Source organism: Lolium rigidum, chromosome 1 (assembly GCF_022539505.1).
Source record: "Lolium rigidum isolate FL_2022 chromosome 1, APGP_CSIRO_Lrig_0.1, whole genome shotgun sequence".
Lineage (NCBI taxonomy): Eukaryota > Viridiplantae > Streptophyta > Magnoliopsida > Poales > Poaceae > Lolium > Lolium rigidum.
In genome coordinates, this window is record NC_061508.1 from 117,226,222 (window position 1) to 117,298,310 (window position 72,089).

General features: G+C 43.5%; 2 protein-coding genes across 3 annotated transcripts; both read right to left on the reverse strand.

Annotated features, from left to right (window-relative positions):
• Positions 1 to 16,944: 16,944 nt before the first annotated feature.
• LOC124680813 (hexokinase-8-like) lies at positions 16,945 to 20,339 on the reverse strand. Of its 2 annotated transcripts, XM_047215856.1 has the most exons (9): positions 19,870 to 20,339; positions 19,120 to 19,270; positions 18,842 to 19,024; positions 18,521 to 18,595; positions 18,259 to 18,414; positions 18,037 to 18,135; positions 17,832 to 17,962; positions 17,533 to 17,614; positions 16,945 to 17,431 (listed from the first exon to the last, which is right to left on the reverse strand). In XM_047215856.1, the coding sequence occupies exons 1-9, from the start codon at positions 20,034 to 20,036 to the stop codon at positions 17,075 to 17,077; spliced, it is 1,401 nt and encodes a 466-aa protein (XP_047071812.1). In that variant the 5' UTR covers positions 20,037 to 20,339; the 3' UTR covers positions 16,945 to 17,074. The 2 variants fall into 2 exon arrangements, with proteins under 2 accessions (XP_047071812.1, XP_047071820.1); XM_047215864.1 differs by lacking the exon at positions 18,842 to 19,024 and having other exon boundaries at positions 19,870 to 19,957.
• A 10,116-nt stretch (positions 20,340 to 30,455) lies between these two features.
• Positions 30,456 to 32,767, reverse strand: LOC124650596. Its single transcript, XM_047190115.1, has 7 exons — positions 32,536 to 32,767; positions 32,046 to 32,230; positions 31,747 to 31,967; positions 31,367 to 31,667; positions 31,183 to 31,281; positions 30,948 to 31,103; positions 30,456 to 30,874 (listed from the first exon to the last, which is right to left on the reverse strand). Exons 1-7 carry the CDS (start codon positions 32,765 to 32,767, stop codon positions 30,788 to 30,790), a joined length of 1,281 nt encoding a protein of 426 aa, XP_047046071.1. The 3' UTR covers positions 30,456 to 30,787.
• Between the last annotated feature and the right edge of the window lie 39,322 nt (positions 32,768 to 72,089).

The window sequence follows — 72,089 nt, forward strand, 5'->3', positions numbered from 1 at the left end:
TAGCATATGTTTCAACCAAGTGTCGAGAAGGGGTACCTCTATGCCGCTTGTACAAAGGTCTAAGGAGAAAGTTCGCATTGGATTTCTCGCTTTTGATTATTCTCAACTTAGACATCCATACCGGGACAACATAGACAACAGATAATGGACTCCTTTTTAATGCATAAGCATTCAACAACAGATAAAATTCTCATAAGAGATTGAGGATTAATTGTCCAAACTGAAACTTCCACCATGAATCATGGCTTTAGTTAGCGGCCCAATGTTCTTCTCTAACAATATGCATACTCAAACCATATGATCATGAAAATCGCCCTTACTTCAGACAAGAAGAACATGCATAGCAACTCACATGATATTCAACAAAGGTAAAAGTTGATGGCGTCCCCAGAAACATGGTTACCGCTCAACAAGCAACTTATTAAGAAATAAGACACATAAGTACATATTCTTCACCACAATAGTTTTTAAGGCTATTTTTCGCATGAGCTATATATTGCAAAGACAAAGGATATAATTTTTAAAGGTAGCACTCAAGTAATGTACTTTGGAATGGCAGAGAAATGCCATGTAGTAGGTAGGTATGGTGGACACAAATGGCATGATTTTTGGCTCAAGGATTTGGATGCACGAGAAGAATCCCTCTCAATACAAGGCTAGGCTAGCAAGGTTGTTTGAAGCAAACTCAAGTATCAAACGGTGCAGCAAGACTCACATATTAACATATTGTAAGCATTATAAGACTTTACATTGTCTCCTTGTTGTTCAAACACCTTAACCAGAAAATTTCTAGACTCTAGAGACCACTCATGCAAACCAAATTTTAACAAGCTCTATGTAGTTCTTCATTAATGGGTGCAAAGTACATGATGCAAGAGCTTAAACATGATCTTTATGAGCACAACAATTGCCAAGTATCAAATTATTCAAGACATTATACCATTTACCACATGCAGCATTTTCTGTTTCCAACCATATAACAATGAACGAAGTAGTTCAACCTTCACCATGAACATGAAGAATAAAGCTAAGAACATATGTGTTCATACGAAACAGCGGAGCGTGTCTCTCTCCCAAACAAAGAATGCTAGGATCCGAATTTATTCAAACAAAAACAAAAATAAAAACAAACAGACGCTCCAACTAAAGTATATAAGATGTGACGGAATAAAAATATAGTTTCACTAGAGGTGACCTGATAAGTTGTCGATGAAGAAGGGATGCCTTGGGCATCCACAAGCTTAGATGCTTGAGTCTTCTTAAAATATGCAGGGACGAACCACGAGGGCATCCCCAAGCTTAGACTTTTCACTCTTCTTGATCATATTGTATCATCCTCCTCTCTTGACCCTTGAAAACTTCCTCCACACCAAACTCAAAACAATCTCATTAGAGGGTTAGTGCATAATTAAAAATTCATATATTCAGAGGTGACATAATCATTCTTAACACTTCTGGACATTGCACAAAGCTACTGAAAGTTAATGGAACAAAGAAATCTATCAAACATAGCAAAACAGGCAATGCGAAATAAAAGACAGAATCTGTCAAAACAGAAAAGTCCGTAAAGACGAATTTTTTAGAGGCACTGGACTTGCTCAGATGAAAATAGCCAAATTGAATGAAAGTTGCGTACATATCTGAGGATCACGCACGTAAATTGGAAGATTTTTCTAAATTTTCTACAGCAGGGGCGGCTCAATTTCGTGACAGCAAAAAATCTGTTACTGCGCAGTAATCCAAATCTAGTATTGACTTTACTATCAAAGACTTTACTTGGCACAACAATGCAATAAAATAAAGATAAGGAGAGGTTTCTACAGTAATAACAACTTCAATTCCAAGACTCAAATATAAAACAAAAGTGCAGAAGTAAAATAATGGGTTGTCTCCCATAAGCGCTTTTCTTTAACGCCTTTCAGCTAGGCGCAGAAAGTGTGAATCAAGTATTATCAAGAGACGAAGCATCAACATCATAATTTGTTCTAATAATAGAATCATAAGGTAACTTCATTCTCTTTATGGGGAAGTGTTCCATACCTTTCTTGAGAGGAAATTGATATTTAATATTACCTTCCTTCATATTAATGGTAGCACCAACAATTCGAAGAAAAGGTTTTCCCAATATAATGGGACAAGATGCATTGCATTCAATATCCAAGACAACAAAATCAACGGGGACAAGGTTATTGTTAACCATAATGCGAACATTATCAGTCCTCCCCAAAGGTTTCTTTATAGCATTATCAGCAAGCTTAACATCCAAATAACAATTTTTCAATGGTGGCAAGTCAACCATATCATAGATTTTCTTAGGCATAATAGAAATACTTGCACCAAGATCACATAAAGCATTACAATCAAAATCATTGACCCTCATCTTAATGATGGGATCCCAACCATCTTCTAACTTCCTAGGAATAGAAGTTTCAAGTTTTAGTTTCTCCTCTCTAGCTTTTATGAGAGCATTTGTAATATGTTTTGTAAAGGCCAAATTTATAGCACTAGCATTGAGACTTTTAGCAAGTTTTTGTAAGAACTTTATAACTTCATAGATGTGACAGTTATCAAAATCAAAACCATTATGATCTACAGCAATGGGATCATTATCCCCAATATTTTGAAAAATTTCAGCAGTTTTATCACAAGCAGTTTCAGCAGTTTTAGTAGCTTCAGGCAATTTTGCACGCTTTGCACTAGGAGTAGAAACATTGCTAACACCAATTATTTTACCATTGATAGTAGAAGGTGTAGCAACATGTGAAGCATTATCATTACTAGTGGTGGTAATAGTCCAAACTTTAGCTACATTATTCTCTTTAGCTAGTTTTTCGTTTTCTTCTCTTTCCCACGTAGCATGCAATTCAGCCATCAATCTAATATTCTCATTAATTCGAACTTGGATGGCATTTGCTGTAGTAACAATTTTATTATCATTATCCTTATTAGGCATAACTTTCAATTTTAAAAGATCAACATCAGAGGCAAGTCTATCAACCTTAGAAGCAAGAATATCAATTTTATCAAACTTTTCCTCAACAGATTTGTTAAAAAGCAGTTTGTGTACTAATAAATTCTTTAAGCATGGCTTCAAGACCAGGGGTACACTCCTATTATTGTTGTAAGAATTCCCATAAGAATTACCATAACCATTACCATTAGCAGAAGGATATGGCCTATAGTTGTTACCAAAATTATTCCTATAAGCATTGTTGTTGAAATTATTACTTTTAATGAAATTCACATCAACATGTTCTTCTTGGGCAACCAATGAAGCTAAAGGAACATTATTAGGATCAACATTAGATCTACCATTCACAAGCATAGACATAATAGCATCAATCTTATCACTCAAGGAGGAGGTTTCTTCAACAGAATTTGCCTTCTTACCTTATGGAGCGCTTTCCGTGTGCCATTCAGAGTAATTTATCATCATATCATCAAGAAGCTTTGTTGCCGCCGCCAAAGTGATGGACATAAAGGTACCTCCAGCAGCTGAATCCAATAGGTTCCGCGAAGAAAAATTCAATCCTGCATAAAAGGTTTGGATGATCATCCAAGTAGTTAGTCCATGGGTAGGGCAATTCTTTACCAAAGATTTCATTCTCTCCCATGCTTGAGCAACATGTTCATTATCTAATTGCTTAAAATTCATTATGCCACTTCTCAAAGATATAATTTTAGCGGGAGGATAATATCTACCAATAAAAGCATCCTTACATTTAGTCCATGAATCAATACTATTTCTAGGCGGAGATAGCAACCAATCTTTAGCTCTTCCTCTTAAAGAGAAAGGAAACAATTTTAATTTTATAATGTCACCATCTACATCCTTATACTTTTGCATTTCACAAAGTTCAACAAAATTATTAAGATGGGCAGCAGCATCATCAGAACTAACACCATAAAATTGCTCTCTCATAACAAGATTTAGTAAAGCAGGTTTAATTTCAAAGAATTCTGCTGTAGTAGCAGGTGGAGCAATAGGTGTGCAGGAAATCATTATTATTTGTGCTAGTGAAGTCACACAACTTAGTATTCTCAACAGTACCCATTTTAGCAGTAGTAAATAAAGCAAACTAAATAAAGTAAATGCAAGTAACTAATTTTTTGTGTTTTTAATATGGAGAACAAGGCAGTAAATAAAATAAAGCTAGCAACTAATTTTTTTGTATTTTTGATATAGAGAGCAAACAAAGCAGTAAATAAAGTAAAACAAAGCAAGATAAAAACAAAGTAAAGAGATTGGATGTGGGAGACTCCCCTTGCAGCGTGTCTTGATCTCCCCGGCAACGGCGCCAGAAAATAGCTTGATGTCCACAACTGGCGCGTGGTTGACGTGGGAGGTAGAACTCTCTCTAGTGTAGCTTTTCTTCGTTCCCCGGCAACGGCGCCAGAAAAAATCCTTGCTGTTGGCGTGGTAGTAGTTAACACACGTCCGTTGGGAACCCCAAGAGGAAGGTGTGATGCGTACAACAGCGAGTTTTCCCTCAGTATGAAACCAAGGTTATCGAACCAGTAGGAGTCAAGGAACACGTGAAGGTTATTGGTGACGGAGTGTAGTGCGGCGCAACACACCAGGGATTCCGGCGCCAACGTGGAACCTGCACAACACAATCAAAGTACTTTGCCCCAACGTAACAGTGAGGTTGTCAATCTCACCGGCTTGCTGTAAACAAATGATTAGATGTATAGTGTGGAAGATGATGTTTGTTTGCGAAGAACAATAAAGAACAAGTATTGCGATAGATTGTTTTTCAGATGTAAAGAATGGACCGGGGTCCATAGTTCACTAGTGGTGTCTCTCCCATAAGATAAATAGCATGTTGGGTGAACGAATTACAGTTGGGCAATTGACAAATAAAGAAGGCATAACAATGCACATACATATATCATGATGAGTACTATGAGATTTAATCAGGGCATTATGACAAAGTACATAGACCGCTATCCAGCATGCATCTATGCCTAAAAAGTCCACCTTCAGGTTATCATCCGAACCCCTTCCAGTATTAAGTTGCAAACAACAGACAATTGGATTAAGTATGGTGCGCAATGTAATCAACACAAATATCCTTAGACAAAGCATCGATGTTTTATCCCTAGTGGCAACAGCACAACCACAACCTTAGAACTTTCTGTCACTGTCCCAGATTCAATGGAGGCATGAACCCACTATCGAGCATAAATACTCCCTCTTGGAGTCACAAGTATCAACTTGGCCAGAGCCTCTACTAGCAACGGAGAGCATGCAAGAACATAAACAACATATATGATAGATTGATAATCAACTTGACATAGTATTCAATATTCATCGGATCCCAACAAAAACAACATGTAGGATTACAAATAGATGATCTTGATCATGATAGGCAGCTCACAAGATCTAACATGATAGCACAATGAGGAGAAGACAACCATCTAGCTACTGCTATGGACCCATAGTCCAGGGGTGAACTACTCACACACCGATCCGGAGGCGATCATGGTGATGAAGAGACCTCCGGGAGATGATTCCCCTCTCCGGCAGGGTGCCGGAGGCGATCTCCTGAATCCCCCAAGATGGGATTGGCGGCGGCGGCGTCTCTGGAAGGTTTTCCGTATCGTGGCTCTCGGTACTGGGGTTTTCGCGACGAAGGCTTTAAGTAGGCGGAAGGGTAGAGTCGTGGGCGACGCGAGGGCCCCACACGCCAGGGCCGCACGGCCAAGGCCTGGGCCGCGCCCCCTGTTGTGTCGGCGCCTCGTCGCCCCACTTCGTTTCTCCCTCGGTCTTCTGGAAGCTTCGTGGAAAAATAAGACCCTGGGCGTTGATTTCGTCCAATTCCGAGAATATTTCCTTTGTAGGATTTCTGAAACCAAAAACAGCAGAAAACATCAACTGGCTCTTCGGCATCTCGTCAATAGGTTAGTGCCGGAAAATGCATAAATATGACATAAAGTGTGTATAAAACACGTGAGTATCATCATAAAAGTGGCATGGAACATAATAAATTATAGATACGTTTGAGACGTATCAGTGATGTATGACGACTACATGCGACATCACACGTGGCTAATCCCGGTGGAGCAGAGACGAAGGTCTTGATATCATGGGCATGTTACAATCCATGGGCAATGACATATAGTCGTTCACTCTACCATACCTTGATATTGGTATTTTGTGAGCCTAGCGACGTGCACGGTCTTTGGGATAGGATCCTTGAGATGATATATGATGACTATATGTGAAATCACACGTGTCTAATCCCGGTGGAGCAGAAGGTCTTGATATCAGAGGCATGCTACAATCCATGTGCAAGGAGATATAGGCGTTCCCTCAACCATACATTGATGAAAAGGTAGGTCATTGAGGAAACCACTACCAAGGTTGACGAGGATGAAAAATCCACAAAGTAATTACTAAATTATGAGTCGAGACTTACCTATGACGAAATACTAGCGGTAGTTGACGACGCGAAGGGGGTTTATTCTTCGCCGATGGCCCAGGAGGCATTGGGAAGACCTTTTCCCTAAAGGGCATTGCCCGCTTGAGTTTGACGCGGCAGAAAGATCACGGTGGCCACTGCGATGATGGGCGTTGCCAGTTCCATCATGTCTAGACGTAGGAGTACCCACTCGAGTTTGAATATCCCACTAAACATTGAAGAAGGGAAATTGTGCAGCTTCACCAAGCAGAGTGAGACAACCAAACTCCTGAAGATGGCTTCGCTCATTAAGACGATACCAGAATGAGAAAGTGGCAGACGACTGAAGCGCTAGACAAGAGCATGCACATCATCATGGGGCGATGCAACCGACCTTTCAGAGGGGGAAAGACTATCGTGTTCGGTGAGGTCTTCCGGTAGGTACTTTGAGTAGTCGGGAAAGGTTCACGGGGTCAGATAATCAACGCTACCCTATGGAGTTCATACCTTTGGAAGGGTCGTCACCAACATGAGGGTGCATAATGACCATTGGTTCGTGAAATAGCAGTTTAGGGTAGATAATGGCACCAAGGAAACTAACAAGGGAGGAGACATCCAACTCCCCGAAGATATTTGGGTGCCTTCGACACACAAGGTCGCTGAAATAAAGAAGTTGTTCAACCATGCATTTCGTGCCCTATACCACAATATGGAAAATACATGTTACATGATATCTCGAGCAATCCTCTCTATCAAAAACAACAACATCGTCTCCTCGGCGATGCCCACCATGAGGGGCTTAGGGTTGACGGAAGACGACGATGGAGATTCCGGGAGCGAGAGAAGACACGACGTACCCAGGTTCACGTCCCCACGGTGGAGGATCGCTACGTCCTGCTAGCAATCCACTATATGAATATATGTGTACAAGGGGCGCCATAGGCGGAATTGTTGTATCTAGTCTAGTTCTAATCTGCGGGTTGCGATGTCTAGGCGTATTGCCCTATGTTTTATGTTTCTGAATATGTGTGTCCTAAGGGGTGCCCCTGCCTGGTTTTATATATCAGCCAAGCTAGGGTTTACAAGAGTCCTAGTAGGATTCGTATTAGAGTCTTCTTTCTTGTAATCTAAGTTGATATTCCTTGTGGGTCCATCTTGCTGAGTCCTTGTGCTGATCCATCTTCATAATCTGCACCGAGTATGGTAATGTCGGGTACCCGAAGGTTTGTTCCCACATCAGTAGCCCCCGAGTGTCTGGCCGAAGTGAAGCTTCGGGCAGGGACTAAAGTTGTTATCGCCTGAATGTCTTGATCATCTGTTGAATGTTGAATCTTGTGCTTGATGTAGAGTCGAAGTTGCTTTTTGTCGGGTGCGCGAAGCGCTCCCGATGGGAGTAGCCCCCGAGTCTATGAGAAGGTGCTTGCAGCCGCGCATAGACTCAAGTTGTACTACTCGAAGATCTTGATGTTGATGCCGACGTCTTCGGGTTTATTCTTCTTTGTCGACGAGGCTGCTATATTTTTATCGGGTGCGCGTCCAGCGCTCCTGATGGGAGTAGCCCCCGAGCCTGTAGATGAATATGAAATAGTCATGTATAGGGTGTAAAAATGCTGAGTCGAATACCGTAGATGTCTTCGAGTTCTGAGAACATTTGGATGCTTTCGATGATGGCGATGATTTTGATGATGTCAGAGAGGAGTTGATGATTTTGATGAGTTCACGGATAAGTCGACGATTTTGATGATGTCACGAAGGAGTCGATGTTTTGATAATGTCCTGGAGGAGTCGATGATTTTGATAATGTTCCGGAGGAGTTGATGATTTTGATAATGTCCCGGAGGAGTCGATGATTTTTATCGGGTGCGCGTCCCCCGATGGGAGTAGCCCCCGAGTCTAGGCACGGATGCTTGCAACCGTGTGTAGACTCAAGTCGAGCAACCCGATGTTATAGTTTTCTTCAGATGCCGGTGGCAAATATTTGTTGAGCAAATCTTGATGCTCTTATTTTTGGCATCGGTATTATGATGCTATTGTATGAAAGTTGTCGGGAGCAATTTCTTTGAGTGATCAGCTCATGTTGCAGGTTCAATAAACCCGTAGTAATCACAACTTTGCTACAACCGACGATGTATGTTTTGGCGACAGCCCCCAAGCAACTCGAGGGAACTATGCCTGATGTCGACTCCGTCGCTCTTTAGTACCTCCTTATTTTGAAGTACCGGTATGGGTCTTTTTGTAAGTTGTACTGTGTCCATCAACTGCAGCACTCGATAATTTATCTGAGACTTGGATGGATTTTTAATATATCGATAACCATAGCTCTGGGTGGGAGTATTAATTAATTATCAATATTGTAATAATTCATATCGATAACCATAGCTCCCAGTGGTAGTATTAATTAATTATCAATATTTAAATAATTCATATCGATAACCATAGCTCCCGGTGGGAGTATTAATTAATTATCAATATTGTAATAATTCATATCGATAACCATAGCTCCCGGTGGGAGTATTAATTAATTATATATATTGCAATATTTCATATCGATAACCATAGCTCCCGGTGGGAGTATTAATTAATTATCGATACTGTAATAATTCATATCGATAACCATAGCTCCCGGTGGGAGTATTAATTAATTATCAATATTGTAATAATTCATATCGATAACCATAGCTCCAGGTGGGCTTATTAATTAATTACCGATGCTGTAATATTTCCTTGTAGCCCCCGAGTAATTCCAGTGCTCCCGATGGGAGTGCATCGAGTTAATATTATATAAGATTATATCCATTGAATATTCCAGACGATGAATCCACTTACCCAAGAGTGCATCAGGAGAAGATATATCCAAAGTCGAAGAAGATAAATCCACTGATAACCATAGATGATGAAGCCATTGACCCAGGAGCTCATCGGGAGAAGATATATCCAGAGTCATTGATAACCATAGATGATGAAGAAAATAAATCCACTGAGTCGGGAAAATAAATCCACCGAGTAATCGAGAGTACTGGAGGTAACGATGTAATGGCGCCTCCCCGATCATCGGGTGTAGCGAAAGGAAGAGCAACACTTAGTTCTGCTGTAGCGAGGCCAATGTGGAGGTATGTCGCATGGTAGACGCAGTCGAAGTAAGCAATCAGAAATAGTTGATGTAGCGGCGTAGTTGAAGTAATCGTCCGACCAGAAATAGTCGATGTAGTGGCGTAGTTGAAGTAATTGTTCGGCCACCAATAATCGATGTAGCGACGCGGCGCCTGGCCGGCATGGCCGATGAACAAGACATAGTTGATGTGGTGGGCGCAATCGAAATAGTTGCGCCACCAAAGAGAGTCCATGCGGCGGGCGCAGTCGAAATAGTTGCTGGCCAGAAATAGCTGATGTAGCGGCGCGGCGCCTAGCTGACGTGGCCGATGAAGAGGACATAGTTGATATGGCCGATCTGCGGCGGGTGAGCATCCGAATATATTGAGTTCGTAATGTCGGGTCTGTGACGCGCAAGCCCCCAGTATGACAAGTGCGAGACAACGGGCGCGGTCGTCCGATTAGAGTAGTCGAAGCTTTGTTTCAATCTACAGTTATATTACAGCGCAAAAACCTGCGCACAAGTAATAGTACGAGCCGAAGAATATTTGGTGAAATAAATTACACAAGTAAAGATTAATTGAAAGTATAGCACCTGATATTTTTGTATCGCATGGGTGAGTCGCGAACGAGGTAAACTTCTCGGAGAACACAATCCTAAATTGCACGTGCGCCTTTGTCCCCCTGATTAAATTCTTCTGTACTTCAACCGCAGCCCAAGCCGGCCGTAGCCCCAGCGATTTGCTCCTTCCTTCTTGAGTAAAATACACGGTACTTGGTGAATCAGATTTTCTATCGGCCATGTCCAAGCGTTGCCTTGATCTTTTTTTCCTTCTCTTTTTTTCTTCTTCTTTTCTTCGTGTATGAGTTGATCTCTGCTTTGCCTATCATAAGGTGCGGCGGATCCAGCCGAGTTTGCACGCGTTCGGGCCGCCGCCAATGATCCCATGAAAATACTGCCCCAGTGTCACTACTAGGAAAAAGGCTAGCCGTAAGATGGGTGTTAGTGGCGCACCAAAAGGGCAGTGCGCCACTACTACTTAGCAGTGGCGCACCGGAAAGTGGTGGGCCACTATTAAAAATGTAGTAGTGGCGCACCTCTCCTGCGGTGCGCCACCACTAAGTTTGACCATGGGTTTGACCCAGCCTTATACATAGCAATGGCGCACCGTGTAGAGGTGCGCCACAGCTATTTTTTGTAGCAGTGGCGCATGGTGCGCCACTGCTAAGTGGTGCCCAAACATTTCCACACACACACACCCCCCCCCTGGATCGCCTTTTGGAGTTTGCAAAAAATAAAAGAAATAGATAGAAAATTCAAAAAATTAAATCCTTTGAAATGCCCATGTAATATGTCATCTAGGTTTAGTGAAAATTGAAAAAAATGAATTTTGATATATTATGCAAAATGGCGTCATGTTTCGGTAAAACGGGATTTACGGTTGCATACGACCTCCGATGAAAAACTTTTTTATATCAAAATCGATCTACGCGAAATTTCCTATTCGAATTCAACGGCCTACGGCCGTTTGGAGAAAAAATGGATTCGTCAAATTCAAAACAGAAACAGGACTTTTTTCAGGTTTTAGATTTTGGGCAAAAAATAGAAAAAAAATAGCGGTGGCGCACCCATGCCTTGGTGCGCCACTGCTAAGCTTCCCGCCCACGAATTTCAAAATGGAGGAGCCGGCCACTTAACCCCCTCCTCCCTCCTCCCTCCTCCTCGTGCTTTCATTCTCCTCTCCTCCTCCTGCTCTCCTCCTCTCCTCTCCTCCTTTCACTCCGGCAACCTCCTCCTCTCCTCTCCTCCTTTCACTCCGGCGACCTCCTCCTCTCCTCTCCTCCTTTCACTCCGGCGACCTCCTCCTCTCCTCTCCTCCTTTCACTCCGGCGACCTCCTCCACTATGTCGAGCTCCAGGTGACCTTACTTTCCGGCGAGCTCCGGTGACCTTACTCTCCGACGACCCTCAGGCGACCCTCTAGCCTCCATTACTTCCATCCTTCGTCCTCTTGTTCATCCTCTCCTACATCTCCTCACCTCTCTTCACCTCTCCTACGTCCCTCATCCATCACCACCGGCGGCTAGGCTAAGAAAAATGAGAATGAACATTGCAAAAATAATTCTAGCAACAAGAACGAGAAAAAATAACGAGCCAAAAAAATTCGAAACGAAATGTGCCAGATCCAGATCCAGATCCAGATCCCGATCCAGATCTAGAAATTTCAAATTTTAGTAGTGGCGCACCTTTTTTCTATCCAGTGGCGCACCTCGGACGTTTAGGAGTGGCGCACCATGAAGCTAGTAGTGGCGCACTACCAGTGCGCCACTGCTAAGCCAAATAGCAATGGCGCACCACTAGTGCGCCACTACTAAAAGTTAGCAGTGGCGTGATAACAGTGGCGCACCACTAGTGCGCCACTGATGGGTAAAAGTGGTGCGCCACTGATTGCCCTTTTCCTAGTAGTGTGTGTACGAGACGTCGGGTACAACCAACCATGGATATGGATTTCATCCGTTGTAACTCCGACGCCGACGATGAAACCGATACTTGTTGATGAAGGTTGACCGAGCTAGCGTATACGATTTAATCGACTGTGGCCTTGTAGTTGATGTGTAGAGATCCCGCCCGGATAACGAAATTTAGCCGTTGCACTTCCTACAGACGATGCCAATTGACGAGGCGGCTCCTCGGCAATGCCCATCACGAGGGGCTTAGGGTTGACGGAAGACGATGATGGAGGCTCTGGGAGCGAGAGAAGACATGACGTACCCAAGTTCACGTCCCCGCGGTGGAGGATCGCTACGTCCTGCTAGCAATTCACTATATGAATATATGTGTACAGGGGGCCGCCATAGGCGGAGTTGTTGTATCTAGTCTAGTTCTAATCTGCGGGTTGCGATGTCTAGGTGTATTGCCTATGTTTTATATTTCTGAATATGTGTGTCCTAAGGGGTGCCCCCGCCTGGCTTTATATATCAGCTTTACAAGAGTCCTAGTAGGATTCGTATTAGAGTCTTCTTTCTTGTAATCCAAGTTAATATTCCTTGTGGGTCCATCTTGCCGAGTCCGTGTGCTGGTCCATCTTCATAATCTGCACCGAGTATGGTAATGTCGGGTACCCGAAGGGTTATGCCCACATCATCGATGTAACAAACATGCGTATGATGTTTATGTTTTCTGTGTGAAGAGATCTACCATAACTTCGATAATACATAAGACAATCCACACAGTTACTACCCTCCTTAGTTTCCTCAATGAACGAATACTAATGAGATTTCCTTCAAGCCTTTGAACTGATTATAGACAACCCCGTTGTACTGCCGAGGTACATCGATCCAACTACATGGATGTGTAACGACACAAGGCTCGTGGTATGTGGGTTGCACAAAAACGCCATCGACACGAAGATCATGCTTGTACAACATGCCAAATGAAGAGTGTCTCTTCCTCGAATACCTCTCTGAACCTCCAATGACAACATGTTCCGGTTCAGATTCAAGAGGAAATAATTCCCGATCAGGTTCAACTTTGCCACGATAATCAACAAGGCGCAAGGTTAGACTATACAGGTTGTCAGCGTGTAACTACCGTAACCGGTATCCTCTCATGGTCAGCGCTACATGGCGTTGTTCAAAGACACTACAAAGAGCAATATTAAGATCCTCGTCATCAAGGATAAAAGAAAGGACCAAATCCAGAATTCAGAGAAGTGGAAAATATCCGAGTTCTTAGTAACGACCACCCAGAAGATAGTCTACTAGGCAGTCCTTAGTGGTTGATGTCGTTGGGCCAAATTTGAGCAACTTATATTATTATCATTATTCTTCCACTTAGTGGTGTCTTTGAAAATGTAATGGTAGCAAACATATTTTATATATTTGCATTTGTAAGTGGTACTAATTAATAGGTCATTATTATTTCTCAGGTGTCTTTGAAAATGTAATGGTAGTAAATATATTTTATATATTTGCATTTGGAAGTGGTGCTAATTAATAGGTCATTATTATTTCTCGCTATTGCTGCTGTTTAGGTACTCGTTCTATCAGAAAAACTCTTAGACTGCTCATAGTGGGAGTAACATAGCTAGTAACATCACACACCCCAATGCATTTTGGTGACATGGCATGATAATAAATGAAGAAAGAGATTGAGGTGGTAACTAGCTATGTTACCATAACATCACATTTCTCAAGACAAGATGAGTCTACAATCTAATAAATATAACATGCATGATACCACATATAAGTAACTATCCACTATGGAGGTAGTAACATAGGGTAGTAACATGGTGCATGTTACTACCCTATGTTACTCCCCACTATGACTAGTCTTAAATAATAAAGCCTTCATTATCGAAAGAAGTTACTTGTTCTATCAAAGTGAAGCTCTTTAAATAGCACAACGCAGATATAATTCTGTTGTATATATTTCTATCCACGTAACTACCTTCAGTACTAACAAACCTTGGACTTTCTTCAAAAAATCGTTACAAACACTTTATTTTATTGCCATCATAATGAACTTTCTGGTTACTAAGCCTTTAGTTTTTGTTAATCCAGTTTGCAAGGCATGTATTCTCTATTGTACATAATTTTATTTATCATGGAAAAGAAATCATGTTAACAGCATAGAGCATAGACTGCTCCTGCAGGATGGCTACTAGCTGAGGAAGAGTATTTTATATGCATGCTCCATTACCATGCAAATGATGTTGAGGATAGCATTCCTGATGTTGTATGAGGATATTTTAAGCGTGTGAAGGAGGATAGCTTAGTAAATACAAGATAATTTGTTGGGTCGATTGATTAATATGCACATGATATTGAATTATGTGAAGTGAACATTTTAGTATTTTCGAACTACTTCCTGGTTATTTTTTCCATATATACTTGAATGTTTTTCATCTACATGTGCCAGAGTGAACAAGGCGGCAGCACACAGACATTTAACTAGTGCAGATTATGTAAGGGAGCAAGGTTCAATATTCCGTAAAAGTGATCAAGAAAAATCAACAAATTATCATAAACAAGGTATCCAGTATAGCTGCTTCTTGACCATTCACTGAAAAATCTCCCATTGATTTTGCTAGGGTAAGAATGAATCCTTTTCTAAAAGGAAGCCAAATAAAAAGCATAAAGATGTGTATAGTACAGTTGTAACCAAGGTACGCGCTGTAAGGAAGACGTGTCCTTTTTTCAACTGTTTTAAAGAAGATTACAAGACTGTTTGACAATTGGACTAGGTTTCAAAAATATTTTCGACTCCTTACTAGTGTACTGAAGGAGTGAAGGTGCCTAGCTAAATTAAGACATACTACTGCTGGCACGTCTTGATGATAAATGAGGCTAGTATGGTGGGGATGGCACACTCTACATGTTGTGCTCGATGGAGTTGCCAGAATAAGACGGGATAAGAGCAACTTCAGATGGTTCTTCGACTTCACTGCTTTCCTATTGCTGTTCGACAAGAGCGAAAATGCCCGTTGTTTCGTCTCGGCGCTGCAAAAGTTGGTCAGCTCAGAGGTGGTAGGTATATTGGATACAATCTTGAGGCAGTGGAGTTTGGTGGCAACGGTTCATTCCAGGCCATGAAACTCCTTTGCTTTCTTTCGTGCTTCTGCCGCCATGCGGTTAAATTCGTCTGCTTCTTGCTTCTGCCTTTGTTGGAGGAATCTTGTCCTTGAGGGTATCTCCAACGCGGCGACCTATCCCGCACCCGCGATCCGGATGGGTCCAATCGGACAAAAAAGGCGGCCCAGCGCGCGGACCCATCCCAAAAGCGGATGGCTGCGGCGATCGGGACGACCCAAACTTGGCCTAAATCTGGGACGAGTTTGCGTGGGCGCGGACGCCAATTGCTGGCCGCTCGCGTCCTCCCCTTATCCGTCCCTAGCCCACCTGTCAGTCGGGCACACATCTCCCACCGCTCCGCCGCCACCCAAGGACCGGCGATTTGGGAGCGGTGTGGACGTCGGCCACCGTCGTCGAGACGCCAACAAGCGGTGCGGAAGCATAGGTCGCAGCCCCGCGCTGCTTTCGCGGCGTCGTAGCAGAGTCGGAGGACGCCGTCGCCGACGCTGTTGTCCTCTCACCGACGCGAGACCTCCCGCCGTCAGCACCTTCGCCATTGCCGCCGGAGGCGAGCTCTCGTGCACCGTGTTTCCAGACCGCAAGTCCCGGGACGGCCATTGCCTGCAGGTCCCTACGGATGCATTGGATGTGTCAGGTGTTCGATGAAATAGGCGATCTAAAATTTGTCCATTTTCATCTGTAGATCATGGTGGACAGCGATGACGGCTACTTCTTCAAGAACTTCATCGACACGTCGTCAGATGAGGAGTCCGACGACGACTTTTTCACGGAGGTTGTGGTGATCATCTACGAGCACATTGTCTCACAGATCCCCGTGTACAAGGGGTCCATGCCGGGGCGCGCGACCGTCTTGGACCGCAAAAGAGAACGCGGCCACGACCAGCTCTTCACCGACTACTTCCAACTCAAGGCATTGTTCACGCCGGCCATGTTTCGTCGTCGTTTTCGGATGTCCAGACCGTTGTTCCGCCGCATAATGGATGGCGTCAAGCTCTACGACGACTACAATGCTACAAACAACAATGATGAAGGAAATCCTGAAGCCTAGAGCATTTGTATCGTTTTTACATTTTATTTAAATAATACTTTGTCATTGATTACGTGGACAGTAAACTTATGTAATAAATCTTGAGCATTTGAACTTATTTATATATTTTTTATAATTTATTATGTTTTTATAGTGAATTTAGAGGAAAATAGCTACTATACGGCGCCGCAACCTAAATCTGCCGCGTTGGGCGCAGTGCGTGACCCAAACGGACACGCGGACGTGGGGCTCCGTCCGTGCGGCCACCCAAACGGTCCAAAACGGACGGCCCAGCGCGTCCGTTTGGGTCGCCGCGTTGGAGATGCCTTGAGAGTGAGACATGTTTCTTTAAATTCGTCTGCTTCTTGCTTCTGCTCTTGTTGAAGGAATCCTATCCTTGAGACATGTTTCTAGGAAAATTTCGCTTGAGAAAATCTAAAGATGTGAACTCTGCTCTGTTTTGTTTTCGTTGTACGTGCTGGATTTAGCGCAGAATAATATGTTTCCCAAGTTCTTTTCCTGCTGAGGTCTGATACATTCACAAGCAATTGTCTGAAACCTTTGTGCGATTGGGTCGTCATCCTTGCTTATCACCTCAGTGCCTCATAGATCAGTCTGATCACGTCGCGTTATCGTATCTTATCACTACAGCTTTTATATAGATCGGTTTGATCGTGTCTGGAGCACAGGAATTTAACCTGAACTTTATACGGTTCAGCTAAATTTGTACAGAAACTGAGCGATGCTTGTAAAACTGAACTTGTGATTAGAAAGGTACAGTACTAGTTAGGTTATGAGACCTCTGCTCCCTTTTTAAAAATCTTAACTGTCCAAGGACACCTCATCTAGCCTCAAATTTTGTTACAAACCGCTTACAGTTCCATCATGGTAAACTGCACATGTTGGGAAGCTAGTTGCCATTTAAACGGGCAGCTAAAAATGTCTGACAAGTATCTTGCCTAATATTTAACATCCGGGTTCCCCTCGACATTTCCGTATTGAGAATGGGAAGCAGCAATCAGGGCAGCTCCGATCCCCGGACCTTCATCTGCGTGTTTGACGACTACTGACTTAGACAACTCCTCTCCTACCAGTTCACTTAGAGTAGTTGCCAAGCACTTGCTGAACTTGGCATAGTGTTCGAACATTCCTCCATCAATGGCGATGACTGACCGACGCTTGTCGATGGAGCCATCTCTCCCAAGCTTCTTGAGGATCCCTGTAAGGCCTGCTGCAGCCAACCGGGCTGCCCTTCTTGTGATAATGTCAATAATTTTGACGACCATTTCCCGCGTCTCTAAGGATGTGCCTGCAATCTGGAGGTATGCATAGCATGTCGCTTTAATGTGTGCATAAGAAAAAAACTATACGATGTTTTAATGATGACTGCCGTGCAATGATCACAAAGTGAGCATACCCCTAGGGTTTCTTCCAGTTTTTGTGCCACAATCTTCAGATCAGGTGTTTCATCATGATGCATTGCAGAAATATGTGGAGTCCTGCATACAACATAAAGCCAGACTTATCCTCCCATGTAAGCTTGAAGTTGGCAGCATTTGCTACACTGAACGGTATGTATGATTAGAAGATTAAAGCTTCTGATAATTAACAAGAACATGCATTTTAATATAATCATGAATTCCAGATCATTAATAAGAGAACATTCATTACACACATCAGAATATCAACTGCGAAAAAGCTAGCCAAACAACGTACCGCAGATGGAAATGAGTTTTGAGCTTAGTATGGTCAATTTCACCAAAAATTGCAGATTGCAGGGACAGTTTAAGCAATACCCTCCTTACTATTTCACCTAAATACATTCCTGAGGTTAACTTCTCGTAGATCTGAAAGAACCAAAATATAGCTCAGTTAATGCCGAACAAACAACATGAACAGACAGAATGTAAAAGAAACTTGCCTGCTCCCCCGGATTTAAGCTTTCCTTATCTAATGCTTGATCGTATTCAGTGACTGGAAGATGGCATGAATAGAAGTTACCCCATTCCATATTAATCACCTGATATATATGACAAAACGTAGTACAAATGTAACTTAGAAAAATAATAAAATAGTCCAAAAGAAGTCAGCACAAATTCTTTGAGTACTACTAGGTTTGAAGTGTATGACCTTTAAACCTCACCATATCCCCTGACTCCGGCAGCTCTCCTTCCCATTTTGGTATAGCATTTGCCTTCTCAACATAGGCAGCATTTGTACCAGTACCAAATATCACACCAGCAATAACATCTTTATCATAGTATCTGGCTCCAGCCAATGTCCCAACAGCGTCATTGATCTATTTCACCAACGGATCTCTCAGAATGAGATTCCTTTTATGAGATTACAAGTAGATTATACTCTAATTTAGGGATAGTGCAATATAAGAACTTATTGACACTCACCAGTGCAGCCACATGTATGTCTACACCTTTCTTCTCCATAGCCGTTTGCAGCTTAACCGCTACATCTTCACCCACCTGATTTGAGAGATATGTTAACCCTTTTGAAGATTATGTTATAGACAGTTAAATATTTGATTTTTATGATGCTGCTTTTGTCTAACAAAACATATTTTCTAGTGTAATTCCTAGATTTCATTATCCAATACGGTTTATAATTAATCAACTGAAAATGTAAGACTCCAAAGAGTGATATTATTGGCAACATTCATATATCATATAATGTACAAATATGCTGTATTTGCGAGCATAAGAAATTCTTACAGCATCTTCTATACAAAATGCCTTTGTCCACTTGACAAGGGTGCCCGATGCAATAGAGTGTTGCCTCACTGGGAAAGAAAATGTGAATCCTAGTTCTCGTTTCTTCCCAGTTGAAAAGCTATTACCCTTATCTTCATCCGCAACAAACTTGGCTAATTCAGAAGCAATGAAACCAAACAATTCCTGCACATTAAATAATGAATATAGCCAAAGAATGAATCAAATACATAATAACATCAAATCAATGCTAAGTTGGTGAATTCAGCTTATAAACGTACCGAGGAGCTCCCTGACATCAAATGTGGTGGAATGGCGACTGCTCTGGACTCACGGTTAGCAATACGCTGATCGTTACCACCTAGTTGCACCTTCAAGACGCGGAAGTTTGTCCCTCCTAGGTCCAATCCATAGAACAAACCTTCCTCTCTCCTAAATTTAGTAACAGAAAAGTAAGCGGGCTAATAATTCTAAAGGTCCATTTCGAAAAATAATTCTAAAGGTGTGCAAAGGTCAAGCATACAATTGCCCGTTGAAATGAGCAACCGCAATCATTAAAGTTATCTAGTGGCTGAACTGAAGCCTGATAACAAATGGATGGCATTTTAGTGCGATGAACATGATCAGGAGTTATCATTTCTATTTCGTTTAAGTCCGGCATCCATGGGTCACGTCAAATGATCATCTTATTATGTTTTACTATAATGCTATGAACATGATAGGGAGCCATATTTCTAATTCCTAATCACCGGCTAGTATTTTTCATCCATTAACGGGCGCCCTTGCATATGTATTATCCCTGAATTCATATGAGCATAGTCTCTGCTCTAACATCTACTCCATCAACACATTCAAGTTTAAAACAACAGCCTGTTAACCCTTACTAAGATGTGAGAACGAGCACACAAAGTAGTGGTATGTTTACAGTAAATACATTGAAGTGTATGAACTTTTCAGGCTTTGCCCTGAGCAGGCATTCAGACAAGTAAACAGGGAGTGAAGAACTGAACGTATATGTAGGAAGTACGAACCCAGTGGGGAGCTTGTCAACGTAGGAGAGCAGCATCTTGACCCTGCTGCCACCCTCCTTCTCCAGTCCCGCGCGCATCTCGTCGGCCATCTCCGTCGCCACGTCGCGCAGCAGTGACGCCGGCGTCGCGCACCTCTCTCGGAGGTCCGCCACCACCTGCTCCGCCATTGCTGAAACACCAAGCAGATCGAGGGACAAAGGGAAGCCTCGATCCAAGAACTGAAACCGCAGGAAGATCGAGAGCTAGCTCGGGAAAGATGAGGGGAGAAATGTGGAATTTGGCAAGCCGACGCCGACCAGAGGAGAAAGGGGAGGGAATATGTTTAGAAAACAACACTGGTATAGTCGATCAGGATGGTGGAGAGGCACGTGAAATTTGGCTGGGAGCGCTCATCTTCTCGGGATCGATCCATCAGCTCGGTGGAGGGGAAAGGGCGGGGTGGTATGGTGCCGCCTCGTGTCGTGCGTTCCTGTGTGCTCTTTGTTCTGCTCCTACCTCTTTGCATCGGGAGCTGCACTGTGCAGGTGCATGGTCGGATTATTTATGCGTCACCCGGAATAGAATCGGCGTCACCTCGGCATGGAGGGGAAAGAAAGAGTTGGCGGAGATGAAGTGTTTTTATTTATGCGTCGTCACACAATTTTCGTTGAAAAATGGAAATCAGTCAAGTTCATCAAGAATTAATATTTATTTATGCGTCGTCTCCTGCAAAGACCAAGAGGCCCGACTAGGCTTAGCTTCTGATGTTTCTTTGCTGCTTTATTCTTTCTAACAAGTTAACTGTTAGCTTGTTTTTACATACCCTTGAGCTATGTTCTGATCTTCTATAAATCATTAAAACGCAGGTTCGTCTTCCTTTTCGTCAAAAAAAGTTATGTAATGTCATAAAATTTTCTTGTTTCTCGGCTTCGACCCAACTTATCATGGACTCCTACAAACTTTGACATTGTAGACATAGCTCATAATTAATGTTATTTTACATGTTTTTTTCGATATGGGAGCATAGCCCCGGCCTCTGCATCAATCGATGCACACAGACATGTCATTTATTAAAAAATGTTCACAACGTATACTTATTACAATCATGCAGTATCCAAGGTCGCGACAAGGACCAGCCAAACAAAGATGAAAAGAATACAAAGACTATCCATCTTCAATTCTTCTAATATGCCGTCATCCAGTAGCCTGGAAATAACAATCCCGTGTGACCGTCAATAGATGGTTGCATCCAGTAGCCATAGTATCCCGCTGCTCCTCCGGAAGTAGATATGCCCATAGCTGTATCCAATGCGCCGCACGAAGAATAACCTGCAAAAAATTGGTTCCCTTCTGTTTATTAAACACAATATCATTTCTACTAGTCCATATCGACCAGCAAATGGCAGAAACACCAATACGTATATGTTTTTTATCTTTCTTATTCACTCCATTCAACCAATTACCGAACATATTAGTAACGTTGGATGGAGGAGGAATATTATAAGAGAAGAAAACCATCCTCCAAATTAGTTTTGCGAACGGACATGAGATGAACAAGTTATTTTACATGTATATTCTCCATAGGTGTAGCTCATGGACAAACAGAGCTGGTTTTTTGTGTTACGTATTTGTGGTGTGTGTAATTGTCGTCGACCTGGTGAGGTGAGATGAGGTGTTGTTGAACATTTGAATTTTTGTTTTAAATATTTATAGATTTGTAATACGAATATTTCTTACCGAACAAAAATATACAAGTTACTTGAGCAACAAAAAACAGGTGGGGGAGGGGGGGCTCCCTGCCCCACCCAACAAAAAAAGGCTTGACTAATCAGGAGAAATAAGGCTTCCACACATTAGTGTATCTCCTCCACAAATGAGCTGAAAGGAAAGAACGGAAGCAGCAGCAACCTTCCATTTTCGTAGAAAGAAAAGAACAAGCAGTCACATATTGATAATTTTGCTTGAGCATAAAAACTAGAGTTAGCCAACAGCTTCTTGTTGAGTTTTTGAATCCAGATTTACCTATTGATATTGATCTCTCCCCAATCCCGTGCCTCTGTCTTAGTGTGATCGTGTGTGATTAGCAAAAGATAGGGACTAAGGATTTCAGGGGTGGGGTGGGGCGAGGGAGGTGAGGCAACAGATGAGGAACTCCGTGAGTGATTCGATCGAGGGAAAGAAAACGTCAATCGGGATCAAGGGAAATCAATGTGGCGTTTCGTGGATGCCTATCCATGTTTTGTGATACATCAAAACATGTGCATTTTCTCTTCTACTATGCCATAGCATATATAGCTCAAGTATAGCTCAAGTATGATCACATGGCTGCTAGATATGTGAGACTGAGGTTTGCTCCTCCGTCGATAGAGAAATACGCTTTGGGTCCACTTGTTATTTACGATGTCCATTATCGTGTGGCCAAGTGTGCTAAGCTGTTAGCCTACGGAGAGCAGGATCACTAGCCTATTGAGTGTCAATAGTAAAGAAAACGGTACAAGTTATGTAAGCAGCAAAACATGTGTAGGGAGCCCCCTAACTCAGCTCATATCCCTAAGATGTTAAACTTAATTTGGTCCTCAAATATCCAACAATCTATTAATCGTATGTGCGGTAGTACCACCATGGTTTAGACTATGTGTAGGTGGTTATTTGACGTGCATATGGTGCGTGGAATCATATGAAAAACATAAAAATATTTATGAAACACAAACTAGAAAAAGGGAATATATAATAGTAAGAAAAACCAAGATAGGTAGTTTGTGAAGTAGTTGGGACATGAGGATGGGGCGGTTGCCCCCCCCCCCCCCCCCACCCACCCACACGCACACGCACACGCATCGGCGCCGCCAGGGGTATGCACATGTATTCAGCTGAATACCCAAGATTTTGTGCAAAAAAATAGATTTACACATGTATTACAGGCCAGCCCTCGTGTGCGGACGCACGCACAACTCGTCGTCATCCTCTCATCCCTAGCGAGCAAGCGATCTCGGTTACCCGGCTGGGGGAATCGGACCGGCCGAGCGGAGCAGCGACCGCGACGACAACGCCCTGAATGGAGCGGCTATGTATTCTTGACTTCTTCCTAGCAGGTTAGCACTCTAGTAGAGCAGCAGATCAAATCTGATTTGATCCCCCTAGAATGGATGCGATGCAAGCTTCTAGTTTTCTGAATTTCTCCCTTGCTTTTCTCTAACGTAGATGAAGAAGAATAGTGCTAATTTTCTGGATTTCCCGCTCCGGTTCTGCCTTGTTCTGAATTTCTCTTGTTTTATTTGCTGCTTATGATCAAAGAAAGTTGACTAGCTAAGAGCAGGTCTAACAGACCCCGTAAAAGGCCCAACCCCATAAAATATATACGGGGTAGGCCTCTACCCGGCCCTCTAGCAGACCCCGTAAAACAGGCGCGCTGAATTTTCAGAAATCGCAACTGCTTCCGCGCGACGGCTGTTGGCGCTCGTCGGTGCCTCCGGCGTGGCGGCGGCTCGGTTCGCCGGTGAACTCGCGCCGTGGGTGCCAGCGGCGGGTTGGTCGGCTTGAGGACGACCTGCAGGTGGGGTTGGGGAGGCGGACGAGGTGCAGCAGCGGCCAAGGCTGGCGCGGCCGTGGCGGGCGGCGGCGCGGCCGGCCGTGGCGGCGGCGCGGCCGGCCATGGCGGGCGGCGGCCTGCGCCGGCCGGAGCGGGCGCGGCCAAGGCTGGCGCGGCCGTGGCGGGCGGCGCGCGGCCGGCCGTGGCGGGCGGCGGCGCGGCCGGCCGTGGCGGGCGGCGGCCGAAGCTCACGCGCGGCCGTGGCCGGCGGGGACGGGCGGCCGTGGGCCGTCGGCGGCGGCGGCGGGGGCCGGCCGGCGGCCGGCGGGCAGGTGCGGCGGCGGGGGGCGGCCGGGCAGGGGCTAGGCAGGGGCTGGCTAGAGGAGGAAGATGGAGTGGAGGAAGAGGATTTTTTTAATTTGGCATATTTTCGGAATATTCCCTTTTACGGTTTAGTCATACGGGGTCTGCTAGCTCGGATGATTTTTCGGCCGGTGAAAACTGAATACAGGGCTCTCTACTCGCGTTTTAAGGGGTGAAAAAATACGGGGCCTGTTAGACATGCTCTAAGCTTGGTACAAAGTTATATGCTACTGATTTTGCAATTTCTTTTTGCAATGAATACCTAGCATGTAAGTCCTGGCGCCGCCACTGCACACACGCACAACTTACTCTTGAAATTCTAGGTTATCAAATTAAAAAAGTACAAAATTGGATGACATATATGTGTGCCTATGGAATAACATACCATAAGATCTTCGAAACATCCATCACCCTAGCTTACATTAAAAATGCACAGTTGACTTGAGTTGCCTACATGCTAAGAAAACATAATGCAGTATATGTAGTCCATTCCTTATGGGCCACTCCATACATTATAAACGACTATGTTATAAATAAATGAATTGCAAAAGGTAGTACTAATATATCAGAGAAAACAACTATATGAAAGCCTAGAAGAAGACATGATATACTAATTTACAAATAACCACTAAAATGGGCACACATTTTTAACTACTAAAGCTTAGAAATCAGGTAATGCATCGTATAGAGATTCTCATTCACACGAAATTAACTAAAATAGTTCCACAAAGAGAAGGACTAAAACACTTGTAAAAAGGACTAGAACTAAGTTTCAACCAGTAGGCATGTAGGATTTTAAAAAATCAGTTGCAAACGAAGAAGAAAGCATTTGCAAGCAAGGCTCAAGTGGGCTTCGTTGAACTAATCGTGCAAATCACATTGAAAAATTCAGCTGCAAACAAAACCTGTAAAAGAATGGAAAATCAATATAAGGGGGTGAAATGAACACTTGAATTTCCATCAGATTAGTATTCAGTAGCATTCTTCTACATGAAAAGAAACTGGTAGAATATGCATATATTAATGGCCGAATCTGCATTGGCAAATCTCAGAGAGGAGTGGATCGTGCGGGTGAGAAATTCGGCCGTTGGGAAAAAGTTGACCGTTGAATAGGCAATGTGTTTTTTTCATGTATCTATGCATCGTGAGTTCGTCAGTTCGTGACACAGAGTTTTCTTTGTTCTCTATAAGAAGAAGAAGAAAACTCGTTTCTTGCAAAAGAAGAAAAAAAACTGCGCTTCCTTTAGCCAATGGCCCAGCTTGTCGTGGACTGGTCTTTGTACACAGATGGAGCAGCCCGTGTCCGCAAATAGCCTCCAGGCTCTCGGAGACTTAACCAGCCTGGCCCGCGCGCTTACCTGGGCCGTCCAGGCGTTTGCAATTTGCAACGGGGAGCCGGCCGTACTCGTGCCCGTGCGCAGTCGACACGTCAAGAAAAACTTTGGAAGCAACGCTCTAGGCGGGCGTGCCAACCCGGAGTCTCTCGTCCAATGCGACGAACTCATCATTGATGAGCACTAGCATCGATCCACGGACGGTGGAAATTCGACAAAAATAACCCTTGGGCGAAAGGAATGGCAAAAATGCACCATCGGCGAAGCTATTTCGCAGAACTAACCCTCGCGTGCCGCGCCTGCAACCACGGCGTTGCAGTCCTCCGTGCCACGCCCTCCGGCTCGGCGCGGCAGGCGTGCCAGCGTGGCCTGGCGGGCCCCGGTGCGCGGTAGTGCAACACCCCAGGCGAGGGCGCGGCACGTATACGTGCAACGCCGGCGCCGGTGGCGCGGCACTGGCGCACGCATAAGGCCGCCCAGGACCGCCCGACCCGGCCACTTCGTCCCTTTTCTGGTTGAGAGGAGTGGCGGCGGCTGCTAGGGTTTTCTCTCCCCCTCTTCTAATCCCCACCCAAACTTCACAGATCTGAGCCATTTCTCCGTGGATTTCGAACCCTCCAAGTTTCTAGAGGTGCTCTCCCTCATTTCTCTTGTTTTTGACCTATTGGATTCTTGTTTTTGTTGTTGCACATGCCGCAATCTTGGAATCCCTAGATATATGAATTGACCCAAATGTTATGAAATGTGTAGTTGTTTTGGCCTATTTTGGGCTCCTATGGTGTATATGATGCATTTTGCTTAAGATTGGTAGGTTAGGGTTAGTGCTATTGTTATGCTTTTGTTATGGTGTGTTATGATTAGGGTTAGGATTAATGTTGGCTTGGTGTATATAAAGCGGTGTGTTGTTATGTTTGTATATTTTAGGGATGGCGAGAATTGTCCATGTTCATCATGTGGACAAGGACTCTTTTTGAAAGGAAACATTGAGCCGGACCCGGATGAGGTTGACTTGGTGTTCGAGCGTAGCCCTAATTATGTAGAGGTCTTGGAACAAGTTAGGATTGATTTGAATTGGATGGACCCGAGTTATGTAGTTGAGTTGGAGGGAAGACATAATGCGGGGTTTGGAATGCATGTTCGTTGGAAGACAATGCGTATCAACTCGGAGCAACGTTGGGTTGCATACAAGGAGGTGGTGGCGGAATCACTAGATAAGGCTCTTGAGTTGTTCGCCACCAAAAAGGTTGATACAGCTTTGCACTTGGACTTGAACCGGCTTGCCTCCCCGTTGAATGGTACGAGTCATCAACCTTTTAACCAAGAGGAAATAAGCGAGCCTCGTTGTAATAATGAGGCAAATGATGAGGAGGAAGAAGATGGGAATGAGGTTGAGCTTCACGAGAACAATGTTGGAGATTTGGATAAGTATTATATCCAAGAGAATATGGACCGTGAGCTCCCGTATAGTCGATGCTATGCATCAGACTCGGATGATGATGGTCCCGATGAAGAAATTGATGAAGAGGGATTCACGGCCAAGGAGGCGGAAGCCCACGAGAAGGTATTGGGACGAGATCATCGGGTACCCTTGTTTCGTGATCTTAGTCTTGCGGATGAAGCCATAGTTGATGGCGGTATGGGTGTAGTGCTTGGACCGAGGCCTATTTCTCACCGTGATGATAATCACGCGATGAATGGGATTGCTTCCGGAATAAAGTTCTCAACATTGTTGGAGTTGAAGCATTGGCTTAAGGAGTACTCGGTGAAGCATCATCGTCCGGTACAAGGTGGTTCACTCGGACGTCAAGCAACGTTACACAGTTAAATGTGAGGAGGATGGATGCCCTTGGATTGTGCGTGCAAGACCATTGAAGGGAGGTCCCGATTGGCACATATCTAGTTGTGTATCAACTCACATGTGCCGAGGAATGAGGATGGATGGAAAAGATGCCAAGCACGAGCACCGACAACTTAAATCTGAGTTCATCGCATATAGGCTTTCGAACTCCATCTCATCACTTCCAACAATGAGCATCAAGAGTGTGCGAGGAGCTTGTGCAAGCTATCTTCAACTACGAGGTGAAGTACGGAAAGGCATGGAAGGCGAAGCAAGCCGCGTTCAAGATGTTGTATGGTGATTGGGAGGAAGCATATAACCGACTCCCTAGGTTGTTAGGAGCGATGGCCGCCGCTAACCCGGGCATGGTTCATGTGGTTGAACCGTATGGCAATAAGACAAGGATTTACAACGGGAAGAAGGTTCGAGTATTTGGCTGTGCATTTTGGGCATTTCAGCAATGCGTGAGAGCTTTTGAACATTGCAGGCCTATCATCTGCGTCGATGGTACCTTCTTGACCGGACAATTCAAGGGCACTCTCTTGGTTGCAATAGCAAATGATGGACAAAACCGGTTGGTTCCTTTGGCCTTTGCTTTGGTTGAAGTGGAGAACAATGATAATTGGGAGTGGTTCTTCCATATTTTGAGAACGAAGGTATTGCCAACCCACAGAGAAACATGTGTCATCTCGGATCGTCATCAAGGAATCCTCAATGCGGTGATGATTGACATTCCCGGTTATGCTCCTTTGCACCATCGATGGTGCATGAGACATTTTTGTGCAAACTTCTATAGGGCTTGTGGGAGCAAGGAGTTGGCGGATGATCTCTAAGATTGTTGTCTAGCTTACACGGACCGACGTTTCGCAAACTTGTACAACAGATTGCTTGCTAACAAAAAACTCAATCCTGGAGGTCTCGAGTTTCTCGATAGGCACATTCAAGATGTGCCTAAGTGGGCACGAGCATATGATGAGGGAGGACGGAGGTATGGTCATATGACAAGCAACTTGGCAGAATGTTTTAACAAGGTGTTGAAAGGTGTCTGTGCATTGCCGGTGACTGGCAATAGTGAGATATACATTCGACAAGATGAATACGTATTTCCTGAAGTACTCTGATGAAACTGACATGCAAATTGCTGGAACGTTCAAGAAGAACAAGCACAAGTACAAGTACCCACCAAAGATTGACGAGTGGATGGAATTTCAGTCGCGTAAGGCGGACTCCCAAGTTGCCACACTGTTTGATAATGATGAGCTCATTTACCAAGTTGACGAGCCAGGAGGAACCACAGGTGACGGTGTCCAACACGGTGGCCGAGCATTCAAAGTCTCACTTAAGATTTGTGATTGCACATGTGGAAGACCATTGTTGCTTCATCTCGCGTGCTCCCATTTGCTAACGGCTGCTCGCACGCGACATGTGGACTACAACCACCCGCTCACCGTCAGAGAGTCCGAGTTCTCTATGGAGACCATCAAGAAGACATGGGAACCTAGATTCCACCCATACCTTGACCGGTCGCAATGGTCGGAGTATCATGGAGTTCAACTATGGCCCGATCAGAGTGGAAAGTGGTTAGACGCGGAAGACGCAGAACTAAGCGTTTTAGGAGCGACATGGATGGTTGGGGCCGTGGTGGTGCACGAGAATGGGGAGCGGACCAATTCCAAGAGCCCCGTGAGAGAGCTCGTTGTGGCACGTGCAATGGTGAAGGACACAATGCACGGAAATGTGAACAAAGAAAGAGAGCCAAGGGAAATGAAGCTAACAATAGCCAACCAAGAAGTAGCCAACAAACAAGCACTAGCCAACCAAGAAGTAGCCATCAAGCTAGCACTAGCCAACCAAGAAGTAGCCACCAAGCAAGCACTAGCCAACCAAGAAGTAGCCAACAAACAAGCACTAGCCGACCTCACAGTAGCCAACAAGGTAGCACTAGCCAACCAAGAAGTAGCCAACCAAGAAGGAACCAACTTGGTCTTAGAAGACGACGTGGCGGTGTTAATCCGAATAGTATGATAGGATACCTACAAGGACCAAATCCGTATGTGTATCCATTTTGTTGCTCTAAATTTCCTCTTTATATTGCTCTATACAATTCTTAATTGTTGTTACTAACTTTCCTATATTTCATTATTTGCAGGTATGTCTTCTCAGCCCAACAAGGGCAAGGGGGTGTGGGAGGAGGCCAATGATGGGGAAGATGAGAAGCTGGGAGTGTGGGAGGAGGCTGTGAGGAGGGTGAGGGAGCAGGACGCGGCGGAGTGTGAGAGGCAAAGGCGTGAGGAGGAAGAAGCGAAGTGGCAGGAAAAGGAGCGTGGGAGACTTGAGTATTACGAACGGCTAAGGCTTGAGGAGAAGAGGCACAAAGATGCGGCAAAAGAACGTCAAAGGAAGGCGGAGGAAAACTGGAAAAAGGAGTGTGCACGTATGAAGATAATAAGGGCGAGGGAGAATAGGCAAATGATGGACCGGTTGGCACATGAGGCGGAGGTCATAAGGAAGGAAAGAGCTGAAGAAGAAGAGATGAAGAGCATGGAGAGCCGGGTGTTCTTCGACTCCGTGGTTCAACTCGCTCGCGATTTGAGGGAAAAAGAAGAACTAGAGGAAGAAATGAGGAAGAGGAAGAGGAGTGGGCAAGGAGCCTTCCCGACGCAGTAAATCAATTGCGTTTTTCATGTCTCGCCGCGTGTTTCGAACCTTGATGTGTTGCTGTGTAATTCGAACCTCCATGTGTTATCTTAAAATTTCAACCTCGGTGTGATGTATTAAAATTTGAACCTCCATGTGTTGTCTTCCAATTTGAACCTCCATGTGTCTTACAATTTGAAATTCGATGTGTTGTGTATATTGTGTGTTAAAAAGGAAGAGGGCACAGCTGTCTAAAAAGGAAGAGATACAGCAGGGGTGTGAAGTTAACAGAGAGGGGTGCCGCGCCACTAACAGCAGCGTTGCACAAAGGGGTGCCGCGCCATAGCCCGTGGCGCTGCAGAGTTGCCACGCCCCGCTCCCTGGCGCTGCAGCTGTGCGTGCGAAGCCTGGCGCGGCTGTGTTAACCGAGAGGCGTGCAACGCCGCCGGCAATGGCGTTGCTCAAGTCGATGCCGCGCCACTGGCCACGGCGTTGCAGACCTGCCCCGCCCCGGTTCCTGTCGCTGCAGCAACGCGTGCCAAGCCTGGCGCGGCTGTTTGGATGGAAGTTAACCGCCAGGCTTGCAACGCCGCAGGCCATGGTGTTGCTCAAGTCGATGCCGCGCCGCAGGCGACGGCGTTGCAGATCTGCCACGCCACGCTGCCTGGCGTTGCAGCAACGCGTGCCAAGCCAGGCGCGGCTCTGTTGACAGAAAAAGTAACAGAGAGTGCTGCCGCGCCACCGTGGGCGGCGCCGCACTGATGGCTGCCACGCCATCGTCCCCGGCGCGGCACAACATAACTTGAGCAAAAAATTGGGTCCATCGGGACACGGTACAAGCCAAACATTTTTTACTACAACAACACAAGCCAAAGCCACGAGCAAAAAAATATAGATCCACACGAGATTCCAACAATTGCTAGATAGTCATTGTAGTTTCATAATGCATAACAACGGCCATATTCTTGCATACCAACAAATAGAACAAGTTCTTCTAGATAGTCAAGTTCTTACAACAACAACTAGCACCACAAAGGCCATATTCGTGCATACCAACAAAGAACATCTAATTCCTTGCACGCTTGGTCTTGCCTCCCCTCCTAGGCGGAATCTTCTGACGTGGCTCCATGTGCTCTTCTTCATCAGACTCGATGACGGCTTTCTTCCTCGCCTTCCTTGCGGCCGGAGCCTTTGCGTATGCGTTCGGTGTGTACCTATCTTGTCGTTCCTTTCGAGGCTTCAACTTGTACGCGGACCTTTTTTCTTCACATACTTGCCCAATGGCACGTCTTCATCATCCTCATCCACCTCATGTTCACTTCCCGCCTTCAAATAGAACAAGCAATGAATGGACAACTAAAGCAAGTTGGAACACATGGTTACAGTGGCGATGTAATACCTCATCGGAAACCTCCTCGTCACGGGCAGTAGAGTTGGAGTTGTTCGCATCATCTTGGTCGGAGGGCGAGGCAGACCTTGATTGGGACGGCGTCATTATCTCAGGATCACGACAACCAAGTAGGTTCGACAACCGACGTAGCTTCTGGCCCTGGCGCTGAAAAACCAGCAAATGGTCAAAACATGTGGATATTAAAGATGCAAAGAGCAACTAGAGTATCATTCTATGGACGAACCTTCACAAATTCTCGAAATGAACTCTCGCCCTTCTCACCATGTGGAAACGACTCCAAAGCGGTCTCATGCTCAACTGCTTGCTTCTGGATCTCCGTACGCTGTGATGCAAACAAATGACCTCATCGAAGAGAAATGCAAAAAAGTTCCATAGTGAAAGGACAAACAGAAAGTAAGATATGTTACCACAAAGTTCAGCATTGGAGCAAAAGAGGTTTGGCGCCCTTCCCTAACAAGCTTGTTGTACTTCAGGGTGGCAATATCGTCGAATATCAAGGGCTCTTCCAAAATCTCATGCCCATAAGCGTCCGGAAGGATCTGAACACGGGTGTTGTCAAGAAACCAACGGAGGTACTGGTTGAAAGCATCCTCGCTATGTTCTTCATATTGGATTCCTTTCGCTTTCTTCTGTTCCTCCACTCGCATGACGAATTTCTTCACATGCTTCTTATGAATGTTGTGCCAATCCGTCTTCTTGCTCCTCCTCCTATCAAAGCTGCGAATGGAGAAACCCATGTCAATGATGCGAATGGAAAATACAAAAAGAGCTAGAAAGGAGGTCTCACCCGTGAAGTACTATACTCGTGTCCTTCCATTCAGGCGGGCAAGGCTGAAGTAATCCAAATTGTCTCATAACCCGTTGTGGCATATGATGCTCAACGGCCCACATGCATACCAAGGGACAATGCATATACCAAAGATGAGCTTCCGCCATGCAAGCCGGGTTAAGTGTGAATGTTGAAGCGTTACCAAGCGCCGATCGAGGACCATATGGCTCCCATTCCACCTAGATTGTATCACAATGATGTCAAAAAGAAAGTTACAAAAACACCGTGCATTGGACTTATGGGATGAAAATATTCACCTGCTCCGGTGTTAAGTTATCAAACTCATTGGTGTAGGTCTGATAGGCCGCTATTGGGTCTCCACTGAACTCGGAGACAATGTCCCACTGATAAGCCCAAGTGGGTCGCCGCAACGGGTTGCCGTGATCATTGTAATTCTTGTAATCGAGAACACGAGGCCTTCCGACGAGGGAAGCGCTCCCAGCTCCAAATTGATAGAAGAATCAACGAACCACCAATGCAAGCGTCCTTACCGATCCTGCAACAAGCTTCGTCCAACTACACAAAAAAGGGAACAAATATTAGTCTTCTCCAAAATGGAGATGTAATGTAGAAATGGGTTAGGGTTGATACAAGTGATTACACGACGGTACAAGAAGGCCAATGCCGCCGAACCCCAACTCCATTTAGTCTCCATTTTGGTTAACGCCTTCAACCGGTGCCACCGAGCGGTATTCCCACTGCGGTCGGGAAATAGAGTTCTCGTGATAACATACCACACATACACACGTGCGTACAGCTTAATCACATCACGGCTGGCTCCCTCCGGGCATGTCTTGAAGTTCTGTGAGATCCAAGTGAAAGTAGCCCCGGCAGAGACCCTTAATTTCTCACCCCTCTTGTTTATAATCTCATCAGGAGCCTTGCCAATAAGGTCAAACATCTTGCCACGCCAGTCTTCACAAGATGTGTCGATACATAGTGGCTTCCCCTCAATGGGGAGTGCAAGTATCATCGACATGTCCTATAAAGTCACGGTCATCTCACCGGTTCGGAGGTGAAAACTATGCGTCTCCGGTCTCCACCGATCAACAAGAGCAGTGATGGCGGAAGGGTTCATGCTCGGTGTCCGCCGGGTCACCATATGGATGAATGGAAGTAGACCTAGCGGCTCGATGTACTCCGTGTACCGCTCATCGTATGGCATCTTCTGTAAGGACGAGGCCTCGTGACACCTAAGTCGGAGGGGTCCAAAGACCTACACAAATAGAAGCCTCGTTATTACATATGCATATAGCATTGGAAAACAATATGTACCACTAGGTTTATTTCTATTAACTGCTTCTTCTCGGACATTAAGTACGCACGGTGTCTAGTATCGTAGTGAGGTTCGAGAAGCGACATCCTACACATATGTGAGCAATAGTAACAACATAAGAGCTAATATGTGAGCAAATGTGACAAAATATAATATAATATGTGACCATGTCACTACAAAATCTAGCACACAAGACCCAAACAATATTAACACAAATGCTATTCACATCCTACAAGATTAAAAATGGGTATAAATTTCTAGATATCTTGATGAACTAGGGTTTCCCAAAAGCGATATGTGAGCATTTGACTTCAAAATCTAGGCCACAAAAAAACTAAACAATAGTCACACCTCTTGTTACCATGCTACAATATTGGTTTCTAGAACTATTGATGAACTAGGTTGCCAAATTTCTACACATTTTCGAATAAAAGAGATGGGGATTGAGAGGGAAAATACCTTGGAGATAGGTGGGGAGCAAGATCCCGGATTGGAGGAGGGAGAGAGGGTGGGTTGGAGGAGGGACAGAGGGGACAGCAGCCGCCGCCGCCGACGCCGCCGCCTGGTGCCTCCCGCGCCGCCTGGAGCCTCCCGAGTCAGGAACCCTAGCGAAAAGGGACGAAGTGGCCGGGTCGGGCGGGCCTGGGCGGCCTTATGCGTGCGCCAGTGCCGCGCCACCGGCGCCGGCGTTGCACGTATACGTGCCGCGCCCTAGCCCGGGGCGTTGCTCTACCGCGCACCGGGGCCCGCCAGGCCACGCTGGCACGCCTGCCGCGCCGAGCCGGAGGGCGTGGCACAGCGGACTGCAACACCGTGGTTGCAGGCGCGACACTCGAGGGTTAGTTTCGTGAAATAGTTTCGCCGATGGTGCATTTTTGCCATTCCTTTCGCCCAAGGGTTATTTTTGTCGAATTTGCCGAACGCACACACAACAACACGCCTCGCTCCCCGGAAACCCAACGCATCCACTGGCCGCTGGCCACCAAGGTTGACTGCCTGACTGGGTTGCACGCACGTGGAAGCCACCGCTCCAAACCTGAACCTGAGACTAGTCATAGTGGGAAGTAACATAGAGTAGTAACATGCACATGGGGAAATACAAAGGAGCTCTCGGGTGCAACGCAACCCCATACTTGGAAAAATTAAAAAAAAATTAAAAAAAGTTTTAAAAAATTTAAATTTTTTTGGAAATCAAAGATGATCAGGTATTGTACCTGAAACAAAATATTTTCCTAGGAAATTACTTTTATTGTATCCTGGGTAAAAAAAATAAACTCGAAATGCCCCATGACCAGGTACTATTCACTTTATTTTTGTCATAATTTTGTCTTTTTTGCCCTGGAGTCCATGGGAATCATTTCGTGTCCAAACATTTTTTTTACGAATACAAACTTGATCATCTTTTATTTCCAGGAAGATTCAATTTTTTTTGACTTATTTAAATTATTATAATTTTTTTGGTCTATGGGGGTGCGTTGCACCCGAGAGCCATAAGTCCGTTTCGCATGCACATGTTACTACTCTATGTTACTATCTTCATAGTGGGAAGTAACATCAAAGTAGTATATCATATATGTCTTCATTAATTAGCTTATAGACTCATTGTATCTTGAGAAGTGTGATGTTACACTAACTAGCTATGTTACTCCATCCTCTTCTCTCCTCATTAACTCACTGCCACATAAGCAAATTTGCTGAGTTGAACATTTAGTTACTAGTGAAGTTACTCCCACTATGAGTAGTCTGAACCAAACCAAAAGGGGTTTAAAAAGCGAGGGCAGCACCAGCCAACAACAGGCGAGCAGCTTTGGAAATGGATCGTCGTCCCTCCGCTTTTCCCCACCGGAGCAGCTGTCTCTCCCGAAACGCACCGATGGATCCCGACTGGACGACGGGCCTCTTCTTCAAAAACCGCGCGACTGTTATTTTTTTTCGTTAGTTGTACTCAGTTTTCCCCAGTCCCTTAGTTTTTCCTCAGTTTTTCCCTCCTCTAGTTTGAAACACGCACAAGTGCTGGAACGGCCGGTAGCCGTCAGGTCAGAGGCCTTGAACGTTAGTCTGACCGGGTGGGGCCGCACAGAGGCAGCTCCTCTCTGACCGTCTCGTGCTGACGGGTAGGGTCAGGAGACACGTCAGAGCAGCCATCCATCTATCGCTGACGTGTGGGCCGTTTTATTTCATGATTTTATACGCGGTGCTGCCAATGACAAATGACCAGTGGGGTCGTATATTTTTCAGGAAAAGACATATATTGCCGCTCTGTGGGGCTGCCGCAGCCAATGACCAGTGGGGTCGTCTATTTATTTAGAGAAACTCATATATTGCCGCTCTGTGGGGCCTCCGCAGCCAATGACCAGTGGGGTCGTATATTTTTCAGGAAAAGACATATATTGCCGCTCTGTGGGGCTGCCGCAGCCAATGACCAGTGGAGTCGTCTATTTATTTAGAGAAAATCATATATTGCCGCTCTGTGGGGCCTCCGCAGCCAATGACCAGTGGGGTCGTCTATTTTTCAGGAAAAGACACATATTGTCGCTCTGTGGGGCTGCCGCAGCCAATGACCAGTGGGGTCATCTATTTATTTAGAGAAAATCATATATTGCCGCTCTGTGGGGCCTACGCAGCCAATGACCAGTGGGTCGTCTATTTTTCAGGAAAAGACACATATTGCCGCTCTGATATATGTCTTTAGAGAATATCATAGAGAGAAGCAACAAGTTCGCTAATTAATTATTCTTAAGCTAGACCGGAGAACCGCTGGCAGCTCGTTCCCCACCGTCGGACGGAGCAGCCATCGCCGGCGCGTCGTCGCGCCGCCGGCTCTGTCCCCCGGCGGCGTCGGACGGACTGCGGCGCTGCACGTCAACCACGGCTCTAGCACTTGTTTCGTCCGCACGCATTGTACCCACCGCAGGAAAGTCTGCCGCAAGCAGATCCGCCGCCCACGACGACCGGGATTTGTTCCGCGCACCAATTGGTATAGCTTGGTAAGACCTCCGCTTCTGCCTCCCCCGCCCCCTAATCGATTCGGTTCCCGTAATTTATTGGAGTTTGCGGGTACGAAATAGTCCTCAATGTCTGGTCGTAGCGGGTACACCGGCGAGGGTGGGGATTCGATCATGTCGTGGCCACGTTCTACTTCTCCTACCTCGTCGGAAGTGCAGGTATCTAGCTTCAGCTCTCTGTACTACCGTTGAATTTGAAGTGCCGCCATGGCCTGTTGGAGTGATTTCAGTTGTTCTTTTTTCCATTATTGTTACAGTTAGCCAGGCAAGCCGATGATCCATGGTACATTGCATACCAAGATGAATCAACCCGGTGGTGTAGCCGGAGGATGGATTTGGAGGAGAAGGTGGCCAATTTAGGTGATGAATTGGCCCGTAAAAACCTGATGATATTCGAGCTGAAGCGTATTGTGGAGGAAGAAAAGAAGAATTCAGAGCTTATTCGCAAGGAGAAGTTGAGAGTTGAGACAGATCTTGCCGTATTTGATCAAGTGGTAGAAAATCTAGAACATGAACTTAAAGTGATGGGAGAGGAGAAAAGTAGATCATCTCGTGCGGTTTTATTAGGTGTCATCCCTGTCCTAGCAGTTATGTGGTTACGGTAGACGATTTAGTATAGAATTGTTATTCGATAGATGGCTCTAACCACTCGTATTTTGTTGTGGCTCTAAGCACTGTATTTTGGCGTACAATTTCCTACTTGTGCTAAGTAATGCGCACGATAATTTTAGCATGCATGAAAATTTTATAAAAGTGAAGGGATCCCAAAAGTGAAAGCATGTACCAGCCTCCGGATCAAATACATATCAATATCTTCCCAATCAAGTTGGGATAGAATTCAAATCATACATACGGATGTACATGGACACATCAAGAACGTGGAGAAGCTTTTTTTGAGACGGAGGTAGTAGTTCGAACAATTTTATCCCAATTGGAAATTGAAAAATACAAATTTATCATAATTTATCCCAATTTGCGGCGTCGAACATGGCCGCGCAACGATGGGCAAGAAAGGCTGGGACGACGGGCGGCTGAGGGGTGGTCATCTGCGCCATCCGCCGTTGAAGCGATGTTATCGGCGATGGCTTCAATGTTCGTGGCATCGATGATCAGTGTCGGAACCGCCGCTGTCTTGGTGTACTTCATCAGCGACGGATCTGCGGAGGGCTGGATCGGCGGCTTTGCAGCGCGGTTGTAGACGATGGCTTCAATCGTCTTGGCATCGATCGCACTCTCGGCACCGGAAGTGAGACATCAACGGGCTCCGACATTGAAGGCTGGGTCACGCGCCGTCGAAGCGATGTTGTAGGCGATGGCTTCAATGTTCGTGGCATCGATGACCACTTGTTGGCACGGCCGCCGTCTTGGTGTTCTTCATCATTCAACAGATCTGAGAAGAGAAACGAAAGTGAGACAGAGAGAGACATTTCAACTATTTCTGACGGTTAGATCCTCACCGGCACTCTTAGATCCACGGCGCACGCACGGTTAGATCCGCGCCGCCGCACGCCGCCGCACGCCGCCGCACGCCGCCGCACGCATGGTTAGATCCGCGCCACCGCACGCACGGTTAGATCCGCGCCGCCGCACGCCACCGCACGCACGGTTAGATCCGCGCCACCGCACGCCGCCGCACGCACGGTTAGATCCGCGCCGCCGCACGCCGCCGCACGCACGGTTAGATCCGCGCCGCCGCGATCGCCGGAGTAAGAGAGGAAATACAAGAGAGGAAGATGCGACTGGAATATGCGACTGCCAGGGTTGGTAGGTATGTGCTCTGCTCTTGTCTCCGTATGCGTCCATCGTGGTAGAGAGAGATATACAGGCCGTCCGATCATAAATGATCGAACGGTGCAAGCGTTCGTTGAGCTTTCAACTAACCAAGATCCGTGTGACATACATCTCGACCAATCGAGAGATCAGCCGGTGAGTACAAGTTAGGAAAACTGAGTATAACTAAGAGGGGGAAAAGTGAGGAAATGTTTATCGGAAGGGCAAAACTGAGTAGGACTGAGTAAAACAAGTGGGCCCGGAGGGGGAAAGCTGAGTAACACTAAGTAAAACAGGGGCACCCAAATAATAAAGGGACTAAGGGAAATTGAAGCTTTTGGCATAAAAATTGTAAAATTGTGTTATTTGAACAATATATTACATTTTGGCCGACTAGATATTGTTTGCAATTCAAAGATACACAAGTGTGACGAATTTGGACTCATTTGGACAAATTTGTAAGCATAGTGGGTATTTGGGAGGTGTATTGAGCAGAAAGCCCTGCATCTTCATATCTAGTAGCTCATGGACTAGGAAGTTGTTTTGAAGCTTTTGGCATAAAAACTTCATATCTCTATATTTCCTTTCCATTATTATTTCTCTAGGTTGTAGGTAACATAACAAGGCTCCATGGGAAGGTTCCACCATGTTTTGAATTATTTTGAATTGAACCCTAAAACCCTAAAACCCTAAACCCTAGAGAAAATGATAAATGTGGCTTAAATGTGGCATACAAATTGTTCATACAAATTCAAATTGTTGAACACAAAGGCATCCCCAATACAAGTTGTTCATACAAATTCAAATTGTTCAACACAAAGGCATCCCCAATACAAAGGGAACCCCAATACAAAGGGAACCCCAATACAAATTGTTCAACACAAAGGGATCCCCAATACAAAGGGAACCCCAATAAAAATTGTTCATACAAATTCAAATTGTTCATAGAAATTTAAATTGTTCAACACAAAGGCATCCCCAATACAAAGGGAACCCCAATACAAATTGTTCAACACAAAGGGATCCCCAATACAAAGGGAACCCCAATACAAATTGTTCATACAAATTCAAATTAGTTGTTCAGAATAAAATCTTTCTCTTGCTCCTTGTGTGACTCGCTGGGGCCACCACCTTACTCCGGGTAACCCTACCAGGGATATTACCGGTGTCTACCTTCCTTTTGCCCTCTTTCTTGTTCTTCTTCTTCTGCGAAGCTTGTGCTTTTTCTTCTGCCATGTGCTCTTCGAAGTTAGCATCTATCAGGGCCTTACCACTTTCGAGGCAACGTCGATCATACTGTTCCCTCTCATTTGGACTCAACGGTTGAAGCCATTCTACATCCATCTGTTCCCTCTGCTCTCGATCCATTGGTTCAAGAAGCTCTACATCCATCTGTTCCCTCTGCTCTCGATCCATCGGTTCAATCTCCTCATGTTCAATTGCTGCTTCAATCTCCTCTGCATTTGCTGCTTCAATCTCCTCATGTTGAACTACTGCTTCAATCTCAAGTTGAATTGCTGCTTCATTCTCCTCTGCATTTGCTGCTCCCGCCTGATCTTCCATTCCAAAAGCTGGGTCAACTTCATTTTTACAAAGCCTAGCAATGTGTCCAGGGATTCCACAACGTTTGCACTTACGTTTTCGAATTGGTGCACCACCCTCTGCACTAGCTACGATCCTATTCTTCCTCGGCCTACCTGCCGGTCTAGTCAATACTTGGAGTGTACGGTTTGAAGCCTGGATCGACTTTCATCCATTGGTCTTTTCCCAACAAGGTAGGAACATTCATAGCATATGCAGCCCTAAATTTGGCAACAAAGAAATACTCTGACACATACTGATCAACTTCACCATCTTCACCCCCTATAACACTCATGAAAAACAATGCTTGTATGCAGGGTATCCCACGGATCTGCCATCCCCTACAATGGCATGTCCTATCAACCAAACTCACTGGATACCTCCCTGCCTGTTTTTACTGTCAGTGTAGGTTACATCAGCCTCCATTCCTTTTCTGACGCATTGCATCCTCAATTGTTTTTCCCTGTCATGCAAAGACTTAATCAAAGATGGGAGCATGAGATGGCCAGCATATTTTGTGGATGCAATTCTTTGACGCAGATCGATCTTTATCATAATCATCTGCCTAATCTTATCAAATATTTGCCACACAGCATAAGCCCTTTCAATGACTTGACCTTTGAATTGAAACTCTCCGCAAGGTTACTTGTTACATAGTCTACCTTGCAAATTTCATTGAATTGGCTTCTTGACCACACCCTACCATGATGTTCATCCAGGTACTCCTTCACCCCAGGTTTTTGTTTATACAACACATCCAAATGAAACGAGATGCTTCCTAGAGCTGCATGTGTATGAATCTGGCCATAGGTTGTCGGTAAAAACTTTACCCTTGAATTTCTTTGTAAAATTCGTACCAAGTGTCGCATACATTCCCTATGCTCCACTCCGGGGAATACCGCTTCTACCGCAGTCTCCAAACCTTTGCAAGCGTCTCGTGTGGATAACAAGTCCCGGTGGATGACCTATAAGGTCGCACAAATTCTGCAGAAACCAAGTCCAACTTTCCCGTGACTCAACCTCCAAAACCCCATAAGCAACAGGGAACATCCAATTATGTCCATCAACTCGCAGTAGCATCAACTAGCTGTCCTTTAAACCTGCCATGAAGAGCTGATGCATCCACGGCCAAATAAGGCCCGCAACCGTCCAAAAAGCCTTTCCGAAAAGCTTTGAAACAAACAAAAGCCCTTCTAAAACATTCCTTGTGCATTACCTTCCCGCTTTTCAATTTGTAGGACCTGTATGCTTGTCTATCGCTACAACACCGCTCGGACTAGCCATCTACACTTCAGCTTTGAAAGTGTAAAGCAACTGAAAGCTTTCATTCCATGGACCATTGATCTTGTCAAGAGCCATTTCCTTTGCATAGAACATCCTCATGTAAGGTACTTTCATTTTATACTTCTCAACCACCGTTTTTACGAGTGCTGTTGGACCAAGTGAAGGATTTTCTCTCAGCTAATCTAGGATTATATCTGCCAACCACCTAGTCTTCGCTAGCTTTGTTTTCAGCTCGGCTCTCCCCCTAGAGGTGGACACCTATGGATCTCCTTATTCTTCTTTATCTGAAACATAATGATAAGGGATGTCGGTAATAGATAACAAATTTTACACCGTGATCTAAATACACAACTGGTTGGCGTAGTACCTGAACCAAGCTGCTTCTGCGCATTGTGGATGCATGCAACCTAAACCTACACCTTAGGTATGGGCATTTAACTGTGAACCTACCTGGCTCACTTTTAATAACCTCATAATTATTCTTAGTGAGAATGTGATATGTAGTAATTGCATTACGGCAGTCCATCATCGTTTGAAACACGGTGCCTTCTGCAAGCTGGGGATCCTCCCTGTTCCACTCAATTGTTGGCAAGTCTTCACCTTCGTAATCGGCTAAAACGAGGTTGTCATCATTCTCATTCTTCTCTTCATCATCGAGTGTCATCAAATCCGGCACCAAAAGCAATATCTTCCATGTATTGATCCTCCATTGCCCTGCTATCGCATCGATCTACCAATTCAGGAAACATCAACTCATCCTCATCATCTTGAGGAGACTGATCCTCAATGTCCGCATCGTCCTCCACATTGACCGTACGAACGATCCGGCTACCACTAGCACCGGGGACGGATGGTGCTCGCTGTGGACCTACAAGGAGCGCCGCGGCGCACACTGGTAGAAGAGGCAGCAGCAGTACAGAGACATGATGCCCGACCACCTGATGATGCCCCAGCACCAGAGAGAGATGATGCCCGGCCCCAGTCCACATGGATACCAATTTTACCGAACCGGCAAGAAGCATTCAAAGCAAAAAAATAATTCCCAGATCGTCGTCGGAAATTAGTGGAACAAATCTTCCCTCCTTGTTGTGCAAATATTCGAAATGAACTGCGTCGTCAGAGCTCCAGCTGTACTTAGCGCAGATGTTAGCTTTCAAATTCCTCAACGAGATGGTGGTTGCAACCACCGCAGGGAGTAAAACCCATTCTTATAGCGTTTAGAATCACGCGTAAAGCTAGAATCCAGCCTAACCACCAGCCGAAAAGCCAGCGCTGGATCAATCCTATTCGAAAAGCAATGTAGTTAGTTGAGCAACAACGATTGGCGCTCAAAAACTGCCTACTATTAATTCACATAGGCAGACGATGCTTACCCAGATGGAATCCATGCGTTAGATCCCTCCGATTCCCAATCTTCTCCGCGGCTGACGCGAACAGTTTGGCACACCGGATGGACATACAAACTCCGCGAAAGGGGTAGATCTAGATCGGGTGGAGGCGGAGCCCTCTCCGCCTCCCGGGGGTGGTGGTGGGGGCGGGGGCGGCTCGGCGGCGGACGACGCCATAAGGTAGGAGGGCAGGACGGCGTGGCGGCGGAGGGGCGGTGTGTGAGCTCCTCCAGTCTCGGGCGCAGTGGAAAGCTTTGGGTGAGCTCCTCCAGTCAACAGTCAACACAGTTCGAAAGAAACGGTCAATTCAACACCAACGCGGCTCCCTAGCCGTCACCGGTAACGGTGAAGGCCTCTCGACCAGACGGCAACCCTCCCGTCTGAGCGTCTGCGACGGGTTTCAAACTAGAGGGAGGGGAAAACTAAGGAAAAACTAAGGGGTTGGGGAAAACTGAGTACAACTAACGAACCAGGGGCACGAAAATAGAAATCCCTTTGTTCAAACACATGGCTGCCTGCCTGCAGGATTCACTCGCCATGTTCGCGCCACTGGTACTTGACAACCGAGACATGCCAAAATATTTCCAGGCAGCAGAAATACGATATTCTTCTATCTACCTAAAAATATACATATGTCAAGCCTGCAACACGAGATTTCTGGTTCCACGTTTTCAGCACGCCCGTTTCGGTGTATCTCGGAAATCTTGGCAGCTCCAAGTCCTCGGTCGGTCTCGGAAACGGCCAACCGTACCAACCGCATCGCAATCCCAGCAAACTCAGGATGGACTGGTGTTGCGCGCGGGACTGTGTGTGATTTAACAACCTACTTTAAACCACCCAAACCAGTCAAGGTCACATGTATTAAGTTAGCCATGGCGAATCAGAGCGCACCCCAGCCATCTATATCCATACTTGCTCATAGCGCATGCGATTATTTGATGCGCCACGGGTAAGTGCATACTAGTGGTTCACTTGTTTTTAGTGCGTCACACATAATGGCAGTGGATACTCAAAATTCGGCGCGCCATGTGTAAACCATTTATATATAGCCCTTCTCGTAGTAGTGTCTGATGCATCACTTCATGACATGTGCGTCCGTAAGTTTCTATCCGTAGCCTACCATCCGTAAGCATAACGTTATTGTGCAGAAAGTACATGACATCCGTTAGTCATGGAAAAATATTAAAAACATGAAAATATTTATAAAAGACATACTATGGTTAAAATATAAAAGAGGAAGAAAGAAACTAACCAGGATTCTAAGAGGATGCATAGGAAGTGTGCCCTGCGGTGTTCGACTGTTCATGGACAAAAACTCGAGACTACCCACGTCAATGACGAGAAGCGGAGCCACTAAGAGGGGTCCACAATGTGCTCGCGTCCTCCACCGTGACACGCTTTTAGGCACAATCAACCTCATAATCAATAAAAGTGACATTGGCAACGACATCTGCAAGGGTGGCGGCGTGGAGGTCACCTTGGGCTACGCGAGGTGTGGGTGCGGGCTGTGCCAGATCTTGTGGCCAGCGGGAGGCTTCGTCGTGGTGCTCCTGCCTCTCCTACGTTCACGGCTTCGTGCTATTTGGGTGAAAAACCAAGCTCTGGCCTCAGCCAGAGCGGGTGACGGCGGCGGTCTCGTCGCTTCCCTTCTTGGAGCTGTTGTCTTGGAGGTCATGACCCTCACTTGGCATTGCTGCTTTGCTTGCAATGTTGTGTTGTCATGCCGGCAGGGATGGGGGGAGGAGGATGTCGAGGTGGCAGCCTCGTGTAGGTTGCAGAGATTCGGGGTGGTGGCCCCGGAAGGCGGTGCGGCAACATCTCTATGGTGCGGAGATGCGGTTTGTGATGGCTTGGGTGGCGACCTTGGCCATGTGGGCGGCAGGGCAGTCAGCTCGGTCCGATCGGACTTTATGTCGGGGCGGCAGCCTCGGATGAGTTGGTGTGATGCCCGTGGTCTGCGGCCGATTTCCCTGTGCAGCGAGTGGTCGGTTCGTGCGGCATTGCAGCTCGAGCGGTGGTATCTCTGGGCGACGACCCTGGAAGGTGGTGGTCTTGGTTGGCGTGCAGGGCACGACAGAGTAGCAGAATGTTTGAGCGGCGGCTTCAGGTGTGTTCGTCAACTTCGAGGGTGCTTGGCCTTGTGTCGCAAAGGGCGATGAGGTGACTCTAGACGTTGGTCGTCGAGGTGTTGAGCAAGCTTGCGAGGCAACGAAAATGGGGGTGAGCATGGTTTGGTATCGGAAAGATCGTGTTAGTTGGCTCTGCTCCAGCGTGTGATAACTGCAAGAACACAGATCAGTTGTAGCTAGTTTCGAAATAAGAGTATCGAACAATGAGGACCTATTGGTTAGGGTCTTAATGCCCCTTTCTACTTTCTACTAAAGATTACTTAATAATTGTTTTCTAATCTCAAAATGTTTAAAGAGGGGTGTTGTAAATGGTTACAAATAAAGTAAATAAAAAAGTAAAAACGTTATAAGAAATGGGTTGAAACTTAATAAGACAAAGTGTTCTCAGGGATTATTGGAACTACCTCTAGCACTAGGATTCATGTTAATTAAGATAAAATATGTGTTTAAGTATGTTGTGTGTGTGGGAGAACTCCATAATACGATGCGCCCAGAAAGCCATCGGTCATCGCATATCTAAATAACCACATCAGCTAGTCTTCTGCAAGCCACATATTGACTATTGCTATTAAGGGGTTTACCCCGTGGTTATCGATATGAGATTTTTGAATCCCTCTTATCCCCATAATTCATGTGTCAAAGCGCCGATACGGTAATGTCACTTCCCGCCGTTCACTTTACCACACTTCAAAGAGTAGTTCCCTCTCAAGACCATAAGGCCTATATTACATGGTGCACAACACATAATATCAAGAGAGAGAACTAACACACATTAATACTTGAAACCATAGATCATCTTAGATTCATCTCATATTCATGCCAGGGTTTCTACATCTCCCCAAGAACTAATAGGACTACTCACACATGGAGACAATCAAGAACATCATCATAATCTTATGGAGGGGAATAAAGGAATGGAATGAATTCGAATACAAATCCACAAATCCACAATAGCAATCAAGATTACAACTATGGTTGGAGGATGGTAATGTTGATAGTGCAGCGGTTGATGATGATGAAGGGGATGATGCCTTGTTCTCCGAGGATCAACGTAGCAGCCTGGATCTTGTCTTCTCAAAGTTCCTTCTTGAGATCTGATCTGGGGCGGTGTTTCTCTGTTTTGCGGAGCTGTGTACGTCTGATATCTGATCCGTCTACGGGAGGTGAAAGTATTTGACGAGGTGGTTCTTATGGAAGGTGGTATGAGACGGACTGTACGGGCGGGCCCTGCCCGTACCGATGCACGTTAAAGCCACTAGAAATTTTCCTCGCATTGTCCATTCACTCAGGTGCATGATTAAGTACAAAAATGATTTCTATCACGTCAAAATGCCAGAAAATGACAGTTTTCATTGATATTTCATTATTGACTTATTATTTTGAGATCCTGTGTAGGCAAGCATAAAAGGGCCAGGTAGCATGGTGAAATACAAAAATCCTACCACTACTCAATGATATCTAGATAAAATAACGATACAAAAACATGCTAAAAATGCACTCATCAACTTCTCCAAGCTAGACTCTTGCTCGTCCCCGAACAAGATATAAGATTAATGGACAGAGTCATCTTTTGTTCATAAAGCGAGTGTCAATAAAACAAATGAGGCATTTTCAAGAATGAAGATTGCAGCATCTGATGTAAAACTAGACCATGAATGACACCATACTATTCTCAAACTCAAATGACTTAAAGGCCTCCACACCTTTCGAGGTTTAATAGAAGACAAGAACATTATTTTATCTAAATATCATAAAATCATGAAGTTAGCTTTTCTTCATGAATTTTACTAGTAACTCTTTTCTCTTTTTGCGCTTCTTTTTCTTCCTTTCTTTTATTTTTCATTTTTCTCTTTCTTTCTTTCTTTCTTTTCCTTTTTCACATGAAGGAACCAATGATCATAAAATACTATGTAAATAATTTTCTATATCCTATCAAAACTTTTGATGTGTAGGACCATAAATCATTATCATGATGCAAGTACAATTATACACATCCTAATTCATACATCTAATGCAATAATCATAATTCAATCACACTTCATATAAGATAACGGCTCAAGATTCATTAGATAAATCCTTCACTCTCCAAGGGAAACTAAACAAGTGCTAATGCAATCCTTATCGAATTTCGAACTAAATGCATACTGAAAGTAAATATTTGAACTAAAAGGCATATATTACAAGGTGTTATAGATGTCCCCAAGATTGGAATCAAGCCAGGTGGGATCGAATAATCTTTGCATTTTTTTGATACCGTAATTTGTCCTTCTATTTCGAAGGGGCTTCCCCTTCAAGCTTACGGATCTTGGTTTGTAGCGCAACAGTGAAGGCTTCGAGGTAGATGATGCAGGAAGAACACTCTTTAGGTAATTTATCCAAAAGATCAATGTAGTTCTTGCTCACTTCAAGGGTCTTTTTCTTCTTATCAAGAGAACAAAGACAAATATCAAGGTTAGCCTCCAGCCCTTTAATTATCTTTTCATCCATCTGATCCAGGTAGCGTCGCAAAAGCCGAACATACTCTGCGGACCTAGGGGCCTTCTCTTCGATCCTCTTGATGCGCTTGTCTAGCTTATCCAGGGATTCTTGCTTGTCCTGCTCTTCCATCTTCAACTTGTTGATGAGGTAAAGCCCATCATCCTCTTCGATGCTCATATCAATTTCATCATAATCTTCATCCTTACCTACAGCCAAATCAAAAGCTTTACATCCTCCAATGATCTTCTCTCTCAGCTTGAAACCATCTTGTGGGTCACTTTCGTTCCTCCATCGTTTCGCCTCCTTCTCCCTTGCAGCGTCCTTCTTCCAGGCATCAAGGGTGCCTTGCTTGCCATAAGCCAAATATGTGATGCTCCAAGGATGAGACATAGCGGCGGTGGTAGGAATTGTTGTAAGCTTGGATTAGATCTGTTAGAATAAGAGAAAAGACTAGTCTAGGAGTTATGAGGGGTTATGAAGAGGAAAGACTCGTCAAATTAAAGTTGTGGTCGTACAGAAAAAGAATCCCAACTAATTGGAAAGCTATACACTTGAAAAGGAAATTTTGGGCAGCACGGCGGTTCGCGATACGGGCATACATCGTACCGTCCGCCCATACCCGATGTCCTGCCAAAATCCGAAGCACACAAAGTCGGTTCAGTAGTTTGGTACGGGCGGGTTTGCACCGTACCGTCTGCCCGTACCGATTTTACCGACATAGGAAAGGCGGCGGAAAATGTTTTTTTAGATAACTTAAGATCAAAACGAAACATAAGCTTTTGTAACTTCAGCGACCTGCCGTACGGTCATATATGCCCGTACCTCCCGCCCATACGGAAAAACGAGGTTAGAAACTCAGTTCGGCGAAGCTTTTCCAGGAAGTTTAGCGACCACTTGTATGGGCGGAGCCGGTCGTACCGCCCGCCCGTACCGAGGTCGCAGAAACTTCATTCAGCTCAAGAAACTGTAAAGACCTCGAAAATGCACACAAAAGAACATAAAACTAAAAGCTTTGAACTGATAAAACCAAATGAAACTCTCTTGCAATAGTTAGGAGTGAAAGGTACCGTACTTTCTTGACCATCCTTTGGTTCCTCCTCTTCTTCCGTAGATGGTGGGTAGAAAATGCTTGCTCGCACCATCACAAAGAATAGGAGAAAATCCTTCACAAAGACGAAGTGTACTTGGTGGAAAAAAAACTGTAGATATGATGCATGGTAATGCTTCTTTGTCCACCGATTCTCGATCTTCGAGTCGGTCTTCACTTCTTTGTATAATCTGCAAATCAAATTCTTGCAAAAGCAAAATCCACCAGATCATTCTAGGCTTAACATCAGTCCTTTCAAGGTTTTCTTTCAAGCCCATTCGATTAGTGTAGACTCTAACTTTTGAGTCAGTGATATATAATCTGAACTTCTGACAGGCAAATACAACTGCAAAGAACTCCTTTTCTATCAAAGGATAGTTTATATCTGCATCATTTAGAGTCCGGCTATCATGATGGATGATATTGACTTCATCACCATCATGCTGGCACAAAGTGACTCCGACAGATTCATGGCTCGCCTCACAAAGTAAATCGAAAGGTTTCTTCCAGTTAGGTGGTTGTATCATAGGAGCTTTAAGCAGACCTTGCATAAGAATGTTGAAAGCATTGAGACAATTTTCATCAAACTTAAACCGAACTTATTTTTGTAATAGATTAGTAAGGGGTCTTGCTATCTTAGAAAAATTCCTAATGAATCTTCTGTAGAACCCAGCATGACCAAGGAAACTTCTTATACTTTTGATTTCTCGTTGAGGTGTTTTTTCTCTATGGCCTCCACTTGTGACTTGTCAACTTCTATGCCTTTTCCAGAGATCTTGTGTCCAAGTACTATCCCTTCTTGAACCATAGTGGCATTTCTCAGTTCGAGAGTAGATTAGTATCCTCGCATCTTTGCAACACTTTATGCAAATTACACAAGCAAAGGTTAAATGAAGTTCCATCGATGGAAAAGTCATCCATGAACACTTCCATTATATGCTCAATATAATCGGCAAATATAGCGGTCATGCATCTTTGAAAAGTAGTTGGAGCATTGCATAATTCGAAAGGAATTCTTTGATAAGCATATAATCCAAAAGGGCAAGTTAAAGTTGTTTTTAATTGGTCTTCCAGATGAACAACAATTTGGGAGAACCCAAAATATCCATCAAGATAACAAAAATTCGAATGTTTAGCAAGTATTTCTAGAGTTTGATCTATAAAATACAATGGGTAATGATCTTTCCTAGTCTCCTTATTCAATTTTCTAAAATCAATGCACATCATATGTCCTACGACAGTTATAGTTGGGACCGTTTCATTGTGTTTATTTGGTACAACCATAAATCCTCCTTTCTTAGGGACACAATGAACGGGACTCACCTAGTCACTTTCTGTAACATGATAGATGATACATGCATCGAGAAGCAACTAAGAACAAATACCAAAAGCGCTGAGCTCCCTGAAAACAACGCCAAAAAATAGCTTGATAACTGCAAGAATACAGATCAGTTGCAGCTAGTTTCGAATTAAGAGTATCGAACCACGAGGAGCTAATGGTTAGGGTCTTCATGCCCATTGCTACTTTCTACTAAAGATTACTTAATAGTTTTTTCTAATCTCAAAATGTTTATAGAGGGGTGTTGTAAATGGTTGTAAATAAAGTAAATAAAAGAGTAAAAACGTTATAAGAAATGGGTTGAAACTTAATAAGACAAAGTGTTCTTAGTGATTATTGGATCCACCTGTAGCACTAGGATTCATGTTAATTAAGATAAAGTACGCCTTTAAGTATGTTATGTGTGGGAGAGCTCCGTAATAAGATACGCCCAGAAAGCCATTAGTCATCGCATCTCTAAATAACCACAGCAGTTAGTCTTCTGCAAGCCACAAATTGACTATTTCTATTAAGGGGTTAGCCCCGTGGTTATCAATATGAGCTTTGTGAATCCCTCTTATCCCCCTTATTCATGTGTCAAAGCGCCGATACGGTAATGTCACTTCCCTCCATTCTCTTTACCACACTTCAAAGAGTAGTTCCCTCTCAAGAACATAAGACATATATTACATGATGCACAACACATAATATCAAGAGAGAGAACTAACACACATTAATAATTGAAACCATAGATCATCTTAGATTCATCTCATATTCATGCATGCTAGAGTTTCTCCATCTCCCCAAGAACTAATAGAACTACTTACACATGGAGACAATCAAGAACATCATCATAATCTTATGGAGGGGATTAAAGGAACGGAATGAATTCGAATGCAAATCCACAATATATAGCAATCAAGATTACAACTATGGTTGGAGGATGGTAATGTTGATGGTGCAGCGGTTGATGATGATGAAGGGGGTGATGCCTTGTCATCCGAGGATCAATGTAGCAGCCCGGATCTTGTATTGTCCAAAGTTCCTTCTTGAGATCTGATCTGGGGCGGTGTTTCTCTGTTTTGCGGAGCTGTGTACGTCTGATCTCCGATCCGTCTGCGGGAGGTGAAAGTATTTGACGAGGTGGTGCTTCTAGAGGGTGGTACGGGCAGGCCCTGCCCATACTGATGCCCGTTAAAGCCATTGGAAATTGTTCTCGCATTGTCCTTTTGCCCAGGTGCATTATTAAGTACAAAAATGATTTTTTTTATCACGTAAAGATGCTAGAAAATAACAGTTTTCATTGATATTTCATTATTGACTTATTATTTTGAGATCATGTGTAGACAAGCATAAAAGGGCACGGTAGCGCGGTGAAATATAAAAAATCCTACCACTACTTAATGATATCTAGATAAAATAACGATGCAAAAACATGCTAAAAATGTACTCATCAACGTGTCTGAATGTCTTCGTGTTGGCCTCCTCTTGATGTGTAGTCGAAGTCGCCTTTGGGAAGTGTACGATGACCTTCGAGGGGTGATCCGACGGTGAAGGTCCTTTTCGGCGCAGTTTTTGCACATCACCTCTCTGGGGCTCGTCTTCAGAATCGGAGCTGCCGGACTCCTCTCGGGGAGCTATCTGTTTGGCATGGGCCAACTTAAGCTTTGCGTTTGTATATATTTTGTGGGTAGCCAGGGTGGCTCGATGTGCCCCTCGTGGGCGTGGGTATGGGCTTGGCCCTGTCATTGCAGGTTTTCGCCCGGTTTTCTCCTTGAAACTTGGGTACTTTGTGCTTAATGAATGGATGAGGCAAAGCTTTTGCCTCCGTTTCAGAAAAAAAAGTCACATTGGCACCAAGACCATTAACAATGTTTTCGCATACTAGAAGAATTTTTAATTTTTTTTATCTGGTACGATATTGCTTTTGTGATCACTTTAGGAATTTTGTTAGATGCATTTAAGATGTTCATTCTAAACACTTGATATTTGCATACAAACTATTATTTTGGTGCCATACCCCCTGAATTTAGGTTCCACCATGGGCCCCAAAAACCTCAGGACTGTATCCTCCTTACTGAGATCGATGATGCTTGAGAATATAGTTTTGTACTTGAGCACTAGGTGGCGTATCAACAAAATCTGATTAAAAAACAATAGTTAAAAGTATCAAGACACTATGGAACGGTTAGTAACTAAAATCGTATATTACTATTTTTGAACTCTCCTATTTACACCACAGAGAAAAAGTTTTCATATGTTGAAAAGTACTTATGTGGGCTGAAATTATCTTGTAGGAATAACCATTCCGCTCACAATCATAATCTTTATGACGCTTCTTGCAATTATTTTGAGAGAGGAAAGCATGCTAATGGTCCACATTATAGTTTCAATAATCCTCTATAAGCTTCGTAGTTTACAGAGTTGCACCAATCCAATAGTTATGTTCTCAAATTTTCTTCCACTACTTGTAAAATTATGAAAGAGGGGGTTATAAATGCCCTCGATAGTGTGCATTTGTCTAGTTCTATTTGATATAGTTCATTCGTGTACAAAATGCCAATGCATAGGAAGGAAGTTAAATTTCATTGTCATTAAATTTATGCTTTATGTTGTGTTTCATTATATGACCACTTGTTATATGATTTTATTGGTTTGATCACACCATGGGACCCTGATATATTACAACTAAGTTTACCTACTGTTATTTAACAAATAAAATGAGTAGTTCCAATAAAAAGTAAATTTGGGAAAGTAAATGAGAAGGATGAGCAATGGAGAGTTGGGGACTTCCTTGACCATGTGTTGTTCATGCCATTGGAAAATGGATCTTTTCGCCATAAACTCAACCCAGATGGCTCCCTTTCTCGCTAGAAAACTCGTTGGGTTGTTCGAGGATCTCCACAAAAGGCTAGTGTGGATTAGGGCGAGACTTTTAGCTATGTCGTCAAACCCGCCACGATTCGAGTGATGCTTGCTCTTGTTGTTTCTCAAGCCTACCCTATCAATTTGTTGGACGTCACGAATGCCTTATTGCATGGTAATCTCCAAGAAATTGTCTACTCACAACAACCCTCTAGCTTTGCTGATCCACATTTCCCTCATCATGTTATCCGCTTAAACAAGTCATTATATGGTCTTAAACAAGCGCCACGGCCCTTGGTTCACTCGTTTCACCTCATATCTTTGCACCCTTGGTTTTCTGTCTTCCAAATGTGACACATCCATGTTTTTTTTTTGTCGTGGTTTAGCTCTTGCCTATCTTCTTTTATATGTTGACGACATCATTCTTAGTGCCAACACCACATCCCTCCTTTGGTCCATTATTGCAGCCTTGTCCTCCTAGTTTTCCATGACCGACCTTGGTGAGCTTCACCACCTCGTTGGGATCAATGTTCATCGCACCTCCTCCGGTATGTTTTTGTCGCACCAACAATACATTCTTGAAATCCTTGAGCATGCCACCATGACACAGTGCAACCCCATCTTGATGCCAGTAGACACTCGCTCCAAGCTCTCTGCAAACGATGGAACACCCTTTCATGATGCTTCCCTGTATCGCAGCCTCGCAGGTGCCTTACAATGCATCATCCTAACTCGCGCTGACATTGCATATGTTTTTCTCTAGGTCTGCTTATTCATGCACGCCCGACCACCACTCACTTTCAGATTATCAAGAGAATATTGCGGTATCTCAAAGGCACCTCCCATTTTGGTCTTCGGCTGTTCCGCTCATCATCCCATGACCTTCTTGCATACAATGATGTGGATTAGGCCAGGTGTCCTTATACCCGCAAATCTACCTTTGGTTTTTATGTGTTCTTAGGTGACAACTTGGTTTCATGGTCATCCAAGAGGAAACCCATTGTTTCTAGGTCCAACACTGAACCGAAATATCGCGCCATGGCAAACTGTGTGGCAGAATCCTGTTGGTTGCGACAGCTTCTGCACGAACTTCAGCGTCCACCCAACCAGACCACAGTTGTATACTGCGACAATGTGAGTGCGATGCATCTCTCCTCCAATCCAATTCAACATCACCATATAAAACATGTGGAGATCGATCTGCATTTGGTTTGCGATCGTGTTGCTCTTGGCCAGGCTAAGGTCCCTCATGTCTCCACTAGATCTCAGTTTGTTGATGTTTTCACTAAAATTGTGCCTCCGTTCAACGCCAGATCAATTCTACCTGAAGACTAGGTCAGTTCATTATTGAGATGTTACATACAACAGCACACTCAACGTTTCTAGCTATTGTACAACAGCTATACTTTAACAGCCCCCTCGAGCTGATCGTCGGAAGGCAACATTTCAGACTGAATGTGAAGTCAGGAAACACTGGCGATGTATAAGTGTCTTGAGCGTTGTTAGAGCTGTTAAGCTTCATGCACTAGCCACTTGAACCAAAAGTCCGAACTGATGGAAAGGGCTAGGCAATCTACTTGTACACTTCACAACACCCCCACTCGCGTGTGACGGGAAGACGAGAAGACAAGTCAACACGTGTAGAGAGGCAAAGAGGCGGCGGCAGCGGCCGGGCGCGGAACGGCAAGAAGCCGGGGCGGGCGGCGGCTGCGAGAAGAGGGGAGATAATTTTTAGAATAAATTGTGAAAACCAGGATTTGAACTCGAGACCTAGGGCTCTGATACCATGTTAAGCTTCATGCACTAGCCACTTGAACCAAAAGTCCGAACTGATGGAAAGGGCTAGGCAATCTACTTGTACACTTCACAACAAGAGCATCTCCACCGGTTCTCTCCATAGCCCTCCCAATAGTACTTTGGAGATCCTAGAAAGAGAGGGGATTCTAGAAGAGAAACTGTCCACATCGGCGGTCCAAAAAAAGCGCCGGCCATTTTTAGATCTCAATAAAAGCGTCGGCACGCCCGAAGCAATCCCTTCGCAAAGGGAGCCGATTGGGAGCGCCGACGTCTAATTTCTGCTGAAAAGTTGCATGTGCCTCATTTGCATATGACACACACCTCTAAAGATTCTCCTCTCTCCTACTTTTTCTGTCCCCACTTGCATGTGCATGCATGGTGTCAGCGCCTCTATTGGATTAATTAGTGTGAGACGCGGTCCTCAAATGCTAAGTGCATGCAGCCGGCACTCCCCATAGCCTGCTGCCGGCGTGAATGCCGGCCCTTTTTTGGGAGGACCGGTGGAGATGCTCTTACTTAAGTTAAGGCAGAGTGGCTGAACGGAGCCACATACCACCATCCTTAGAGATTTAAGAAATGTTCTATTTCGCTTCAAATTTTGTTGATCTTGCTGAGAGGTGGTTACCTGATTTGGACCAATTTAAACCAAAATCATACTAGTTACTTAACCAAAAAAAAAAGGGACAGGGGGCGGTTGCCCCCCCCCCCCCACAAGGTGAGCTTATATCCATCAGCTGTAGACAACTTTGGCCTTTAGCCCTCGAACGATCCATTTTACAACTCTGGGACAATTTTTTTCCAACAAGGATCGGGTCCTCACGGACCCAAGCTGCGTATACTGAGCGGTGGGTACACATTACACAACAGTCTAGAAATAAAACAAAAACTACCAACAGGACGTGTACTTTTACATCAAGAACCCCGAAAAAGAGGGAAACAAGAAATCAAGTGCTTCGGGCTCTTCTCCACCACAATGCCAAGATAACTCGATGGTCGGAGCAAGGATATCGTCGCCGGGGACTGACCACTTGGGGTGACATCCATGAGGAATCTTCAGAAAGAGTAGAAAAACCTCCAAATCGGCCTACAGTCAGGAGGTAGAACAGCCATCACAGGACTGAAGAGGGCCGCCTACCGGCCATTAGGAGTGGAGGCAAGACGAGCAACAACCTTCCCGTCACGTGCACATCAACACTCCTCCAGAGTAACATCTGGAAGAACCGCCAGGAGCTTATTGAAGGAGATGGCGGCGGTGCTTCTCCTCACCGTCTGCGGCTTCAACAATTGAAGCGCCACGGGGAAGAAGAAGACCACCGGAAACAACCCGATGCACCCCGCAAGCATCGACGCTCCACTCCGAATCAACGGCATAGCGCCAACACCACCTAATGTAGGAAACACCTATCTACTTATGTATAGGAAACACCTATCTACTTACCTATCAACGGCACAATGAGCTAGAAGAAGTCTATGCTAGATTTAGATGAGTTCTAAATATTGTGACGAATTCTACAAGCGAATGGAGAGTATGTCATATTTTGACAATGACTGAGGATGTTTTAGTCGAGCAGTTCTTTGAGAACTTGGTGTAGTTCCGATAGTGTCAGAACTTTGAAGCTATATTGTGTGTGACAATATTCGTGACATATTTCAGACCGCGGAATTAAGGTTCCACAAGAAGACTGAACATATATGATTAATGCCGACTCATTTGGAAAATGAGTGATGCGTGGAGACGCAAATGAATTGCAAAATACATACGTTTCTGAGTGTTTCAGATTCGTTGACTAAAACCTCTCCCGTGAGCAAAACATGATAAAGCACCAGAAGGCCAGGGTGTTATATTTTTACAAATGTAAACTAGATTATTGACTCTAGTGCAAGTGGGAGACTGTTGGAGATATGCCCAAGAGGCAATAATAAAGTGGTTATTATAATATATCTTTGTGTTTATGATAAATGTTTGCATACCATTGTATAATTGTATTAACCGAAACATTGATACATGTGTGTTATGTAAACAACAAGGAGTCCCTAGTGTGCCTCTTGTATAACTAGCTTGTTGATTAATAGATGATCATGGTTTCGTGATCATGAACATTGGATGTTATTAATAACAAGGTTATGTCATTAGATGAATGATATAATGGACACACACCAAATAAGCGTAGCATAAGATCACGTCATTAAGTTCAACTTGCTATAAGCTTCCCATACATAGTTACCTAGTCCTTCGACCATGAGATCATGTAAATCACTTATACCGGAAGGGTACTTTGATTACATCAAACGCCACTGCGTAAATGGGTGGTTATAAAGATGGGATTAAGTATTCGGAAAGTGTGAGTTAAGGCATATGGATCAAGAGTGGGATTTGTCCATCCTGATGACGGATAGATATACTCTGGGCCCTCTCGGTGGAATGTCGTCTGATTAGCTTGCAAGCATGTGACTGGTTCACAAGAGATGACATGCCATGGTACGAGTAAAGAGTACTTGTCGGTGACGAGGTTGAACAAGGTATCGTGATACCAATGATCAAACCTCGGACAAGTAGAGTATCGCGTGACAAAGGGAATCGGTATCGTATGTAAATGATTCAATCGATCACTACGTTATCGTTGAATGTGTGGGAGCCATTATGGATCTCCAGATCCCGCTATTGGTTATTGGTCGGAGAGAAGTCTCAACCATGTCTGCATAGTTCACGAACCGTAGGGTGACACACTTAAGGTTTGATGTCGTTTTAACTAGATATGGAATATGGAATGGAGTTCAAATTTTGTTCGGAGTCTCGGATGGGATCCAGGACATCACGAGGAGGTCCGGAATGGTCCGGAGAATAAGATTCATATATGGGAAGTTATTTTCCGGGGTTCGGAAAAAGTCCGGTGTTTTGACCGGAGCTTCTAGAAGGTTTTGGAAGGATCGGAATAGTCCGGAATATTGTGGAAGGTTCCGGAAGTGTCCGGGATGACCCGGGCTGTCTAAGGAAGTCCGGAGAGTTCCATAATAGGTGTATCCATGTTTTCCTTAAGGATTAAGAAGTTTTCCCTAAGGCAGATTCGGATTTGGCAAAAGAGTCCTAGTTCTAGTAGGTTTCGGCTGACAAAAACCTACCGGAACTCCCCCAAACTTTGGGGGCAGGTCTTGGACGACCCAAGGACCTTTTCCACCTATAAAAGGAGGGCAAGGGGTGCCCCAAGAGGACCACAAGTCGCAGCCCTTTTCCCCCTCTCCCCAAACCCTAGCTGCCCCTTCCTCGTCCTCCCTCTTGCACGGCTACGGCGAAGCCCTGCCGGAGATCTCCACCACCACGCCATCGTGCTGGCGGGATTCCGAGGAGGATCTACTATATCCGCAGCCCGCTGGAACGGGGAGAAGGACATCGTCATCAACACCGAACGTGTGACCGAGTACGGAGGTGCTGCCCGACTGTGGCACTGTCAAGATCTTCTACGCGCTTTTGAAAGCGGCAAGTGATCGACTACAGCAACAACAAGATCTAATCTCGTAGGCTTTGGAAATCTTCGAGGGTTAGTCTCATGATCTTCTCGTTGTTACCATCTTCTAGATTGGATCTTGGCTTGTTATTCGTTTTTGCGGTAGGAATTTTTTTGTTTTCTATGCTACAAATCCCATCGAGTGGTATCGTAGCCGTGTCTATGCATAGATTGGTTGCACGAGTAGAACACAATGGTTTTGTGGGTGTTGATGCTTTTGTTGTCTTTAGTTCGTGTACTTTGCATCTTGCGGGATGGTGGGATGAAGCGGCTCGGGCTAACTTTACATGACCGCGTTCATGAGATTTGCTCCACGCTTGACATGCAACTTGTATTGCATAACTGGCTTTGCGGGTGTCTGTCTCTCCCACCATAGTAAAGATTCAATCTACTCTTTCTATTGACAATACTAGTATCACCGTTGTGGTTCATGTTCGTAGGTAGATTGGATCTTGCTCGAAAACCCTAAACCACGTAAAATATGCAAACCAAATTAGAGGCGTCTAACTTGTTTTTGCAGGGTTTGGTGATGTGATATGGCTATGATGTGATGATGAATATGTATGAGATGATCATTATTGTATTGTGGCAACCGGCAGGAGCCTTATGGTTGTCTTTATATTTCATGTAGTAGTATTATTTCAAAGTAGTTGTAATAGTTGCTACATGTGGTGAACAACCATGAAGACGACGCCATGGACCTTGACGCTACGCCGACGATGATGGAGATCATGCCCGTTGATGATGGAGATCATGTCCGTGCTTTGGAGATGAAGATCAAAGGCGCAAAGACTAAAGGGCCATATCATATCACATATGAATTGCATGTGATGTTAATCCTTTATGCATCTTATCTTGCTTAGATCGCGACGGTAACATTATAAGATGATCCCTCACATTAATATCAAGATAATAAAGTGTTCTCCCCTCGTATGCACCGTTGCTACAGTTCGTCGTTTTGAATCATCTTGTGATGATCGGATGTGATAGATTCTACGTTCACATACAACGGGTGTAAGCCATGTTGCACACGCGGAAATACTTGGGTTTGCTTGACGAGCCTAGCATGTACAGACATGGCCTCGGAACACAGGAAACCGAAAGGTTGAACACGAGTCATATGGATGATATGATCAACATGTTGATGTTCACCATTGAAGCTACATCATCTCACGTGATGATCGGTTTTGGTGTAGTGGATATGGATCGTGTACCACTAAACAACTATGAGGGGTGTTGTATTAAGTGGGAGTTCATTAGTAATTTGATTAAAACATGAACTAATTATCATGAACATAGTCTAAATAGTATTTTGAATTAAATTTGTAGAATTGGCATCCGTTATCTACCATGCGCTAGTCTTGTAATTGAGATAGAAATAATGTTAAGTCTGACAAGAAACTTTACGGACTGGTACCGTATTGTTAAAGAATCAAGAAATGATTAAGTCCTATTGCAAACTTTTAGTAAACCTCACATTGCTGATTCAAAGAACAATGGTTTCAATTAGTACCTAAAATCATCTTGTCTCCGTGAAATTTGAAGTTCAAATCTGTTTGATAAGTAAGGAGCTGAAAATTTTGTTTTCAGAAATAAGCGAGGTATGAGATATATGTGATATCTAAGACCTTATTGCAAGGTGATAGAATATTATTTGGTGAGACTACATAAACTCATAAGTTTTATGGGAATGTACGAAGGTTGAAGACGCCAGGCGTCCTAATCCTCCAACTAGTTGGGCACTAACGATATTCGCATATCCATGAAATGATCGTCCTTAGTATGCACCATTGCTAAGACTCATCGTTTCGAAGCATCTCGTGATGATCGGGTGTTATAGATTATACGTGTGCATACAACGGGTGCAAGCCAGATTTGCACATGCGAATACTGAGGTTAAACTTTATGAGCCTAGCATGTACAGACATGGTCTCGTGAAAGTCGTCATGATTTGATGGATAAAAATTATGAGTGAAATTGTTCATCACATTAAAAGGTTACTAATTGTGAAATCCGGAACACTTGTCATATGATGATCAACTTCAAAGTAAGAACCTCAAGGTTATTGATATTTGACCAACAAACCTAGAAGTTATTGATGTTGAAGTGTTTTTCTGAGAATGAGGAAAGCTAAAAGAGAAACTACAAAAGATTTTTGGTAGAAAGAAAGAAAAGACTAGAAAGTCTAGCTCAGGTGTATATAGATGATATACATGTTATGAATGTATTCCTTGTTTGGTCACACAATGAAATTTTTGGGTATTTGTACCATATTGGTTGGTATGAAGTGTCATACAAAACAACGCAATACAAGAATACAATGGCCTAAGTGATCGACAAGGAATATGATAGGAATGCACGTCTAGAACAAAAATAAAGTGTTATTATGTTCGTCGTTGGCATTCTATCTTGCCCTTCAGATTTATAATAAAGAACTTCATAATTATTGTTTTGTTCTGTTCAAAATGAAAACAATGAGTTGTTCAAATTTTGATAGTATTCCATGTACGACGGATAAGTTATTATAAATCTTTATGGTGCAACACACATGCATAACACTGACGCTAAAATGCCATAAGGCAAATGATGTGAATTACACTCATTAGTGGAACCGCTATGTAGGTCATGTTAGAAAGAAACGCATGAAGGAACTCCATGCAAATGGATTTTGGGAGTCATATGATTTTTGAATCGTTTGGCGCTTGCAAATCTCTTCTAAAGAGAATGACTGAAATACTGTTCATAGGCCAAGAGTTGAACGGACAACTAACTTAGTGGAAACATACATGATGATGTATGTGGTTCACTGGGCATAGTTGTGTGCGGGAGATTGTTCTACTTCATGAAAACTTCCAACAATGAATTAAGTATATATATGTGGATATATTTATTCGATAAGTAAGAAGTTTGAAACATTTGAATGGATTCAAATAAATTTTAGCATGAAGTAAATCATCGTAATAGAAAAGTCAAATATCTATGATTGGATCATGGTGGAAATATTTGAATTACAAGTTTTAGCGAACATCTAAGAGACTTATGAAATTGTTCTACAACTCACATTTCTTGGAGTATCATAGTGATGATGGAGTATCCGAGAGACGTATCCAAACCTTGTTGGATTAATGATGAGATAAAATAAAATGACGCCATTATATTTTTTGTGGATTATGCTTTAGAGACTACCGCTTTTACACTAAATAGAGCGTCATCATAATCCGTTGAAATGACACCATATGAGTTATGGAATCGGTATAAACCCTAATAGTCCTTTCTTAAATTTTGGTATGTGTAGCATAAGTAAATGAGTTTACAACCAAAATCGGATGAATGTCTTTGTTGGTTATCCCAGAAAATTGATTGGGAATTCTTTCCACTATGAAGTAAAAGACAAAAGTGTTTGTTATTTACTTGCTTATTTCCAAGAAATTGTTTTCTAATGAAGTATTTGAGTGGGAGGACAATAGAACTTGATAAGGTTTATGAACCTGAGCATAATGATCAGAGTAGCGCATCATCGGAAATGGTTCCGGAAGCGGCCACGACGATCATGGCTCCCATGACTACAAAGTGTTTTAGCCATGGAGATCGAAGTACCTATTGAACCTTGTAGGTATGGTTTACTTTGTGATCAAATAAATAATTTGTGGACAAAGGATTGTTTTTTGAACAATGATAAACCAACTACATACAAAGAAGTAATGATGGGCCCTGACTCCGTTAAAATGGTTGTGCGCCATGAAATCCAATATAGGTGAATACTTTTTTAAAGTAAATGGATCTATAAAATTGATGGACTTGGATGGAATATCCTTGAAGAAGCTCGACTTGTCAAAAAGTTGTTTACGACAAAGTTCAAAGAGTTGATTACGATAAGATTAGATCTTCCGTAGCGATGCTTATAGTCTATGTGGATTATTCTAGTAATCGCTACATATTTCTTTTATGAGATATGATAGTAGGATGGCAGAAATACATTCCTTACCGTAAGTGTGTATGAAGGATGTATACTAGATACAAACCAAAGAATTTTGCTAGTCCGTGGAATACTAGATAGGTATACAAACTTCACTGGATGAAGTAAGTATCACGAAGTTGGAATCTTCACCGGATGAAATAATCAAAGAGTTATGATTTCATCAGAAACGATGAAGATGCTTGCATTTGCAAGAAATTAAGTGGGAGCGCCGAGACATAGTTATAATATTATATGTGGATGACATATCATTGATTATAAATGATGTAATTATATACTTGATGTGATTAAAAGGTTTCATTGAGGATTAACTTCAATAAAAGGATATGGACTGAAACATATTTAGTGTCAAGATCTATGAAGATAGATTGAAACACATAATAAGTTTAAGTTAAAGTACATAGAATGAATATTGAAGTAGTTCAATATAAAAATATTAAGAAGGTGTTCTTTTCCATGTGAAGGTTTAACAAGACTTGAGTGTATTTGACACTCGATGAGTAAAAACACATGAGTGATTTTCGATCACGAATAATATGTACAAAATCAGATGTCCTGTGCTCTAAAGTGTTACGAGCATATACCAGAATGATTCATGTAATGATCATTGGACAATAGTAAGAATATCCCTGTGTGCTTTAGAAGAACCAAGGATATATATATATAGTTTTGTATGGTGTAATGACAAACAAATTGATGTAAGGTGTTGCACCGATATTAGTTTGGTCACATATAAAAATAAAATTTCAATCTCAATTAGGACTAAGTGTTGTTTAAAAGGTAGCACAATGAGCTAGAAGAAGTCTATGCTAGCTTTAGATGAGTTCTAAATATTGTGACGAATTCTACAAGCGAAGGCAGAGTATGTCATTGTTTTGATAATGACTGAGGATGTTTTAGTCGAGGAGTTCTTTGAGAACTTGGTGTAGTTACGATAGTGTTAGAGCTTTGAAGCTATATTGTGTGTGACAATATTAGTGACATATTTCAGACCGCGGAATTAAGGTTCCACCAGAAGACTGAACATATATGATTAATGCCGACTCATTTGGAAAATGAGTGATGCGTGGAGACGCAAATGAATTGCAAAATACATACGTTTCTGAGTGTTTCAGATTCGTTGACTAAAACCTCTCCCGTGAGCAAAACATGATAAAGCACCAGAAGGCCAGGGTGTTATATCTTTACAAATGTAAACTAGATTATTGACTCTAGTGCAAGTGGGAGACTGTTGGAGATATGCCCAAGAGGCAATAATAAAGTGGTTATTATAATATATCTTTGTGTTTATGATAAATGTTTGCATACCATTGTATAATTGTATTAACCGAAACATTGATACATGTGTGTTATGTAAACAACAAGGAGTCCCTAGTAAGCCTCTTGTATAACTAGCTTGTTGATTAATAGATGATCATGGTTTCGTGATCATGAACATTGGATGTTATTAATAACAAGGTTATGTCATTAGATGAATGATATAATGGACACACACCAAATAAGCGTAGCATAAGATCACGTCATTAAGTTCAACTTGCTATAAGCTTCCCATACATAGTTACCTAGTCCTTCGACCATGAGATCATGTAAATCACTTATACCGGAAGGGTACTTTGATTACATCAAACGCCACTCGCGTAAATGGGTGGTTATAAAGATGGGATTAAGTATTCGGAAAGTGTGAGTTAAGGCATATGGATCAAGAGTGGGATTTGTCCATCCCGATGACGGATAGATATACTCCGGGCCCTCTCGGTGGAATGTCGTCTCGATTAGCTTGCAAGCATGTGACTGGTTCACAAGAGATGACATGCCATGGTACGAGTAAAGAGTACTTGTCGGTGACGAGGTTGAACAAGGTATCGTGATACCAATGATCAAACCTCGGACAAGTAGAGTATCGCGTGACAAAGGGAATCGGTATCGTATGTAAATGGTTCAATCGATCACTACGTTATCGTTGAATGTGTGGGAGCCATTATGGATCTCCAGATCCCGCTATTGGTTATTGGTCGGAGAGAAGTCTCAACCATGTCTGCATAGTTCACGAACCGTAGGGTGACACACTTAAGGTTTGATGTCGTTTTAACTAGATATGGAATATGGAATGGAGTTCGAATTTTGTTCGGAGTCTCGGATGGGATCCAGGACATCACGAGGAGGTCCGGAATAGTTATTTTCCGGGGTTCGGAAAAAGTCCGGTGTTTTGACCGGAGCTTTTAGAAGGTTTTGGAAGGATCGGAATAGTCCGGAATATTGTGGAAGGTTCCGGAAGTGTCCGGGATGACCCGGGCTGTCTAAGGAAGTCCGGAGAGTTCCATAATAGGTGTATCCATGTTTTCCTTAAGGATTAAGAAGTTTTCCCTAAGGCAGATTCGGATTTGGCAAAAGAGTCCTAGTTCTAGTAGGTTTCGGTCGACAAAACCTACTGGAACTCCCCCAAACTTTGGGGGCAGGTCTTGGACGACCCAAGGACCTTTTCCACCTATAAAAGGAGGGCAAGGGGTGCCCCAAGAGGACCACAAGTCGCAGCCCTTGCCCCCTCTCCCCAAACCCTAGCTGCCCCTTCCTCGTCCTCCCTCTTGCGCGGCTACGGCGAAGCCCTGCCGGAGATCTCCACCACCACGCCATCGTGCTGGCGGGATTCCGAGGAGGATCTACTATATCCGCAGCCCGCTGGAACGGGGAGAAGGACGTCGTCATCAACACCGAACGTGTGACCGAGTACGGAGGTGCTGCCCGACCGTGGCACCTGTCAAGATCTTCTACGCGCTTTTGAAAGCGGCAAGTGATCGACTACAAGCAACAACAAGATCTAATCTCGTAGGCTTTGGAAATCTTCGAGGGTTAGTCTCATGATCTTCTCGTTGTTACCATCTTCTAGATTGGATCTTGGCTTGTTATTCGTTTTTGCGGTAGGAATTTTTTTGTTTTCTATGCTACAAATCCCATCAGTGGTATCAGAGCCGTGTCTATGCATAGATTGGTTGCACGAGTAGAACACAATGGTTTTGTGGGTGTTGATGCTTTTGTTGTCTTTAGTTCGTGTACTTTGCATCTTGCGGGATGGTGGGATGAAGCGGCTCGGGCTAACTTTACATGACCGCGTTCATGAGATTTGCTCCACGCTTGACATGCAACTTGTATTGCATAAGCTGGCTTTGCGGGTGTCTCGTCTCTCCCACCATAGTGAAGATTCAATCTACTCTTTCTATTGACAATACTAGTATCACCGTTGTGGTTCATGTTCGTAGGTAGATTGGATCTTGCTCGAAAACCCTAAACCACGTAAAATATGCAAACCAAATTAGAGGCGTCTAAATTGTTTTTGCAGGGTTTGGTGATGTGATATGGCTATGATGTGATGATGAATATGTATGAGATGATCATTATTGTATTGTGGCAACCGGCAGGAGCCTTATGGTTGTCTTTATATTTCATGTAGTAGTATTATTTCAAAGTAGTTGTAATAGTTGCTACATGTGGTGAACAACCATGAAGACGACGCCATGGACCTTGACGCTACGCCGACGATGATGGAGATCATGCCCGTTGATGATGGAGATCATGTCCGTGCTTTGGAGATGAAGATCAAAGGCGCAAAGACTAAAGGGCCATATCATATCACATATGAATTGCATGTGATGTTAATCCTTTATGCATCTTATCTTGCTTAGATCGCGACGGTAACATTATAAGATGATCCCTCACATTAATATCAAGATAATAAAGTGTTCTCCCCTCGTATGCACTGTTGCTACAGTTCGTCGTTTTGAATCATCTTGTGATGATCGGATATGATAGATTCTACGTTCACATACAACGGGTGTAAGCCATGTTGCACACGCGGAAATACTTGGGTTTGCTTGACGAGCCTAGCATGTACAGACATGGCCTCGGAACACAGGAAACCGAAAGGTTGAACACGAGTCATATGGATGATATGATCAACATGTTGATGTTCACCATTGAAGCTACATCATCTCACGTGATGATCGGTTTTGGTGTAGTGGATATGGATCGTGTACCACTAAACAACTATGAGGGGTGTTGTATTAAGTGGGAGTTCATTAGTAATTTGATTAAAACATGAACTAATTATCATGAACATAGTCTAAATAGTATTTTGAATTAAATTTGTAGAATTGGCATCCGTTATCTACCATGCGCTAGTCTTGTAATTGAGATAGAAATACTGTTAAGTCTGACAAGAAACTTTACGGACTGGTACCGTATTGTTAAAGAACCAAGAAATGATTAAGTCCTATTGCAAACTTTTAGTAAACCTCACATTGCTGATTCAAAGAACAATGGTTTCAATTAGTACCTAAAATCATCTTGTCTCCGTGAAATTTGAAGTTCAAATCTGTTTGATAAGTAAGGAGCTGAAAATTTTGTTTTCAGAAATAAGCGAGGTATGAGATATATATGATATCTAAGACCTTATTGCAAGGTGATAGAATATTATTTGGTGAGACTACATAAACTCATAAGTTTTATGGGAATGTACGAAGGTTGAAGACGCCAGGCGTCCCAATCCTCCAACTAGTTGGGCACTAACGATATTCGCATATCCATGAAATGATCGTCCTTAGTATGCACCGTTGCTAAGACTCATCGTTTCGAAGCATCTCGTGATGATCGGGTGTTATAGATTATACGTGTGCATACAACGGGTGCAAGCCGATTTGCACATGCGAATACCGAGGTTAAACTTTATGAGCCTAGCATGTACGGACATGGTCTCGGTAAAGTCGTCATGATTTGATGGATAAAAATTATGAGTGAAATTGTTCATCACATTAAAAGGTTACTAATAGTGAAATCCGGAACACTTGTCATATGATGATCAACTTCAAAGTAAGAACCTCAAGGTTATTGATACTTGACCAACAAACCTAGAAGTTATTGATGTTGAAGTGTTTTTCTGAGAATGAGGAAAGCTAAAAGAGAAACTACAAAAGATTTTTGGTAGAAAGAAAGAAAAGACTAGAAAGTCTAGCTCAGGTGTATATAGATGATATACATGTTATGAATGTATTCCTTGTTTGGTCACACAATGAAATTTTTGGGTATTTGTACCATATTGGTTGGTATGAAGTGTCATACAAAACAACGCAATACAAGAATACAATGGCCTAAGTGATCGACAAGGAATATGCTAGGAATGCACGTCTAGAACAAAAATAAAGTGTTATTATGTTCGTCGTTGGCATTCTATCTTGCCCTTCAGATTTATAATAAAGAACTTCATAATTATTGTTTTGTTCTGTTCAAAATGAAAACAATGAGTTGTTCAAATTTTGATAGTATTCCATGTACGACAGATAAGTTATTATAAATCTTTATGGTGCAACACACATGCATAACACTGACGCTAAAATGCCATAAGGCAAATGATCTGAATTCCACTCATTAGTGGAACCGCTATGTAGGTCATGTTAGAAAGGAACGCATGAAGGAACTCCATGCAAATGGATTTTGGGAGTCATATGATTTTTGAATCGTTTGGCGCTTGCAAATCTCTTCTAAAGAGAATGACTGAAATACCGTTCATAGGCCAAGAGTTGAACGGACAACTAACTTAGTGGAAACATACATGATGATGTATGTGGTTCACTGGGCATAGTTGTGTGCGGGAGATTGTTCTACTTCATGAAAACTTCCAACAATGAATTAAGTATATATATGTGGATATATTTATTCGATAAGTAAGAAGTTTGAAACATTTGAATGGATTCAAATAAATTTCAGCATGAAGTAAATCATCGTAATAGAAAAGTCAAATATCTATGATTGGATCATGGTGGAAATATTTGAATTACAAGTTTTAGCGAACATCTAAGAGACTTATGAAATTGTTCTACAACTCACATTTCTTGGAGTATCATAGTGATGATGGAGTATCCGAGAGACGTATCCAAACCTTGTTGGATTAATGATGAGATAAAATAAAATGACGCCATTATATTTTTTGTGGATTATGCTTTAGAGACTACCGCTTTTACACTAAATAGAGCGTCATCATAATCCGTTGAAATGACACCATATGAGTTATGGAATCGGTATAAACCCTAATAGTCCTTTCTTAAATTTTGGTATGTGTAGCATAAGTAAATGAGTTTACAACCAAAATCAGATGAATGTCTTTGTTGGTTATCCCAGAAAATTGATTGGGAATTCTTTCCACTATGAAGTAAAAGACAAAAGTGTTTGTTAATGTTACTTGCTTATTTCCAAGAAATTGTTTTCTAATGAAGTATTTGAGTGGGAGGACAATAGAACTTGATAAGGTTTATGAACCTGAGCATAATGATCAGAGTAGCGCATCATCGGAAATGGTTCCGAAGCGGCCACGACGATCATGGCTCCCATGACTACAAAGTGTTTTAGCCATGGAGATCGAAGTACCTATTGAACCTTGTAGGTATGGTTTACTTTGTGATCAAATAAATAATTTGTGGACAAAGGATTGTTTTTTGAACAATGATAAACCAACTACATACAAAGAAGTAATGATGGGCCCTGACTCCGTTAAAATGGTTGTGCGCCATGAAATCCAATATAGGTGAATACTTTTTTAAAGTAAATGGATCTATAAAATTGATGGACTTGGATGGAATATCCTTGAAGAAGCTCGACTTGTCAAAAAGTTGTTTACGACAAAGTTCAAAGAGTTGATTACGATAAGATTAGATCTTCCGTAGCGATGCTTATAGTCTATGTGGATTATTCTAGTAATCGCTACATATTTATTTTATGAGATATGATAGTAGGATGGCAGAAATACATTCCTTACCAGAAGTGTGTATGAAGGATGTATACTAGATACAAACCAAAGAATTTTGCTAGTCCGTGGAATACTAGATAGGTATACAAACTTCACTGGATGAAGTAAGTATCACGAAGTTGGAATCTTCACCGGATGAAATAATCAAAGAGTTATGATTTCATCAGAAACGATGAAGATGCTTGCATTTGCAAGAAATTAAGTGGGAGCGCTGAGACATAGTTATAATATTATATGTGGATGACATATCATTGATTATAAATGATGTAATTATATACTTGATGTGATTAAAAGGTTTCATTGAGAATTAACTTCAATGAAAGGATATGGACTGAAACATATTTAGTGTCAAGATCTATGAAGATAGATTGAAACACATAATAAGTTTAAGTTAAAGTACATAGAATGAATATTGAAGTAGTTCAATATAAAAATATTAAGAAGGTGTTCTTTTCCATGTGAAGGTTTAACAAGATTTGAGTGTATTTGACACTCGATGAGTAAAAACACATGAGTGATTTTCGATCACGAATAATATGTACAAAATCAGATGTCCTGTGCTCTAAAGTGTTACGAGCATATACCAGAATGATTCATGTAATGATCATTGGAAAATAGTAAGAATATCTCTGTGTGCTTTAGAAGAACCAAGGATATATATATAGTTTTGTATGGTGTAATGACAAACAAATTGATGTAAGGTGTTGCACCGATATTAGTTTGGTCACATATAAAAATAAAATTTCAATCTCAATTAGGACTAAGTGTTGTTTAAAAGGTAGCACAATGAGCTAGAAGAAGTCTATGCTAGCTTTAGATGAGTTCTAAATATTGTGACGAATTCTACAAGCGAAGGCAGAGTATGTCATTGTTTTGATAATGACTGAGGATGTTTTAGTCGAGGAGTTCTTTGAGAACTTGGTGTAGTTCCGATAGTGTTAGAGCTTTGAAGCTATATTGTGTGTGACAATATTAGTGACATATTTCAGACCGCGGAATTAAGGTTCCACCAGAAGACTGAACATATATGATTAATGCCGACTCATTTGGAAAATGAGTGATGCGTGGAGACGCAAATGAATTGCAAAATACATACATTTCTGAGTGTTTCAGATTCGTTGACTAAAACCTCTCCCGTGAGCAAAACATGATAAAGCACCAGAAGGCCAGGGTGTTATATCTTTACAAATGTAAATTAGATTATTGACTCTAGTGCAAGTGGGAGACTGTTGGAGATATGCCCAAGAGGCAATAATAAAGTGGTTATTATAATATATCTTTGTGTTTATGATAAATGTTTGCATACCATTGTATAATTGTATTAACCGAAACATTGATACATGTGTGTTATGTAAACAACAAGGAGTCCCTAGTAAGCCTCTTGTATAACTAGCTTGTTGATTAATAGATGATCATGGTTTCGTGATCATGAACATTGGATGTTATTAATAACAAGGTTATGTCATTAGATGAATGATATAATGGACACACACCAAATAAGCGTAGCATAAGATCACGTCATTAAGTTCAACTTGCTATAAGCTTCCGATACATAGTTACCTAGTCCTTCGACCATGAGATCATGTAAATCACTTATACCGAAGGCTACTTTGATTACATAAAACGCCACTGCGTAAATGGGTGGTTATAAAGATGGGATTAAGTATTCGGAAAGTGTGAGTTAAGGCATATGGATCAAGAGTGGGATTTGTCCATCCCGATGACGGATAGATATACTCTGGGCCCTCTCGGTGGAATGTCGTCTGATTAGCTTGCAAGCATGTGACTGGTTCACAAGAGATGACATGCCACGGTACGAGTAAAGAGTACTTGTCGGTGACGAGGTTGAACAAGGTATCGTGATACCAATGATCAAACCTCGGACAAGTAGAGTATCGCGTGACAAAGGGAATCGGTATCGTATGTAAATGGTTCAATCGATCACTAAGTTATTGTTGAATGTGTGGGAGCCATTATGGATCTCCAGATCCCGCTATTGGTTATTGGTCAGAGAGAAGTCTCAACCATGTCTGCATAGTTCACGAACCGTAGGGTGACACACTTAAGGTTTGATGTCGTTTTAAGTAGATATGGAATATGGAATGGAGTTCGAATTTTGTTCGGAGTCTCGGATGGGATCCAGGACATCACGAGGAGATCCGGAATGGTTCGGAGAATAAGATTCATATATGGGAAGTCATTTTCCGGGGTTCGGAAAAAGTCCGGTGTTTTGACCGGAGCTTCTAGAAGGTTTTGGAAGGACCGGAATAGTCCGGAATATTGTGGAAGGTTCCGGAAGTGTCCGGGACGATCCGGGCTGTCTAAGGAAGTCCGGAGGGTTCCATAATAGGTGTATCCATGTTTTCCTTAAGGGTTAAGAAGTTTCCCCTAAGGCAGATTCGAATTTGGCAAAAGAGTCCTAGTTCTAGTAGGTTTCGGCTGACAGAAACTTACCGGAACTCTCCCAAACTTTGGGGGCAGGTCTTGCACGACCCAAGGACCTTTTCCACCTATAAAAGGAGGGCAAGGGGAGCCCCAAGAGGAACACAAGTCGCAGCCCTTTTCCCCTCTCCCCAAACCCTAGCTGCCCCTTCCTCCTCCTCCCTCTTGCACGGCTACGGCGAAGCCCTGCCGGAGATCTCCACCACCACCGCCCCCACGCCGTCGTGCTGGCGGGATTCCGAGGAGGATCTACTACATCCGCTGACCGCTGGAACGGGGAGAAGGACGTCGTCATCAACACCGAACATGTGACCGAGTACGAAGGTGCTACCCGACTGTGGCACTGTCAAGATCTTCTACGCGCTTTTGAAAGCGGCAAGTGATCGACTACAACAACAACGAGATCTAATCTCGTAGGCTTTGGAAATCTTCGAGGGTTAGTCTCATGATCTTCTCGTTGTTATCATCTTCTAGATTGGATCTTGGCTTGTTATTCGTTTTTGGGGTAGGAAATTTTTTGTTTTCTATGCTACGAATCCCATCAGTGGTATCAGAGCCGTGTCTATGCATAGATTGGTTGCACGAGTAGAACACAATGGTTTTGTGGGTGCTGATGCTTTTGTTGTCTTTAGTTCGTGTACTTTGCATCTTGCGGGATGGTGGGATGAAGCGGCTCGGGCTAACTTTACATGACCGCGTTCATGAGATTTGCTCCACGCTTGACATGCAACTTGTATTGCATAAGTGGCTTTGCGGGTGTCTGTCTCTCCCACCATAGTGAAGATTCAATCTACTCTTTCTATTGACAACACTAGTATCACCGTTGTGGTTCATGTTCATATGTAGATTGGATCTTGCTCGAAAACCCTAAACCACGTAAAATATGCAAACCAAATTAGAGGCGTCTAACTTGTTTTTGCAAGGTTTGGTGATGTGACATGGCCATAATGTAATGATGAATATGTATGAGATGATCATTATTGTATTGTGGCAACCGGCAGGAGCCTTATGGTTGTCTTTATATTTCATGTACTAGTATTATTTTAAAATAGTTGTAATAGTTGCTACATGTGGTGAAAAAACCATGAAGACGACGCCATGGACCTTGACGCTACGCTGACGATGATGGAGATCATGCCCGTTGATGATGGAGATCATGTCCGTGCTTTGGAGATGAAGATCAAAGGCGCAAAGACTAAAGGGCCATATCATATCACATATGAATTGCATGTGATGTTAATCCTTTATGCATCTTATCTTGCTTAGATCGCAACGGTAACATTATAAGATGATCCCTCACATTAATATCAAGATAATAAAGTGTTCTCCCCTCGTATGCACCGTTTCTACAGTTCGTCGTTTTGAAGCATCTCGTGATGATCGGATGTGATAGATTCTACGTTCACATACAACGGGTGTAAGCCATGTTGCACACGCGGAAATACTTGGGTTTGCTTGACGAGCCTAACATGTACAGACATGGCCTCGGAACACAGGAAACCAAAAGGTTGAACACGAGTCATATGGATGATATGATCAACATGTTGATGTTCACCATTGAAGCTACATCATCTCACATGATGATCGGTTTTGGTGTAGTGGATATGGATCG

What these genes read in the sequence shown, in the direction of transcription:
- LOC124680813 (XM_047215856.1), bottom strand. Translation starts at nt 20,036, where the DNA reads ATGGCGGAGCAGGTGGTGGCGGACCTCCGAGAGAGGTGCGCGACGCCG. An exon ending in CATTTTGTATAGAAGATGCT is followed by an intron (nt 18,596 to 18,841) that starts GTAAGAATTTCT and finishes CTCTCAAATCAG; the next exon opens with GTGGGTGAAGATGTAGCGGT. An exon ending in TGCCGGAGTCAGGGGATATG is followed by an intron (nt 18,136 to 18,258) that starts GTGAGGTTTAAA and finishes CATATATATCAG; the next exon opens with GTGATTAATATGGAATGGGG.
- LOC124650596 (XM_047190115.1), bottom strand. Translation starts at nt 32,767, where the DNA reads ATGTCGATGATACTTGCACTCCCCATTGAGGGGAAGCCACTATGTATC. An exon ending in TGTGATTAAGCTGTACGCAC is followed by an intron (nt 32,231 to 32,535) that starts GTGTGTATGTGT and finishes ATCAATTTGGAG; the next exon opens with CTGGGAGCGCTTCCCTCGTC. An exon ending in CTCCAATGCTGAACTTTGTG is followed by an intron (nt 31,282 to 31,366) that starts GTAACATATCTT and finishes TTTGCATCACAG; the next exon opens with CGTACGGAGATCCAGAAGCA.